Raw genomic sequence first — 72,089 nt, 5'->3', positions numbered from 1 at the left:
CATCTACAAGCCAGGAGTGTGATGGAATACTCTCCACTACAATGGATGATTGCAGCTCCAACAACACTCAAGACAATTGACGCCATCCAAGACAGAGCAGCCTGGCACCCCATCCACCGCCTTAAGTATTCACCCCCTCCACCAACAGCGCACCATGGCTGCAGTGTGTGCCATCTATTACCATATACATCTGCAGCTACTTGCCAAGCCACCTATGATAGCAACTTCAAAACCTGCAACCTCTACCAACCAGAAGCAGGTGCATGGGAACACCACCAACAACAAGTTCCCCTACAAGTCACTCACCATCCTGACTTGGAACTAAATCGCCTTTCCTTCACTGTCGCTGGAACTTCCTTCCTAACAGCACTGTGGGTGTACCTACACCACATGAACTGCAATGATTCAAGAAGGCAGCTCACCACCACCTTCTCAAGAGCAATTTGAGATGGGCAACAAATGCTGGCCCAGCCAGCAACACCCAGATTCCGTGAAAGAATTTTAAAAAGCTTTACCTCCGCAGCCTTTATCAAATGGTGAAACCATTTGATAAATTACTCCCATATTCTTCTTATGTTTCTTTCCCCTCTGCCCCAACCCATCATGATCTGTGCCGAATTAACTGATCTCATCTGGGGTTGGAGAGGTGGTAATACCCTCAGCTTCCTGGATGAGGGAAGAAAACTCCATTCTGCTTCCTCCCCTGATCACTGTTTAGTGACCCCTTCTGGAAGTGTGCTGCATGAATGCCAGGAAATGACAGCTCAGGCTTGGCTCTGATTCCAATAATGGACAAAGCTATTACAATTAATTTTATATCACTGTCCCCCCCGTTTTAAATCCTCCAACTGTTGGAAATAACCACAGTCCTAGCCCTTCATAATTTGAAATGCTTCTATTATAACACTCTATAATATTCTCTGTTTTAATAAAAGCAGTCACAATTTTTCAAGTCTGACTTCGTATTTATTTTGTTTTACCTTCTGCCAAGCAGCATCTTCGTGAATCTGTGCTGTCTTCTATAGAGAAGTTACTTCTGGTCTACTTGAGAAAATTTAACTGGATCATTCATTGGTATTATCTATATGTACATTTATAATTTGCTCATCTGCTTGATTCTGATTTACAGCAGTTTTCTCTTTCGCTTTCTTACACTTCCCTTAGTTCTGGACAAAAATTAAGGTTGCAGCTCCAGCCTTTAAAACTTCCCAAGTGTGAGAAATGTTTCATAACCTCAGAGAGTCACCTGCTGGTGCAACAAGGAATTAGACTGTTACCTGTATAAACTATGGACAAACATCTAGATAACAACACAGTAGCAGCACAGCTGTTATGCATGCCAGTGACGCACAGGTCTTGTTTTTAAGATCATTTTAGCTCTTTAAAAATAAAGACTTGTAGCACCTTTCACTATATCTCAAAGCAGTTTATGGGCAAAGAAATATTTTTTGAAGTGTAGTCAGTATTGTAATGTAGAAAACGTGGCAATCAATTTGCACACAGCAAACTCCCAAAAACTACAATTTGATTACGGTCAGATAATCTGCTTTCATGATTTGGCTGAGGGATAAATATTGACCAGGACACCAGGGAAAATTCACCTGCTTTTCTCCGAATAGTGCCAAGGAGTCTTTTACGTCCACCTAAGGTAGTAGACAATGCTTCAGTTTAACATCTCACCCAAAAGCCAGCATCTTTGACAGTGCAGAAATCCCTCTGTAGTGCACTGGCAAGTTAGCCTAGATTTTGTTCTAAAGTCTCTGGAGTGTGAACTGAACTCACAACCAACTGACAGATACAAGAGTGCTATGCACAGAGTCATAGCTAATGGCTAATACATAATTTTGATTCCAAGTTTTGTTTACTTGAGGTTCCAGCCGACAAAGGTAATTCACAACCTCAAAGCACTTTGTCAAGGTCTGGAAAATGCATCCAATTGTACTTGTGGTTCATGTTACAGATGGACTGCTGGGAGGGTGCTGGATTGTTATATTTTAAAGAAGTCTCCATAATCTTCTGTAGGTTAAGTGCAAGTGTGAGAATAGATGTTTTTTTTTAATGATATTTTTAGGGAGTATTGTGTTATTCTGTGAAGAAGACTGTCTGTGTGTGTAAATGATTTAATTAAGCTGGGGAAAGGTTACTAGACAGGTTGTCCAGAAGGTTAAGATATAAAAGGATACAAGCATTGAGTGTGCATTTGCAATAAGATATCATGGTGGATTTGAGGCACAAGTAAATAGGTTGGATCTAACATTTGTATTTTTGTAGTTCGTTTGAATATCAAAGGGAAGTCAGAGGTAACAAGAAACATTTTTCCAACTTACAGTAAACAGAAGACTTAAATTTTATTGACCTGAAAGCAGAGACAAAATAGAAACATGAAAGATTTTATATTTGGAAGGATTTGGGTTTCAAAGAGATGTGAGAAAAATTAGAACCTGAGGTGAAAGGTCAGGGGGAAAGGTAGTTTAGAGTTACTGTTGAGAGCTTAGGGATTGGCTGTTGGTGGCGTGAGGAAGATCTCCTGGAAACAGCTCTAGGCTGGAAGAAGATGTAGTTTGAATCAGCCATCCAATCAAGACAGAAAAGTATTTGGCTGCAAAAAGCAATTTTGTTCTGAAGTCTTGGATTTCCACAGCAGACTGGAAGAGAGTTTAAGAGGTTGTGTGTTATGCCTTCAGTAAAGCTACAGCAGTATGCCTTGGGTAATATTACATCTATAAGGGAGTGTTGCATGGAAGGTGCTTACTTGTGGGTCTGACTAAGTAGGGGGTCTTTTGGGTGAACGTTTTGTAAGACTAATTTTAACTGTGTAACTGTACTCTTGTGTGTTTAAGTTTTCTTTTCTTCTTGTTAATAAAACTTCTACTTTTAATTTTTTAAATCCCAAAAGTGTCACTGGATTTCTTGCTGCTGAGATTTGTACAATTTCTTCTCAGTGTTTTCAGAATATAAAAAAAAAGAGTATGGCCTGTAAACCAAGTTTTGCTCTGGGATTTGATTTGCGCAGCAATTAACCTCTGCTGTGGTCATAACATAAGGCTTTATTAACTACTAGAACTATTTACACATGTACAGTAAAGGGTACAGGCTAGGAGCTGTCTCCATATCTAGGACTATACACATCTCTGCTCAACATCACACTGACCCCTGGGCCTGGGTCATCTGTCTCTTACATCACTGCATGGGTGATACTGTACTCAGTCCCACATTAACCCTGTATGTGCCAGACCCTTATACTACAGGGATAAGACTGCAACTGTTCACTCAGCAATAATCACAACACATCATATTGGGACCTGGCTCCTTATAACATCCATACTATTTACGAATTTTCAAATGTCTCTAGGATGCTCCATAAATCAGTCCCATCTGTCACCAGAAAGTAGAATGCATTCTGAAATACTGTTTTTTGGAAAAAAGCAAACCATAGGATTTGGACACTAGGTCTAATTTATATCAAGTACTTTTAAAGGTGTTCCACGTGCTCCAAACAGAATGTAACTGATTGCATAAAGCTTACTTTTTTCTAATGACAGTCACTACTGTACTTTAAAAATTATCAATGTCTCTTTACGTGCTTATTTTACATAATGTGTGTATGTATGAATGGAGATTGGCAACAGCATCCACCTTTCCTCTCCCCACTTCCAAACATGGTGCCCTGTACCAGGGAAACATCTGGCCTATTGAAATAACGTAAACCTGGAAATTCAGGGAAGGAGGAGGGAAAAGAAGGTGGAAATTCACCCCCATCACATTCACTGAATATTACAAAAGGTTTCAGTTCACCAATGTGTCCCAACCAGCCTACATGTACATTAAGAAGATAAAACTGGCACAGGATGTCATTGGCTCTGTCCTGAATCCTTAGCTGCCCAGAGGCAAGTGGGAGATTGGTGAAATTGAGCATATCATGATTGAACTTTTTTTAGATAAACAATGTCTTCAGTAGTTTCTATGCTAAGTATGAGTCACTGTTGTTGAATAAAGCCCTAGAATAGTGTTCTAATGAAGGTTTACAACCAAACATTAGCCTGTCTCTTCTGCTGTGAAACATTTCAAATATTTTCCATTTTTAAAACCATAAAACAGATTAAGCTGGAAATTATGGTTGGCGAGAATAGCAAGTGTGTGATTAACAGGTTGGTCCGACGTTCCTCCATCTGCTATTTTTACAAATACATTAATTCATTTAAAAGACATAGGATAGCATAGACAGACAAATCTCATACAAACAACATTTTAAGCAGTCATCCGCTGTTATCACCAAGAGTAATGTCTAACTCCTTGGATCCTGTGAAAAATCATTTTCTCGTTCTAGAAAATCCCCTACAGATTTTTTTTTAAAACTCAAATGTGCCTGAAAATATAGTTTGCAGGAACAGTCATGAATTTTGTGCTCTCAGATAGATTAAGCTGACAGCCTTTAGTCTGGTTTTGCAGCCTATCACACTCTTATTGATTATTAATGTTGCTCCTCAGATTGCCTTGTTGAAGTTGTCTATGTTTATATTCTATGCAGGCTGTCTCCTGGATACAGCATGGTGACAAAGTGATCTCTACCGCATGTGCAAACGCAAACTGAGAACAATTTCAAAGTGACAGAAGAGAATTGGGTTCCATAACTCACATCATGTTTCATACATCACAATCAGACAATGCAGCAAATTAATAGATAAAGGAATTTCAGCATCATTTGAAAATTATGAAAAACCCATGGCCATCTTAAACCCAATCCCCACCATTTTGTTCCCAAACCAACAATTCCACAAGTCCAGTGGCAGGTAAGCTTAAATAAAACTAGTCAATGCATTCACACCCTCCTCTCAAAAAATAAACCCCTTACTTTAGATAACAGCCAAGTGTGCAGAAAAAGTTACTATGAGGTAGCACTTTGCCAGCTTATTTTCAAATGCAACTTCTTTGCAAACACAATGGGCCAAAATTAACTGCCAAAGAAACAATGAGGCTAACAGCATTCACTGTTATTTCTGGTGAGGGCAGATACAGCGGTAAATATGAAATTCCAGAAGGCGTTGTTGAGATGTGCAGCTCCACCATTAGCATCCCAAAAACAAAAGATCGCTGTCTGATTCACTACTGAAAAGTATTGAATGGCGCAAAATTCCTGTACTTTTATGGCAGATATGAACGAAACTCACCGCAGAAAGTTAGGTTGGCTGAGTTAGAAAAGTTAGGAAAATTAAGTTTGGATGGAAGGTCATCGGCCTGAAACATTAACTCTTCTCTCCATAGATGCTACGTGACCTGCTGTGTACTTCCAGCAATTTTTTTTAATTCCAGAAAGGACCTGTCCATTTCAGTCTACATACCCTTTGTAATGATGTGATGCATGTTAATTACTGCCATACTCGCTGGCACTGAAAAGCAACTATGGAGTCTCATTCTTCATTGTTATTGGAGGTTTTTAAAAAAATAAAACATTGGGCAGGTTTTTCTGGTCAGCGAGCGGGGGTGGGGCCTGCTCTCCGACTTGTAAAATGACACGGGGATGTGTCGGGCGTGCGTCCCAGCATCACCCCGCGTCATTTAGATTTTCAGCTCGTCAGGCACGTGGTCGAATCGGCTGCGCACCCACCGAACTGTCAACGGCCTTTTAAGGCCATTAGAAAACTAATTAACCTCATTGATGGACCTGCCCGTCCAACCTTAAGGTTGGCGGGCAGGTCGGGAGCCCTGGCGGGCTTCGGAAAAAACATGAAACCTCATCCACGGGCGGGATGAGGTTTTCATGAGGATATTTAAATTTTAGAGAAAGATTTCAATAAAACTTATGGACATGTCCCAACTCATGTGACAGTGTCACATGAGGGGACATGACAGGGAAAAATTTTAAACATGTTTATTAAAAGTTTTAAATCGGAGCCAATCTCCCTGAGGCAGTACTTTTGTCTCAGGGAGATCTGTGCACTCTTTCACGCGCGTGCGCAAAAGAGCGCACTCCTGGCTGAGGGAATCCCCCCGCCCGCGCAGGGAGCGCATAGCGCTTCCTGGCGGACATCACCCTGGGTGGGCCAAATGGCTGCACCCCCCGCCCCTCCTCACCGACTGGGGGCACTGATCAGAAGGCCGCCCCAGCGCCCGCTCCCGCACTTCCCCCACAACAGGGGGAAAATGTTGCCCATTATTTTTGCTTTCTGTCTCTTTCTTCTCTCTCACATAATCAAATATTTATTTCCTGCTTTTTATTTCGCTTTCTGCTCCTGATTTGATCCTGACTTCGCTATTCTAATTTACACTTTCATACTCAGTACTGGTCAATCCTCAATCTGTGTGGTTAAGGTCGTGGCACCAATTTAGGAGGTGAAACTGGTTGGTGTCTCCTCCCTCTGATAATAGTATGGGTTAACACACACTTCATCCTTTTTAAGATTAAAAGCATATTCGCAAATTTTAATGGCTTGAAGCTTATGTTGACTGTGAAGATCAGGCCATCGCCATAAGTGACAGTAAATAACATGAGGTAAACCTTTGCGATGTGAAACCCACAGTTGGCCATCAAGTGATCTGGTTTGCTCAGGAAAGCGGAAAGGCCTGTTGTATCCCACTGATTTGCTGTCCCAAATTTCAGAGCACGTGCTAGTGGTGGGTACACACTTAGGCCAGAATTTTATGCTGTCTGTGCGGACGCATGCCCGACCCTGAATTGCATGAAATTGAGCATTAAGACGTCAGGTGCGCATCCCGACGTCATCGCGCTCGCGCGCAACATTACAGTCGGCGGGCGCGTGCGGGAGTCAGGAACACGCCCGCCAGCAATTAAGTGGGCAATTAAGACCATTAAGGAGCCACTTTTCAGTGATTTTACATGGCCTGTCTACTCTTATGGTTGGCAAATGAGCCAAACGGCCAGGCTGTCTTCAAGTTTTCATTACAAACTACATCCATGATGAAATGCGTGGGGTTAAATAAGATATAAGAAGATGTTTGAGGGATGATCTGCTACCAGGTGCTTGCATTTACAATATTGCCACAGTTTGCAACGTTTTATTGAGCTCCCTGAGGTAGCTCCACAGCAGCCGTCAGCCTTCAGGGAGCACGAGCCCACGCCCTCCCTTCGCTCGGCACCCACCCTCTTCCTGCACCCCCCGGCAGCGCTGAACCTTTCTCAGCACGCATTTCATGCTGCCTGGCCGTTAAATGGCAGCTATTGTGAAATTGCATTCGGGGGCCGATTGTGAGCAGAAGTGCATTTCGCGTCGCTTCCGGACTTGCTGATCACGCGCACCCAACAAATGTAACATTCAAGCCTTAGTGTTGCAGCTCTGGATAGTGATGGCCTTCTCCAGCTCATCCAGCTGCCCCATTTTCTTGAGCTTCTTCATCAGGCTCTTGGCGGTTTTCTCACACCATTAGCCATTCTGCCTGTCCTCCCTGCTCACACAGATCTCAAAGGTTCCCTGTACAGAGCACCTTGCCATTTCAATCTCCTACTTGCAGCAACTTGCAACACAAAGTCTCATGGAAATTAAGCAAATAATGGCCATCCAATGATCGGTGACTGCTGTTTGTTCACAGGCTACAGTAAATATGGGGAGGTACTGGCATAGTGGTATTGTCACTGGACAAGTATTCCAGAGACCCAGCTTAATGTTCTGGGAACCTGTGTTTGAATCCCACCACAGCAGGTGGTGAAATATGAATTTAATAAAAATCTGGAATTAAAAGATCCCAGGTCACCTGCTGATCACCATGAAAACACTGTTGATTGTTGTAAAAACCCAGCTGGCTCACCAATGTCCTTTAGGGAAGGAAATCTGCTGTCCTTACCTGGTCTGGCCTACATGTCACCCACAGCAATGTAGCTGACTCTTAAATGCCCTCTGATCAAGGGCAATTAGGGATGGGCAATAAATGCTGGCCTAGACAGTGATTCCCACATTCCATGAACGAATAAAAAAAAAATTCAGACCCATTACACATCAGCAGCTGTGATTCTTTGAAAACATCAGATTGCCTGAAACTTCCCTGCCTGAGACTTATCCACAATCAAAAGTGAGATAAAGGATTTTCCCCACCCGCCCCCCATCACGATCTTCCAGTCCCGCCGCAGGTCAATGGACTTCTGGCTGGGGCGCCGCCTCGCCCGCAATGGTGCCAGGGAATCCCAGCCAAAGTAATGCTTTATCTATGTCTCCTGGTTCTCTAAATTACAACAGTGGCTGAATTTGAAAAGTAAGCACTTCATTAGCTGTAAAGCACTTCAGGATATCCTGAAGTCGTGATGGATGCTATCTAAATGCAAGTCTTGTTACAATCCACATTGAGACCGATAACTTTAAGAAAAGGAATTCAAACTCCCAATGAATGACTGAAAGGATCACATTACAAAATTTCAAGTTTTAAGACTTTTACTGTAACAAACAAGCTAAATTAACAATGACTAAACACTATTTCAGTAGGCAACTTATACGATAAACTACAGGAAATATCCTTATTAAAAATTACCAGAAATCTCCCTCCATTATTATTCTTTACTCTATCCCTTAATTCATTCTCAGGAACCATACCAAAGCTATCCTGAGCTCTTTTTTTCCTTTTCCAGCCAGATAACTCCTACTCCCCAAACAGCCTTTCACAGTGAGGGTCGAATTGGAGATCCCTCCCTCTAGCCAAAACTAGGCAAATCTCCCAGCTTCATTTAACCTCTCACAAACTTGGTCTCTTCAATTTGAGCATTGAGCTTCCAACTGCATCCTGTGTAGTGAGCAATAGAGGCTTGCTGCCTTTACCTCTGCTCTTTCTCAGATTCTTGCAGACTGATCCTAAATTAGAGAGATGCTCCTAAAACATAACAATCCTACAAAGTCCATATTTGTAACAGTCTTTTGTTTTACATTCTTTCTCAAAACTTACTAATTGGTTCCAATTGCCTGCTGTTTTTTGCCTTTCAAATAATCTCTTTTGACCACCTCCAATCTTATTGAAAAAGTTTGATTACTTTAGTGAAACATTGGCAAACACCCACTGGGGTTGGGGTTCTGGCTGTCAGTTTAAAACAGTAATGCTTGGCATGAATACTGCAACATTATATTTAACGAGAAAGATAATTACAGAATTAAAGATTTTTCTTGACAACCATGACAGGCATTTAATCAAGCATAATACTCTGAGCTCATGATTAAAGTTTTCCTATATTCTGCATAGATTTTCACTGAATCATAGAATGGTTACAGCACTGAAGAAGGCCTTTCAGCCCAAAGAACCTGTGCCAGCACTGTGCAAGAATAATTCGGCTAGTCCCACTCTCCTGCTCAATCCCAGTTGCTCTCCATTTTTCTTTGCTTCCTTCAGATTTTTATCCAATTCTCTTTTGAGAACCTTTATTGAACCTATTTTCAGGCAGTGCATTTGGATCACAACCACTAATTGCGGTAAAAAGTGGTTCCTGTGTGTCCTTTGGTTCCCAACCCTTCTGCCAATGGAAACAGTTTCTCCCTATGTACTCCAGACCCCTCATTATTTTGAACACCTGTCAAATCTCCTCTGCTCTAAGGAAAACAACCCCACTGCCGTCTAGTACCACTCATTCAAGTTCTGGATTATTGCACTGCTTCCTTGTAGAAACAAATAAAAATAAGCACAGAAACAACAAAATTTGGACATTTTTGTATATGGCACCATTTTGCTGTTTCCTTGTCCTGCTATCTATACGCATTTTTGTGCTGCCCTGCAGATGTAGGTAATAACGTATGCACAGTAACGTGGGAAACTATGCGATTATTCACTTGTGGCACAACGCTTTTCTACTTGGTGTCAGGCTAAACTTGCCCCTCCATCACATTGGAGATATAAAGTGCAAAGTGCCTTAGTAGACTGGCGGCAATTATACTGTAATTTTTGCATTGTGCAGTGCAAAACTGACAGTTTAATTCCAGAGTCATTTATTACTCCAACGTGGAGATTGAAAGCAGATTTAAAAAGTCGTTCAAGTGTTTTTAAGGCACAGTTGTTCCTGTTTGCATTCTCCAAACAGTTAAAATGTTACATTTGGAATTGGAGCTCTGCAGCTCCCAGTCTCAATTGAATGTAAATGCTGCATACTTTGGAAGGAATAGTATGTTACTCCGGCGCCCTTTTGTTTTTAATGGACCCCTTGCCTTCATTCCACAGTTTTTCTGTTCATTACCCTTTGTTGGTTAAATCTACCAATCCCTTTTGTCAGTCTATGTTTGTGGTGACCTGATTTTTTAATCAACATTAAGATCTTCTGCAAAAACAATTCCACCTTATTTTCTGAGAAAGCTCATCTACTGGCAGTTCTCCTCTGCCCTGATTAAATGGTCCCCGTATCTGCATAAATTACACATACACATGGCAGTAATTTGCCAAACATACCTGCAGATTTAAAAATTTGTTGTAAAATGGTGAAGAAGGGTAAAATAATCAGTAAAATAAATTTGTGGGCTAGAAATAGTGCCTCCTGGTGTAAAAGATGGACAACCAGGGCCAATTTCAGGGATCAGTGTCCTGCATTCCAAGAACGCCCAAAACGTCCCTTGGAAAATTGTGCTGGGCCATTTCTCAGGCACGCCTGGCTGCCTAAATGATTCCCTTAAATATTTAAATGATGCACCATAATGCTTCACTGAAACTGGAGATCAATGAGCCAGTTAGTTGTCAGTCCTTTTCTGCACAATATTCTTCACTGGTAGTCAAAGAAAAAACACGTTTATTTTTTAAAAAACGTACTACGGAGCTAAAAGGAGCAGGAGTGCTCCTGAGACACTCCACTTGTTGTGATCACCAGCATCCATCCTCCCCTTGCCCACTCCAACACACCCTCATGAGATTTACTTGTGGGCTGTTCCAACAAGAGAAGTGGCCCGACATTTGTGCTGTTCATGTGCGTAAGCTGCCTGTGGAAGCACAATGACACTCGCATGTAAAATGTTCATGAGGTTCACGCCCAATTTCAGGCCAGCCACAGGCACTCAGCCAAGCGAAATGCTGCCTTTCTGGCACTGAGTCTGAGCCCTGAAAACAGGATCAGATGTATTTTTCCCGTGTCTCTTGCATCATTTGAAGAATTGACAGACATAAGCACATTTCTAAGAAGCATCTCAAAAAGCTTATCATCTCAAACAAAATATGGTGACTGAGACACCATGGCCCATTCACAATTTATTCAAACACATTTATTCACTCTATGCACATTTGAAGGACATAACTGATACACGCTCACAAACTGATTAAGTCTAGCATCTGATGGATTCATGCAACAACGAAGGACCATTAGCTTAGCAATGCTCCCTGTGAAGCATCAGTTACATTTTTAGATTTAAAATGAAGCTGAATAATATCATGCAATAAAAACTCCTCGGCCAAACATGGGCTAATTGGACTTTTCTCAGCATCAGTGAATATATTACATTATTAATGATCATGTTGTGCATCTCTTGGAGATTTGCAAAGGATCAAGATGGTAATATGAATAATTTAAGGATGTAAAATGAATTTGATTCAAACCGAAATAAATACAAGTGAAAAGCAAACTAATAAAATTAGGAATGGGTATGAGCAAATTACCAGAGACATTTGACTTACCTTTTCCAAAGGCCACCTGAAAGATCAGTGACAAGTGTTAATACAACAATGACAGCAATGTACACAAGGACAAAGGTTGCCTAGTGTGTAATGTTTCAAAGAAAACCATTGAATGAATTGCACTCTTGTTTGCTCCCAGCAGCAGAAACATAGCCAAGGCAGTTCTTGTATTTTTAATTGGTACGTAGCAAGTTAAGTCAAGATCCAACATAGCAGATTGCTAATTAACCTCAAGTCATAAGCCCCCTCCAGTAATTCAGTGCCTTACCAGAATGTGAAGAAGTCCCAGCTTATTTAATGGGGCAACAACAGTAGCAAGTCCAGTTCTCATGTGTCAAGAGAGGAACCATTATAAACATTTGCCTCCTGGCCTTATGTTCCTTTATTAGGAGGTTTTTCCTTGTACTCTATGACTTGTGGAGAATTGTATGCAGCTACACATATGCATATATATTTGTATAATATATGTATATATATATATATAAACCTATTATATATACATATATATATATATAGATTCAGATATAGATATAGCTATATATATACGTACTATAAAACCTGGCAGCCTCCCACCCACATCCCACTCCACCACTGGTGGTATTTTTCCACTGAAGGCAAGATCTGTCAGAAGATTATGAATTTTAGATTAAATACTGCATTCTGCTCAATTTAAAAGATTTTTTTAACTTAACAATTGACAATTTTTAAAATAGAACATTATTGTTAAAATAAATGAAATTTGGATTTATCTATCCTCATTAGGCAAATAGACTATCTTTTCCCCAAAGGCCACTTTAATGTCACTCATCTCTTCATGGAGGTACTTCCCTCACAATTGATAAATGCATCTTTCCCCTTCACATAGAAATGAACTTCTTTTCATCCCCTCTCCTCAGTTTACTCCACAGTTACATGTTACAACAACAATGTGTATTTATATATTGCCTTTAACGTAAAAAAAATTAAAAAGCATTGCATGGAAGCATTATGAAACAAGCTTTCACGCTCAGCCACAAAAGGAGATATTAGGACGAATGACCAAAAGCTTGGTCAAAGAGGTAGGTTTGATGGAATGTCTTAAACAAAGAGGGATGAATAGGAGAGATGTATGGATGGAATTTCAATGCTTAAAGGCTTCGGCAGCTGGTGGCACAGCCGTCAATGATGGAGCGATTAAATTGGGGGTGCTTAAGAGATCATAATTGTAAGAGCACAGATATTTTGGATGGTTGTGGGCTGGAGGAGGTTACAAAGATTGGGAGGGGTAAGGCCATGGAGGGATTTGTGAACAAGGAAGAGAATCATAAAATTGAGACATTGATACATCGCTGGACTGGAAGCCAATGTATGTTAGCAAGCTCAAGGGTGATAGGTGAACTGGAATTGGTGCGAGTTTAGTACATGGGCAGCAGACCTTAGGATGAGCTGAAGTTTATGAAGGATTCAAGGTGACAGGCAAGATGGCAGATGGTTGCAATTGAGTCTAGAGGTAACAAAGGCAAAAATAAGGGTTTCAGCAGCAAATGAGCTGAAGCAGGCAATGTTATGGAGGTGGAACTAGGTCTTGATGATGCTGCAGATATATGGTTGGAAGCTCATCTCTGAGTCAAATATGACACCAAGGTTGCAAATGGTCTGCTTCAACCAGTTCAGACAGTTGCCAGGAAGAGAGTTGGAGTTGGTAGCTCAAGATTAGAGTTTGTGATGGGGACAAAAGACAATGGCTTTGGTCTTCCCAGTTTTTAGATGAAGGAAATTTCTGTTTATCCAGTACTGGATATCGACAAGTTGTGTGATGAGATAGAGGCAGTGGAGGGGTCAATAGAGGTAGTGTACAGGCAGGCAGAAAGTCATCAATATGCATGTGGATCCTGTCATATTTTTGCTTGATGTCGCTGAGGGGAAGCACATAGATGATAAATAGAAGTGGACATAGTACAGGTTCTTGGTGGACTCCAGAAATAATAGTGCAAGACTGTGAAGAGAACCAATTCCAGGTGATTCTCTGGTTATGATTGAACAAATAAGACTGGAACCAGGCGAGGGCAATCCTATTCAGCTGGACGACAGAGGAGTGGCATTGAAGAAGGTTGATTTTGTCATCATGACAAAGGCTTCAGACAGGTCAAGAAAAATGAGGAGGGATAGATTACCATAGTCACAGTCACATTGGATATCAGTTGTAACTTCAATGAGAGCTGCTTCAATAGTGTGGCAGGGGTGGAAACCTGATTAGATGGATTCAATCATGGAGTTCCAGGAATATTGGGCACAGATTTGCAAAGCGACTATAGGTTCAAGGACATTGGAGAGTGAAAAGCTGAGATAGGAGCGAAACCAGAAACCTCTCCAACTACATCCCTAACTCAAAGATCCTCTTCCCTTTCAACTTCTTCAGTTCACAAAGATATTCTCCCCCTTCCATCGTAAAATGACATTGCCAGGGCTGTAGTGGTTCAGTTGCCTGTTATACACCTTGCCTGATTTTCCTTTTCATTGGTTCTATATTTGCAGCCCCCAATCTTTCCCTGTAACCCACTCAGTTCAAACACTTCCTTCCATCATTGCCTCCCGCCTTTAGCTGATGATGACACACTTCCCCCTACAGCACACCTCCCCCCAAATTAGTAGAGGCACTAGTCTCTGCCCCTTACATTGCTCCTATCTGAGATTCCTGCTGCTTTCCAGAATTAGTTTTGGTGCTGTAGACGTAAACTCTTAGCAAAGTCCAGCACCAGGAATGAGCCAGCAATATCAGGTATGAGTTGCAGCCAGAATATCAATGAATGGATCAGTGCAGTAATTTCCCAGCCACGTGAAATGGGGCAGCAAATCAGCTAATGTTGGGCAAGCTTATACTTCATCAGTTAATATCCTGCAATTTTTAAGTGCTTTGTTGCAATCGGATGGGAGTCTGAATGTGTTTGTGATTATTTTGCTGTTAGAAAATTTACATTTCAGGGTCTGTGATATAGAGGGGAAATATCCTCATAAAGTTTTGAAGTACTGACCATCGTACTGTTTTATTCACTTTTTAAAAATAATTTCTGCCATAGACATAATTCCTTTATAGACTGCTTTTGTTTTGATTTGTATCGGCGTACATGTAACCAGGTAAGGCACACCACTCTGGATTAGTCAGAGTGTGATGGACAAGCTTGAATCCATCTTATCCATCATTTACAGGCAGGCAATCTGTGAAGTTTGGTTATGTTCCGAATGAGCAGGAATGTGTAACTACAGTCTGTTCACTCCACCTATGTCCGAAAATAGTTCCCCTTATAAGGAAGCATGCATACCAACCTTTTGGACACTTATAATGTTACCGCAACCTGTATTGTTATACATATATACTTCTGCCTACAGGTGCAGCACAGCAATTTAAATGATTGCTGACTATGACGAGGGATTAAACAGAACATTATGGGTGGTGAATGTGTAAAACCATAGTACCATAATTTAAAATGTGAGCCTTGTTCATGACTTTGCACCACACTCTTTAAAGCATCAGAGTGCATCATGAAATTTTAATCCGTACTAGTTGCATGTCACTTTTATTTCTATTTACTGAATCATTCTGAGCTCTAATATGTGCTGTTCATATTAACAAAATACTCAGGAATTATAATTAGAAAACTATTCTATGGGCAGGATTTTCTGGATGATGGGGGAGGCGGAGCAGGAGCGGGCGCTGGCGGGCGTGGACCCGATCGTCGCCCCCAATTGGGGCCGCGCTGCCATTTTACGTGGGCGGGCCAATTAAGGCCTGCCCAACGTGACGCACACCTGGAAACGCTGTGTGCTCCCTGCGTGGGTGGGGGGGGATTCTCTGAGTCGAGGCCTGCGCTTTCTCACGCATGCGTGTGAAAGAGCGCAGAAATCTCCCTGAGGCACAGATGTGCCTCAGGGAGATTAGTTTAAGTTCAGAAAAACTTAATAAAGGGGAAAAAAAAATTTAAGCACATGTCCCCTCATGTGAAACTGTCACATGAGCTGTGACATGTCCATTAAATTTTTCAAAATTTTTTATTTAATTAATAAATCCTTCATGAAACCTCATCCCGCCCGTGGATGAGGTTTTGTGAAAAATGTGAAGGCCGCCTGGGCCTTAAGGTTGGACGGGCAGCATTCTTAACAACTTTAATTACTTTCTTAATGGCCTTAATAGGCCTTTGACAGTTCGGTGGGCGCACAGTTGACTTGGCTGTGTGCCCGCCAAACAGACAATCTAAATGGCGCGCAGTTACGTTGGGATGCACGCCCGATACTGCCGTGCATCATTTTACGTGGAAAATCCTTCCCTATATATCTGTCTAACTGCTAGACATACCCAAATGCACTTGTGCTTGGTTTGCTCAGGTCTGCTATTAATATTTCAATGCCACCTCAGTGTGGTCCTCCTTGCGCCAGGTTGGCTCTGATTGCTGCAATTGTGCAATCCCCAGGACCAACTAAGCAGCACCGCTCCTTTAAAATTCAGCTGATAGGGTCTTATGTGTTCCTGAGGTATGACTCTAAGTTGACATGACGGACTACAGCCATATTAAAAATGATAAAAACAAACTTTTCTCCACCTCCAGCCCAAACTCCCCCCTCCCTACCCCACCACCCCCAAACTCTGAACCCCCCCCAATGCTGGCATCACTTTTGTGTTTCAATTTGATCAATGTTACAGCAAAGATCTCATTTTGCCATTGCATGCTGACTGGCACGGACTCATTCAAATTAGTATAAAATCACGATCTTTTAAAAATTTTGACAGCCGCAAAAGCAACTCAAATTAGTATATGCTATCTGAAAAAGGACAAGATATTTGACATAGATTTTTTTCCTGCTCCAATAACTCAGATGCCCACTGAGGCACAATAATAAGTAGACATATGGATGGCACATTTTCATTCTCCATCCTTGCCAGGCACCCAATAGAAAGCATTTGAAATGTCTCCAGGTGGAAAATAAGTGCTGTTATTACAGTAAATTAATGTGATAATTTGTATTCAGAGAATGAAAATCAGTGATCGATAAGGAGACTGAGCAGAGAAAATATCTGATTTGAGTGACCACAGGATTATTGGCTCTCTAGTGACAATTTCTGCCAATGGTCACGCAGAACTGTGAGATCAATGTCACAAACAATTTTTAACCCCTGATTCTGCACTGCTGCAAAGCAAACCTTTTCAGACCAGTTTTATTTTTCCTTTAAGTCACTCCATGTTTACCTTATCCACAAGGGAAGAAATAATTATGGGCTATTGCAGTTTTGAGACATGACCTGTGCAGCATCTCAGAGTATTGATGCATTGCATCAAGGAGTGTCGTGTGTCAATCCTCAGTCAGCAATTGCTCATGTGGGGAAGTCTTAAGCCGAACCAAGTCACATAGAAAACAGGGGACAGAGAAATAAAAAAAAACAATCAAAGGACACGTCATGATAATTCATGAGAGTTTCTTACTGATTTTATGCAGAAAAAATAGCTTCCACCAGCTGTGCCATGGGGGAGTGGAATGGGCATCCCATTTTTCTGTGGCAAAGTTGGTAGTATTCAAATGTTTCGCCTGAATATTTTCCAATCTGTGAACTGCCAACATTTAACATGTATAAACACTTAATGTGCTTGTATTACATTCCACTGTGCATCAATTCTTTTTCTAGGCATTAATCTGTTTATTTCAATTCATTTATATCAGCCTGCAGATAGCTGACAATCAGACCTGGTCATTTTGTGCAATAGAAAATATCTGTCCTGGATGAGTTTTCTTTGTTGTTTTAAAACCATTATTCAGAAACAAATTACGTCAAAAGTGGCATGGTAATTGGAGCAGCTAAGTTGAAAAGTTAATATATGAAGATTGTCAGAGAGTGAAAAGGAAGATTCTGATGTTATTGAATGTTAAACCAATAGTGGAATTTACAGATGAATGGTAATATATTGACAGCAATAACTCACCCCACAAAAATTGAAATATTACTCACAGTCTACTTGTTTGCTTTGAAGACATCACTAAACTATAAAAGCCATCCAATATCACAGCTCTGGTTACAAAGCTTTAGTTCTGTCAGGAAATCTGAGCGTCATAGATAAGCTGGATAGATGTACAGACAATATTGCACCTTCAAAGTCTATTAAGAGACAAATTTTTCCATTTCACCCGAAAATCCTATTGCTTGACAGACCCTGTAAGGAACACGTGCTACAAAGGGACTGGTTTTATTTTAGTTGTATTTTAAGTATGTTGCAGTTTCAGTAACTGACTGAGCCGTAACTTCTGTGCTCGTCAGCATCAGGTTGTGGGGGTACTCCAAAGATACGCTACAGAATCCCTCTCGGAACTTCACAGGTAAGCATTAGCATGGCAATTGCCCAAAAGTGCAAACTTCCTCTGGGCAATTGCCCTGTGCTGTGAACCACCCCAAAAATGCAATTTAAAATGCAAAATTCAGATGGTTCCGACAGTGTTACACTAATAGTTATTGAGAAAACGTTAGAAGAATTAAAACCTCTTCTAACTTCTGGGTAACTATTGTAGAGACCCAGACCGATCCCGCCACAGGACTCCCTCAACACTTCCGACCCCCGAGAGCACTCCCCAACCCATGACTAACCTCCCCTCATGGTATTTCCCACCCCTGACCCCCTGTGGCATTTCCCCCCAACCGCATGGGAGTCCTCACCTGACACCACCCCCCCCCCCAACCCACCTCTCCCTGTGCAGGCCCGACTCTCACCCCCTACCCGACCATACCCTGCTCCCAGCAGGCCCAATCCTTACCCCTGACCCGACCCAAACACCACAACACAGGCCCAATCTGACACCACCCCCATCCCCGAGGTCCGATCCCCACATTCCCTCAAACGTCTGACCCCCCACCTCCCTGAATGTCTGATGCCCCCACCCACTCCTGATGTCCAAACCCCCAGCACTCCCACCCCTCCAAATCTCTGACTACTCAATCCCTCCCGATGTCCTAAACCCCCAACCCCCCACCCCTCCATCCCGACTGTCTGGCCCGTTCCACCCCCTCCTGATGTCTGAACATCCCAAAATGTCTGATCCCCCCAACCCCCAATGTCCGATCCCTCCCGCCCGATGTCCGACTCCTCCCACAGCCCCCGGATGTCCAACATCCCCACCCCATACCCACCCAACCTCTGATCCCCTTCACCCCCCAATTCCTAACTACTTACCTTAGGCACTTACCTACTCCCTGGCCTGTCAATTTCAATCGGACCCTTAAACTTACCTGGTTTACAGCAGCTAGTGCCGTAAAAAAGAATCGTGACCTGATTCAGTTCAACTCTGCTGGACTGTGACACTGGACTTCAGAGACAGCTGAGCTGTCTGGACCTTACCCGGCCTGAATCGGAAAGTCGGGCAACATAGGCACGGAATAAATTTGGCGTAGGTAAGTGGGCACAGAGTGGCAGTCCGACGTTGATTGCCGCTCTGAGTAAGTTATAGCCAACTGTGTTTAAGTGCTTCATTGTATCATTTAACCTATAAATAAATATTACCTAGTAATTTTAACCCACATGTGCTAATCTAATGGCATGTTATTTTCTGCCTTTGGGACGAGATAAGGGGACAAGCTGGACATCATGCAGTGATGCTTTTTGATTAGTCTTACTTCTCAAACCTAAGAATGCTAACCCATGCACAGCATATAAAAGGACAAGGGTTCCAGTTCACAGGAAACTGCCTTTCATTTCTGATTGTTACAAACACCAGACTTACCTTAAAATCGAGAGCAAATGTCAAGAACTCCAAGTCCCAATGAACCTCAGAGTTTCCACGAATGCACAGACCAGGAGGGGCTGCACATGCATAGTTCGGCATTTTGATTCTTTTGGGGTGAGGACTGGCCCAGCATGCCAGTGCATGAAGAAAGACGGTGAGAAAAGCAGGGTCATGTAACTGGGAGTGAACACCATTGAAAACAAGTGTCCCAAGCAGGGGACAGAGAGAGGTTTAAAAGGGAGAGGTCCCAAAAGAAGAGTCGCAGACAGGGCAAAGGGACAGGAGAGGTCTCAGTTCAGTTAAAAAGTAGGAAAAATGCTGCAGTTAGCAGACTTTAAGTGAAATGGGCTCAGGAGAAGCTCTGGCAATTGAAGAGGGCTCAGCAGAAACCCTGGCAATCAAAAAGGGTTCAAGAGAAGCCCTGAAGATACAAGAAGGCAGCAGAATGTTGGTGAATCCGTCTTGCAGCTTTTGGGGTGAAGGTACTCCTTTAGAGTAATAATGTTGTGCTCTGCTCGGCAGAAGAGTTGAAGTTGGGCTTGTAGTTGATGCTTTTGAGTGCAGGTTCATGAATCCAGGGGAATGGAATCTCAGGAGATGAGTTTTAAACCCTGTGAGGTGGAGTATCTTTAAGGCCACCTGAGTTAGAGCAATTTTTGGGGAGAATTCCCAGGCTAGAGACTCAAAAGTGAAGACTAGAATCTCTCAATGGAAAGAGACAGAGTTTCAGTGAAATTGGCTGACTCATGGTGTTTTCTGACATCTGGGTAGGTTGTTGAGAAATATGTGGGCTCTGCCTTGGTCGCATTTGCCATTTATTGTGCAGTGTGGTGTGTTCGACCACAGTTTGCCTGTTAATTCACAGGTACTTCATATTAACCATTAATGTTAGAATATAAGATAGGTATTGTAAATAGTTTTATCTTTCTGTCCTTGTATAGTAAACTTTATTTTTGTTTGTTCAAAACCTGTGAAACTTATTCACTGAGCAAGTGTCTTGTGTCTTGAGTCTCAAACTTTGTCTACTTTAAACAAAATGTTATCCAGTTCTTACCAAAAACTTGGGGGTCTGGTCTAGGATCATAAGGCAAAAGTGTTGGGAGAAAGCCCAAACGATGAGGTGGTGGTGAGGTTGGTGGGGGTGGGGAGGGGCATTGGTGCGGGGGGCATGGAATCAATGAGCAGATCAACTCATGACATTCAGTCTTTCTGTTTGCCTTAAATTTCATATTGGCTAAAACAACTATTTGGCCTGTTTTGCACTCCATATACAACATTAGATTCTTTACCCTATGAAAGTTGGACATTTACCTCAGTTCAGACAAATGCTGGATGCAAAACATTGCAATACACTGCACTTGTCACACAGTTTGTCTTCCATAATGCTACATCATGTTAAGATTTTCCTGCATATAGCAGTTTTGCCACCTCCAATCCTTAACACGCAAATCACTGGTTACTTTAATTGCTGGTTTACTCAGTGTACCCCAGAATTAAAAGAACGTCAAAGTTATTTATGTTTGCAGCATACAAGAATTATTTAAATTCAGGAAAAGCTACCCTGATGTTCTGCATTCCCAGCTGAGCTTGCATCTTTCTTACTCATTCATGCTGAATTTCAGTAATGATAAGTAGTCAGTGGCTTACACATTCATAGTTGAAATTTCAAACCACAATGTGTTGACTTGGATCTTCTGGTGGCTCATAAGCTACATGGTATCTCTGGCATCTCAGGTACCATAATGCATCAATGATATATTATCTGACCTGTAATGAGGAAATCTGGCAATTAGGTTGACCATCATTTCCATTGAAGGTTCACCAGACTTATCCCCGGGATGGCAGGATTGACCTATGAGGAGAGATTGAGGAGACTGAGTTTATATTCTCTAGAGTTAAGAAGAATGAGAGGTGATCCCATTGCAGCACACATAATTGTTACAGGGCGCGACAGGGTAGATGCAGGAAGGATGTTTCCCCTGGCTGCGGGGTCGAGAACTGGGGACACAGTCTCAGAATAAGAGGTAGCCAATTAGGACTGAGATTAGGGGGAGTTTCTTCACTCAGGGGATGGTGAATCTTTGGAATTCTCTACCCCAGAGGGCTGTGGAGGCTCAGTCATTGAGAATATTCAAGACTGAGATAGATGTATTTCTAGATATTAAAGATATCAAGGGATAAGGGGACAGTGCAGATAAACGGCACTGAAGTGGAAGATCAGCCATAAGAGAGTTGAATGGTGGAGCAGGCTCAAGGGGCCAAATGACCTACTCCTGCTTCTATTCCCTACGTTCCATCGTAAAAATATTGAAATAAAAAGAGATGCTGGAAACACTTGGCAGGTTAGGTAGCATCTGTGGAGGGAGAAAGAGTTGATGGGCAGAAACTTCCTGTTAGCGCACGGGGACGAGCCCCGCATGCCGACGCATAAAATGATGCACGGTGACATCAGGTGTGTGTCCCGATGTCACCGCCCGCCATCGCGATATTTCGGAAGGCAGGCACGCTATGAGTTTGGAGGAACACCTGCCATCAATTAACAGGCCATTGACAGCAATTGATCTTGATTTTTCGCAGCCCATGCGATCTTCAGGACATTGCACGGACTTAACGAGCAGGCGGGTAGGAGACATTTGTATAACCCTCATCCACAGCCGGGATAAGAGGGGTGAGTGGGGTCGCAAATGTGATCTTTCAGGTATTTAAGTGTGAAAGTTACTTATACTTGCCTGTGTGGGCAGGAAAACTTCAAAACTCATACCAGCTGCTTGGAGTAAAGGCCTTGGTCAGGACTATACAGTAAAGTGCATTATTGGGGCCTGCAGCTTTCAGGAAGCCTTCCCTTGGCCTGGGAATGGTAGTCCTGCTCTCCACTGGAGGCACCTCCTCTGAGGAGGAAGAGAGGGCCAGAAGGGGGAGGAGGCCAAGAGTCCACATTCAGCTTCCAGGGGAGCCACCTTTGGCAGGAGAGACCCAGGCACAAGGGGCGCACGGCCACATGAAGTCCAAGGCAGAAGCGGCTGCAGAAGACGCCACTATCCTGCTGTCAGTGTTTACAGGCGGCAAAGCAGCTACCTCAATATGTCTGAGGTGCAGTGCCAAAGGAGGCTCCGTCTCTCAAAGGAAACAGTCACCTCCATCTGTCAGATGATAGGCCCTGAGATCTCTGCCAACTGTGTGGATAGGCACCATATGCTAGTGGCTCTAAAGGTCACAGCTGCCCTCAACTTCTATGCCTCCAGCTCTTTCCAGGGGTCACTGGGTGATATTTGAGGAGTCTCCCAATCAGCTGTCCACAGTTGTATCAAGCAGGTGACGACGCTCTATTCAGGCATGCATTGACTTTCATTCACTACCGCTGGGACCAGGCCAGCCAGACAGAGTGAGCCTGAGGCTTCGCAGCGATTGCTGGCTTCCCTTGCGTCCAGGGTGCAATAGACTGCACACATGTGGCCATCAAGGCGCCAGTAGGTGAGCCCAGTGCCTTTGTCAACAGGAAGGGCTTCCACTCCTTGAACCTGCAGATAGTGTGTGATCACAGGATGCAGATTCTGTAAGTCTGTGCAAGATACCCAGGCAGCTCCCACGACACTCACATACTCAGATACTCCCAGGTGCCGAGGCTTTTCAGTACTCCAGCCTGGCTGGATGGGTGGCTGCTGGGTGACAAGGGCTATCCCCTCAGAAGGCTCATGACGCCTCGCTGCCATCCAAGAACAGAGGCTGAGCAGGAGTAAAATAGGAACCACACCTCTATAAGTGCTGTAGTGGAGAGAACCATCGGTCTTCTCAAGATGCGCTTCCGATGCCTGGACCGCTCAGGGGGTGCACTCCAGTACCCCCCAGATCGTGTGTTGGTGATAGTGGTTGCATGTTGTGCTCTCCACAATCTTGTGCTGGAAAGGGGCGACGCAGTGGAGGAAGAAGACGTTGACGCAGTTGCTCTGGATGCACACGATGAGTCCAGCATTGAGTCTGAGGGTGAGCACGCACAGGAGAACGCTGAGGGGGTAGATGCTGACCCGGGTATACTCCACGGAGGCAGAGACACCCGGGAGGCTTTAATCCAAAGAACCTTCAGCTAGCACACCTTCAGCTAGATGGACATTCAACACATACGAGGGCTGTAGGTTCCATACTCGATACCTGAGTGCTAAATCAGCCTGGATACTAACATTAACTAAGGCCCTTGTCAATAAAGCTCAATGTCAAACAACTCACTCATAACATCATGGGTTCCCGACTACTTGCAGAAGTAAGTGATCACCCTGAGGCATGGCAACATGTCAAAATTTATTGAGGGAACAAATGTAACTTCATAAACCAAAAAAAGGTGTTGGGCATCACATCAAGTCTTCATTAAACTACTTTGGGCCAACATAACAGCTCCAGTGAGAAACCCATGGTGTGCCTAAGGTGCTTTACATTTACACTTAAGGGTGCTACGTCTAGGTGCTGCCCCCTCGCTGGCACTGGCATCTGAGACAGCCTGCTCACTGTGCTGTCCTGCTGGCCTTGATGACCTTGGCGGACATCCTCTGGCCCATGGAGCCTTTGATGGCCCCGCCTGGGAGGGAGCCACCAGCTCCACAGCTGGCATCTCTCCAGTGGCTGCAGCCTCATCGGATACCACACTCACTGGCAGAGGGGGGAAAGGAGCTGCTGCCCTCACCCGGAGCACCCTGAGAGGAGCCCACAGAGATGATAGGCAGCTGCTATGCCGATGTGAGGTCGCTTCAGCCTCCCTGCTCACCGTACATGGGTGGGCACTGAGCTGGGGTACTTGGTGCCCAAACCATCTCCCACACTGGCACTGACCAGCTGAGGTCAATGCCGCTGTGAGGGTTTGCAGGTCCGAACGCAACCCCAGGAGGCCCTGATTGTCCTCCTGGAGGAACCTTTCCACAAGGCGCTGCTCCCTCCATGGAGGAAGCATGGAGCTCAGCCATGAGGCTCATTGCATTGGTGATGCTCTGTGTGGACTCCTCAAGCACGAGCACCATGCCACGCATAGCCTCATGTATCTCTGCCGGATCGTCCCACATACCCTGCTGCACTTCAGCGTCTGCTGCCTCACGGACGACTCCAGAGGCACATATCAGTCACCGACCGAGCCTGTACCTGGTCCCCAGCCGTCCTCTTACTGCCAGCACCCTGGGCATTCTCTGTCTCTGCCCGCACCTCAACTGAGTGTGAAGTGCCCTCACCGCTATGCCCTGGAATACTAGCCGGAGATCTAATTCCCACCAAGATGCTAGTATCTGCACTGGTGCCTGCCTGGCTGAGATGGTGTGACGCTGGTGAGTGGATTTCCTCTGGGGCCTCAGGGTTGAGAGGTGGGCCCTCTGTCTCCTCCTCCCAGCCCTGCTCCAGTGATGCTGAAAGGAAGAAAAAGGACATTTGATTAGTTACAGTGCAGACAATGTCAATGTCACTCCTCCAGATCATTATGCGAGCACCTTCCCATAATCAATGGTCAACCCATGTTGCTAACTTCAATCACTGAGCATTCAACAGTGCCATGGCTTCTGGGACACACATGGTGACTTGAATGCTCGCCAAACATACCTCCCCGTGGCACCCCAGCCTCACCGCCACCGGTGGACCTGGGGACATGATGCCTCTCCAGATCCATGGCCTGCTGCTCATAAGATGTTAGGATTGCCAACTGGGCCTGGCCTCTGCCAGTCCACATCCGTGCTGCAGAATTGTGCACAGTCTTCTCCTGAAAAGGAGAGAGGAGCATTGATTAGCCTAGCCTGCACCTGAACTCCCATTGCATCCCTGCCAACCCAGCCAGAGTGGGACATTGCAGGACTCCAGTTCTTCGTCAACCTGCACACTCACCCAAAGAAGGCAGGGCTGAGCCACCCCATTGCCCAAATACTGCCTCCTTCACATGTGGCACCACAAGGCATTACTTTGCTAAGCAAGGAGGCACAAGCACGTGGAGCACAAAGGTCAGCAGATGAATTGGTGCCCCGCCAACTGGAAGCTCCCCTCCCAGCACGTTAGCACCCTGACTTCGACATGCTTCCCAGTTCCAGCTCTCTGCCTAGGTGCAGATCCTTGAGTTTCAATCCCTTTCTATGTTCTGGGTGTCAGTGTCACACATGGTGTGAATGCAGAACACATCCTAGCTCAGCCCTTTCAGGGTGAACTAGGCATGGGCAATATCTGCTGGTACACCCAGTGAGGGATCCATGCCGAGAAGGATTCAATGCTGTTACTGTACTCAGAGTTGGCAGGGGTGGCGGGGGTGGCGGTGGGGGTTGGTGGTTGGGGGGTGGCTGGGGGAAAGGGTGATGGCTGCATGAAGTGACCTGAGGCAACATGGTACTCACCCTTCTCGAGCACAGGAGGTTGTTGAATCTTTTGTGGCATGGACCAATGTGCGCTGCACCACATAATGGGAGCTGACATTCTCAGCCACCTCCTCCCATGCATGTTTGGTCAGGTGGAGGGGCCTCCACCTCCTGTCCCTCGGAAGCAGGACCTCCCACCACGCTGCCACCTCCTCCAAGAGGGCAGCTAGTCACTCATCGGAGAAACGAAGGGCACACTGCCCCACTGCCCTACCCTCCGGCCTGGCCTGCCCCAATGGTCTACCCTCCAGACTTGCATGATGCACATTACCCCTCTGTGAATTTTCTCCCGGCCATTGAGAGCAGCCTTGGCAAAGGCTGCCAGGCCATCATTTAAACAGGCCGCCGGGTCGCCATTGGACCCGGCGGTCAGTGCACGCCTGCTGCCACCCACCCACTCCTGCTATCCTTGGGAGTTGTGAACTACTCTGGGCGAGCCTTAATTGGCCTACCCATGTAAAATGGCGGCGTGGACCCAATCGTGGGCAGCGATCGAGTCCATGCCCTCCCACGCCTGCTCTCGCATGGCCCACCCGACATGGGGGAAATTCACCCCAGTGTTTCAGGTCAATGACCTTTCATCCAAATTTTGCTCGTGTCTACTGTCCTGAATTTGGAAATCGGTTCCATCAAATTCGGCACTGCTTTAACAGAAACTGTATTTTTGGTGGCTGATGGGGGTGGGAAGAGAGGTGGGTGGGTGCACAATTTCACACCAGTGGCTGGTGTATCAGTTTTACTCCTCTGAGCTGGCTCCTCAGCAATCAAAGTAATCTGTTAGAGGGCAGATTACTGGACCTCTGTGATATCTCACGAGCCATTTCGAACCGTTTCACAGCCTTGATGGCGGCAGTGTGAGCTTGCATGGCAGCAAGCTAACCTCCACGACTTCAGCCTGATCTTTCACCGTGGCACTCAAACATTGAGTGGCTGCTGTTTGTGCTACAACTGAAGTTGAGACATCGCCCATCAGACAAATTCTAGCTGCGTCCCCAAGTGTGTGAGTTCAGTTGGCTACATTTCAACGCCAGAAAAAACTGGTCTCTAAGCTCTGCGCAAAGCCCTATGCCAAGTCGGTTCGGGACTCCTCCATGCACCTTAAATTGTTGCAGATTTTCTGGCAGGCTTCCCAAAGCACGGAGCATATTATTGTGCTCTCAGCCTCGTTTTGTAGGCTGTCCCATCAAAGTGCTCATCTGATTCCTATGCAGCAGAGCTTGTATGCGACCTCACCCTTGATTGAGCTGGCAGCTGAGCTGTATTTTCCCCTGACTGGCTGCAGGTCTCAGGTGCCTAATTTCTCACCATGTGCATATCCCACCTCTATGTTATTCTCTAAATTATGTGCAGTGTCAGAATCTGAGCTGGCCGCATCAAGTGTGTGTTTCACGGTGTTGCAGACAGGGGAGGAGAGATAAACTAAAACCCCCAATTCCCTTCCCTTCTGTTTATAATGACTGTGGTTTTTTTTTTGAAAAGGTAGATGTGTGTTTCTAAGCCCCCATTAGTTTGTGGTCAATTTAAAAAGTACTAGGAGCAGACTTTCATATGTTTAGAGGATTATTTATTCACACACTAAGAAAGATCTAAATGCTACATCAGTTACACAACACACTCAAGAAAGATACAATTAAACAATATACGATACAAGAAATTACAGTTGAACAAGTGCACTTCTACAAGTATTAAACCAAAAGAATGGTTGACAGTTCACATGTCTTTGAGAGTCTAGGGAAGCTTTTCCCATTTTAAAATTGTAGTTCAGGTAAATTGAGATTGCTGGGATCGGACATTAGGATTACTGCTTAGTTCCTTCGAAGAGGAAAACATTCAGCAGGTCATGAAGTCAGGCACTCGTGACTGTTGTAGAGGAGGTCCAATTTCTTTACAGTTGAACTCAGAGCTTTGGAGTCAGGCTGGGAGGCTTTTAAAAAGACTTTTAAGCCTCCCAGTTCTTAAAAGGCAATAGGTGGCACATCCTTTCTCTGCAGCTGTTGTTGTCTTGTTGGTTTTATTCTGCAGATTGCCCTAGGTCTCTTCTGACTTTTGGGATGAAAGAATTTCAGTATCAAAGAACCAGTTTTAGTCACATGGACAACAGCCATTAATATACAATAGAAGGTAGATGATGCTCTTTCATACTTAACTTGTGGATAACTGGTCTCATCAGCTTTCCTTTGTTACATTGCAAACCTGGAGACATAGCGTCTAGGAGTCCATTTACTCTGTGTTTTGAAGTAAGCTTCGAACAATGGCAGGTGTGAATTCCACAAAGAAGTGCTGTCTAGGCATGTCCATTCAAGGGGGGGACCCAGTATGATACACTTCAGAACTTTCCGGAAGCTTGACAGTCTGGGTTGAAGTTGTAGAGGTCACCTGACTTCCTCTTGTCAGCCATGTTAACAGTTCATCAGTATCCATTTTTAAATAAATAAAGGCAATTCCAGAAGCTTCCATACAGTACTGTCATTGTTTAAATTTATGAAAATGACATATCTTTACTGGCATGACAACTGTCTTCCTGTTATTCCTGCACTGCCTGGCCAGGCTGTTTGTCTTCAGTGTCTGAAAGGAGAAAGGCACAAGAGTAAGGTAGTAGTGAGAGGATTGGGGCAGGTAAGATGTGGGTGCTTACACCATCTGCAGCTTGTAGATCAGAAGAGATTGTGGGATACAGGGAGGTGGGATGTGAGAAGGAGGATTATGTATGGATACTGATAATCTTTGATGATTTCAGCCCCACTGCTGGCCACTGTCTCCAATAGAAATTCCAATAATGGCCAGCACTATTTCCTCCATGACTGTCAGGATATGCAGGTCTGCTTGTCCCCCTCTGATTAGCTCTTGCTGCCTCCGATAATGCACCTCCTGCAAGAGAAAGACAAGTGTATCAGTGAGTGTCATGCGTTTTCTTTGGGTGGCTGTCATGGTTGAATTGCTGACACTGTATGCAAGCTAAGAGATGTGGGTGTGAGGCTTACAGCAGTGCTAAGTGTATGCAGGTGTGATGTATCATATGAATTGCAATTACATTACAATTACATTATGAGTCAGGGCTGATAGAGATTGTTGGCTCTTGGGACTTGAATCTTGGCACTGATCTCCCTGGTTAGCTGTTCGGACTGCCTCCTGGCCTTGTGCCTGGAGGTCATCTCCTCCTTTGAACCTCCTCCACCAAGGCCTCCAGTGCAGTGTCCAAAATCCTTTGGAGCCTGCACTTTCACATTTTGTGTCATTCTTCTGTCTTTCTCAGGTCAGATTCAGCTCTCACAGGGCTAAACACCCGCACTAGCCACATTGCACCTCGCTTTTAAGAAGCACAGGCTAGCTTTAAGCATTGTGGGCTAACTTTAGTTGGACAACCACTCGTGATGTTGGCCCTCAGCATAGGCATTCAGCCAATTAAAAGTGTGGTTCTCGCTGGCTGGACACTTAGATAATTTAAAACTGCAGACAGCATGAAGTTCATGTGCTCCTGTGTTTCAGTCAATGAGTGCAGGTTAATCACGCCCAGTTTTGGGAGTACTGAATTTTGCTCCTAGGAACACCATAGAGACATTTAGTTAATTGGGACAAGCACAATCCATTCTTGAAACAAAACTTGGTTGAAAGATGATCACTATTGTGTTTTACCACTTCCCAACTTGTTTTAAATACATTAAAATTTTACTCTGAAAAATTATGTACAAAGAATAAAATAATAGTGATTTATTTAGAGTGATATTCTTTTCTGCTAAATTCCCCCAAACCAGTTAGCATTATAAACTTGCCACTTTTCTGGTGTATCTCAATCCCTCCTTTTACTGCAGCTGATATTTAAAACGGTGAATTGGTGGCAGCCAAGGAGCATGCATTTGGGCATATTGCCCTTATGTGTCTTGTTGTTCAAGAGCAGCATCATAGAAATAATAAGTTACTTCTGGAGTGATATGGATTGCAAGTACGATTAACCAAGTGGACTTCATTTTTAAAGAGCAAAATGCCTTAAAATAGAGCATTTTAGTTCCAAATAAAGCAAGGCTTTTTTGTGCTAAGATTATTGGTACATCTAATGACCAGTTGAGTATACATGCCATAATTTCCAAGTTAGCAGATGATACAAGGCTCAGAAAAGTATTTTACAATGAGGATAGTAACACAATTTAGAAGGGCAAAGACTGGAAAAATGGGCAAACATGGATGAAATTTGATACAGAGAAGTGTGAAGTGATATGGTTTAGTGGGGAGAATGAGAAGATGGGTTCAATTTTAAAGGGGGTGCAGGTATGTACACAAATCTTTGAAAGTGGCAGGATATGTTGAGATGGGTGTTAAGAAAGCATATGATTTTGTGGCTTAATTAATAGAAGCATAAGAGTAGAAAACAAAGTTACACAGGACCTTCAGAAAACTGATTTGGCCTCAGGTGAGTACTGTGTTCAGTTCTGGGCACCATACATCAGGCAGGATGTCAAGGCCTTGAAGAAATTTACTAAATGGTACCAGGGATGAGGGACTTCAGTTATATGAAGAGACCGGAGGAGCTGGGATTGTTCTCCTTAACCTGAGGTTTAAGATCAAAAGAACTAGAGGCAACATGAGGAGATGTTGGTTTATGTGAGTTGTTGTGTTCTGGAACACACTGGCTAAAAGAATGATGGAGGCAGCTTCAAATGTGACATTCAAAAGAGAATGGATAAATACTTGTAGGGACAAACCTGAAAGCCTACGAGGAAAGAACGGAGGAGTTGGATTAATTGGATAACTGTACAAAAACCTGGCACAGAAATGATGGTCTAAATGGCCTCTTTATTTGTTATACCATTCTTTAATCTTGGTGTAGGATTCAAAGGGGTTTTTTTTCAGTAAACTCAGTAACATTCTATGTTAAAACCACCTTCTGCAGTCTATCAGGAACATTCATTGTAAAAGTTATATAAGAACTGAAAAATGTTTGGGAACAAGAATGGCCATGAAACCCCAAAACATTGAGTACCTTTCAGAGTCCATTTACACCTACCCACCTGGCCATGTGCATCCCTGTTAACTGAGGTGTACAAGATTTTACAAAATTTTGACAGGTTTGGAGAAGGTAGACAAAGAAAAACTGTTCCCATTAGCTGATGGTACAATGACTAGGGGGCTTTAAGGTTTTAAGTACAAGATGCAGGGGCAGTGTGAGGAAAAATGCTCTTTTACACAGTGAGTGGTAATGACCTGGAACTCGCTGTCCATGAGGTTGGTGGAAGCAGAGACGATAGGGTTGCCAGCTCTGGCCAGACATATTCCGGGAGATGTCAGCAGATGTGGCATCACAGAAAGCTGGCAGCATGGCACAAGCGGGTTCTAAGGGAGCATGAAAAAGGAAACAAATCAGCTTTAATTAGGCAAGTGGGCCAAGTTTGCAGCGAGCAAATGATAAATGTTTAAAGGGAAAAACAAGCTTTGCTCATTCTAATGCAAGATCCAACGCCATGGTTTCAAACAGGGATATTAAAAGCTGCTATAACTGAGGAGAAAATAATTTTTTCTCTCTTGCTCTCCATCTCCATGCTTTTAATGAAATGAAGTGATCCGGATTTCAGCTGCAACCATCACACTCAGATTAAGACTTGCTGCTCGCGCACAATCCCTCAACTTCAAACTCCACTGATCCCATCGCAGCTGCCAAAGTCTCAGCCAATCAGAGTCCTCTTGACATTTTTAGTTTAAGGTTTTGATTTGATTGGGCGGCGCTGTACTGGATGTGATGTCACCATGTTGCAATGTCTCATAATGATGGGAGTTGTAGTTTCTTCTTCTAGCTGACTGCTGCTAACAAATTATGGGATTGATTTGTTTAAAATATTGTTTTAAAATCTCTTGGATTGCATTCTTTGGCCACCGGGAGATTGATGCCGATTCTGGTAGATTCCTGGCCATTTTGAGAGGGTTGGTAACCCTAAGAGATGGTCAATGATTTCAAAAGGAAATTGGATGGGCACTTGAAAGAAAAAAAACTAGCTGGGCTATGGGGATCGAATGGAGGAATGGGATTGACTGGATTAAGCCATGGAAAGCTGGCACAGATTCGAAGGGCCAAATCTCCTTGAGTGCCATAAATAACTTGATAACTCTGGCAGTTATCAGATTGCCAATGAGTCTATGTGCTACGATGGGCTACCATCTTCAAGTTCCCCTCCAAGGGAACTTGAACTTACAAAAGCATCCTGACTTGGAATTATATCCTCCACTGTTGCTGGGTCAAAACCCTGGAACTCCCTTCTGAACAGCACTGTGGGTGTACCTACACCATATGGACTGCAAGCAATTCAAGAAGGCAGTTCACCACCAGCTTAAGGCCTGCAATTAGGGTTGGGTAATAAATGCTGGCCTAGTCGTCGACGCTCACATGCCATGAACGAATAAATCAAACAAAAATTCATCATCTGAAAAATACATCCTATGCATCCTGCTCCCCTTGATTTTTGACCTATTGGATACAGGTTAAGCCATGAGGAAGCCCAGCTGTTGTTGCTGTCCGCAAGCATGACCCAGACCTCCCTGTCGCTTGCCATTTCAATACTCCACCCTGCTCTCTTGCCCACATGTCCGTCCTTGGCCTGCTGCAATGTTCCAGTGAAGCTCAACGCAAACTGGAAGAACAGCACCTCATCTTCCGACTAGGCACTTTACAGCCTTCCGGACTTAACATTGAGTTCAACAACTTCAGACCATGAACTCTCTCCTCCATCCCCACCCCCTTGCCGATCCCCCTTTTTTCCAATAATTTATATAGATTTTTCTTTTCCCACCTATTTCCATTATTTTTAAATATATTTCCATCCATTGTTTTATCTCTACCTTTTAGCCTATTTCGATCCCTTCCCCCCACCCTCACTAGGGCTATTTGTACCTTGCTCATCCTGCTTTCTACCCTTAATGTCACCTATTATCACATTCCTTAGCTAATATCACCACCTTCAACACCTCTTTGTCCATTTGTCTATGACATCTTTTGGCAATCTCCACCTATCACTGGCCCTCTATCCAGCTCTACCTGTCCCACCCCCCCTTAAACCAATTTATATTTCACCTATTTTCTATTTTTCCTTAGTTCTGTTGAAGAGTCATACGGACTCGAAACGTTAACTGTCTTCCTCTCCGCAGATGCTGTCAGACCTGCTGAATTTTTCTAGGTATTTTTATTTCTGTTTTTATATTTATGTTGTTGCTGCTATCGGCCTCCCCACTAGCTTTACCCTCCTGACGTCATCGCGCCGCTTGCGTGGCGACGCTGCGGCGTGACCGGAAGTGAGGTGAGGTCTGCCTGCCGGAAGTGACGGCGTGGGCTGGCAGTTGCTGCGCAGCGTCGCTTATGTGAGGCGGAGAGAGAGGGAGTAGAGGCTGCATCACTGGAATCGCTCAGTCAGGGTGGGTGCCGTTCCCCGGGCCGCGGCTCCGACTAACCCCTCGACACCCCTACCTTCCCCCGAGACTCTCACCTGCGCCCCCATCCCATCCCGTGTCGCCATTGTTGGGCTCGGGCTTTATTATCATCGTTTGACGCCGAGGCCTGGCGAGCTCGGCCCCCTTCCCTTCCCGAGGAAGATGGGCCCCGGACTCTGCGCATCGCTGCACCCCGATCCCCGGGGAGGCGTTGGCGGCAAAGCGTTTGCTAGTTCCCTCTACTTGTTTTGGGAGGTGGGTGGTTGTGTCGGCCCGGATGGAGGGGGTGGGGATGGAGATGGCGGTGGGGGTGGTTGGGGGGGGTGGTTGGTGTTTCCCTGCAATATCCGCGCTGCCTCCAGAGTCTCTGTTGCAGCCATTGACAATCGGCTGCCTCCTGCTTGTCACATACAGACCCAGAGCAGCATCGGGCTCGCAAACTGAGACCAGCTGATGGGTGAAATAAGAATGACGAATATTATAGGCGCTTTCAAGAGGGTTTTGTAGTTGCAGTATGAATATTGGCCCCTGGTTTTTTGTGTGTGCGCTTTGCTTTGCTATTGTCAACAGTTCCATGTCTTGTAAAGTGAGATTTTAAGGCGCACATCCGATATTTTAATTACACATCGCTATTTTGATCCTCTCTGGTTTTGAAAGAGCACTGCTACTTATAGTAACGAGGAAAACACTTCATTTACTGTTGAGAAAAAAGGGCAATTTGCAAGCCCAGGCATAAACTTGGAACTGGAACAGAAAATGCTGGAAATAGCCAGGTTTGACAACATCTGTGGAGAGAAACAGAGTTAACGTTTCAGGTCAATAACCTTTCATGAGAATGTTCAAAATTGTTTCACACTTGATAATAAAATCTCCTCCTTGAGATTTATATACCATTGCTTTTCATTGTAATGCATTCTTGTTTCAGGTAAAGGGATGGATTTATTATTTTATAGCAACTGCAAGACCCTTTTTAAAAATTGTGTAGCCAGTTGTGTCTGCCACTATAGGTTTGAGATACAAATTGCTAACAATAGTGAAAAATAAATTCAGAATGTGCTCTTCCTGAAAACTCCTCACAAAATTGAGGGCACCCCACCAGTACTCAAAATTACTCAAAATCCAAGTTCTCAGTTTGGTGTTGCCCCGAACCCTGTATAGGAACATGGGCCTGTCTGTCATCCTGTCAAACAATCTCCACTATTCAGTTTGATCCTGGCTGATCTGTACCTCAATCTTAGCTCCATATTCCTTAGTACCCTTACCTAACACAAAACTATCAATCTCAGTCTTGGAAGCTCCAATTGTCCATCATCCACAGCCTGGCAAATTTGAGATTTTAGCTTGCCACTGGGTTCATATTGTGTTGCTTATTTACTCTTGTTTCATCACCACACATTTCTGCCATGACTGGAGACAACTGAAACCATCAATACTTTGCTTTGGCCTTGGTGCTGACTTCAAACAAATTCTGTAGTTTTTCTACAGTTCTAGTAGACATAATGCCACACACTGTTGTGCGCCACTGAAATCCCAGTGGCAATGCGTGTATTGAATTTTAAATTCAAATTCTCCCTTATCCTCATAATTAGCAAGCTTATGTGGTAAGAAAATAAGAACTCTTGTGTTTGTGTCTATGATTTGACTGTTGGGCCTATTTTTTGATGTAATGTAGAAGGCAAAGTGAGGGGTAGGTTGTCTCTGCGATATGACTTCGATTTTGTTTTGTGTGCTTTGTCCCCTTCTCTCTTCCCTGAAAGAACTTGATTTCCAACCCACATTCATTGAGGCCTTAAATAACAGTATTCCCTGAAAGTTTAGATGATGCTTGGAATAAGTTGATTGACTTGTGTGAAATGTATATTTGAAAAGCTTCAGTTTCACAGGGCATTTGTGAGGCTGCATCTCGAATACTGTTTGCAGTTTTGGCCTCCTTATTTAAAGAAGGATGTAAATGCATTGGAGGTATTCAGATGCGGTTTACTAGATTGTAACCTGGAATGAGCGGGTTGTCTTATGAGTATAGGTTAGTAAGCTGGGCTTGTTTCCACTGGAGTTTAGCAGAGTGATGTGTGACTTGATTGAAGTATATAAGATCTTGAATGGTCTTGACAAGGTGGATGTGGAAAGTACATTTCCCCATGTGGGTGAGTCCAGAACTAGGGCACACTACTTTACAATTAGGGGCTGCCCTTATTGGACAGAGATGAGAAGTTTTTTCTGAGGGCCATGTGACTTTGAAACTCCACCTCAGAAGGTAGTGGAGGTGGGATCACTGAATATTTATAAGGCAGAGGTAGATAGATCCTTGTTAGACAAGGGAATCAAAGGTTATCGGGGATAAAAGGGAATGTGGAACTCAACACAAGAAGATCAGTCATGATCTTATTGAATGGCGGAGCAAGCTCAAGGGGCTGAATGCTTACTTCTGCTATTTTGTGTGTTTGTATGTTCATAATTTAGAATAAAAATGTGAAGAAATTATCAGACTTGTGTGTGAGATAGGTACTGTGTGGTTGACTTGAATTGTATGCTCTAACATTTAGTTTCCGTATGCTATTACTTCATTGAATATAGTAGTCATACTTAGATTATGTAGCAAAGTGCAATAGGCAGACTTGCAGCCTTTGTTGCATTGGTATTAGTTTTCCTGCTGCCAACAGCAATGCAATAAGTAACTAATATTCAGTATAAATGTAATAATTCTTTTTAAAAAAAAATTATGCTAGGCTGCAGTTAAACTAGGATTGGCTTTCGTGGCATGATATGTTGAATGTGTAGTACAGAACCATAGGCTTTGCATCATAGTTGAAATGCGTTCATTATGCAAGTGGCTGGCACTGAATTCTGAAATAAAAAAAAACAAGGAAAATAGCTGTTGGTCCAATCAGGTCTTTTTTCTGACATGAAATTTCACTTGCTGATAGAGGTCGCTGAAGAATGCCCTGTGCATGGTTTGATGATGTGTGCATTGAGTTCTGATTAATCGCAACAGCAATAAGAACAATATATAACTTTATTTACTTGCTTAGATTGTTACTTAGGAGGCTTAAGACCATGAACTGGGACATTAGCTGTACCGTACATACTTAAATTACAGACCCACTTTAAGTTGTAAAATTCCAATTGTGCATCCACATCCAATTTATATTATGTACTCAATTGCATCTGATACAGGAGAAGGAGTTTGAGTTTGCACAGTTTTAGATTGTGACTCAATCTACCCAATTGCTGAGATTCAAATTTTGATATGGGTGTACATGGCTGAGTGACCCAGTGCCATAAAGCATTGCTGGCATCATTGCAATGTTTATATTGTAATTAGAAGGGATATCTACTGTTTTTGGAGTTGTCTGCAAATCGCCTCTCCTACCCAGTCTTGGGTCCTCAAAGTATTGATGCTGCTTTGTTCATCAAGCTACCAGTATAACCTGGATCTGATGTGCACTTTGCATTTGATTAAATACTGCATGGCGTTGGGTATTGCCTTCCCTTACCACTGACTTCATATTCACAAAGATCTTAATGGCTTCCTTTTTAGCATCTTTTTTAAAAAACTGAGAAGTGTTGCAGTACAGTGATACAATGAAACAATAAGTGACATGGGTTGTGCATTAGTGATTTGCATCCCAAATTTGTTAAAGTGGCCATGTTTGCAAAATCTCAAGCTGCAGCAGTTAATTCCTTTGTTTTCCCCTGTCGTATCATCCCATAAATCTACAAAGCTCCCTTACTAGAAAATACCAGTCATTGCTGAGCATGCATTTGGTCTGTTCTGCACAATGTAATTGGCAGGAGTAAAGCAAAAATGAATGTCTTACTGAGGGAGAGTAGTAGAGCCTTCATTATTACAGTGGGCAAAAAATGTGTATGTGACTTCCATTTGAAGTATTATCTATACCGACGTGAAGTGGACAATTGTTTCAGGATTGCTGTTTTCTTTCAAGTGCAGATGTTGACCGCCTTGAATTCACTATTCATTCTTATTCACCTTTATAAAAGATGAAAGCTACTCAGTTGTGTTCTTATTGCCATTGTACCTGATGTAATTTTATCAACTATGACCTGTCAGTCATGTGGAAGGATTTCAGTTGTTGCTTCCCACTGTAATAATGGTGGATGTGTGGCACCAGTTCCCGACATTTGAAGTGAGCTAGACTATGGGAGACCTTGGAGCACTTGAGCGTAGATAATTTAATGGGCAAGCATGAAATACCAAAGCTTATGATTGTTATACTTCCAGCCCCTCCCTAACCATTATCCCAACTCTTGGTCATTCTGTAGAGTGTTCTATCTGGGCTAGTGTGCAAATGGTTCACTGTGAAAGCTAATAGTCATATGGAGTTTAAAATGTATGAACCGATAAATACCATGGAAATGTTTGAATTTTCTTGGATCCTCTTTATGGGCATGGCGCCTCACTTGAACCAATTTAACTGGCTCACCACTGAGAAGCAGTTGTACTACACAGGTGATGCTGTTTTAATTTGGAGTTGTGAAAAGCCTTTGAATTCAAGGATTATAAATTTACTTGCCTCCCTGTGTTAAAGAAACAGGTTGTGAATGGGAGTTCTCATACTGAAATTCCATTTAATGACTTAAAAATTCAAATCAACAGACAGCAAAAACTGCCAATACAAAGAGTGGAAGGGTAACCAAACAAATCATTTTTTTTAACTAAAATAAACTTTTTGGTCACAATTTACTTAGCTGCTATGTGAATGCAGTATAAATGCATGAATAATGTAAAAAGCTGGACTCAGGCCAGATCGGTTAGAACAGTGATTGTGTACCTACCTCCCAGCACTGCCAAACCACAAAAGCCTTCTGACCTCTTATTCTAGTGCTGCCAAGTTCTGGAGTTTCCCTACTTTCGGCATGTGGTCTGTGACCTCTTTTTTTTTCTAGACCAATTCCGCAAAACCAAGAACCTTTCTTGAAACCCTGCCACATCAAAAAACCTTTTCTCCAATAGCATTAACCCAAGAGGCACCAACTCCCTCTCTCAGCATTTAAAACTGAGGTTGCTAACCTTTACATTGCTCTGTACTGTAATGCACTTAGCGTAAGGAATGAAACAAGCAAATTAAAAGCACAGATTCAGTTCAAAGGATATGGTGTACTAGCGCCACTGAGACTTGGGCACAAGCTGGGCCTGACTTGTACTAAATAAATCAGTTTATACGTATTTAGATAGTATGAGGAAATTGGAATGGTAAAGACCATTAGGCAGAGTAACAATTTTGATAAAGGACATTATTATAGCATTAGGAAGTGAAGATATCAAAGGCAGCCATAGACTTTCTCTAGGTTGAACTGATTGGTAGAAAAATATTTGAGTTTGCTGGGCCAGACCTGCTAGTAGTGATGAAACAAGATGTATATTTGTGGAGATCAGAGGAGCTTGTTGCAAAACCAGTGGTTACAAAGGCAGACTTGAATTTTCACAGTCTAGAAGAAAAACAGCTCGAGTCCCAAAGGCAGCAAATTCCTTAAACATCTTTGAGATAGTTTTCTCGAATGGTATGTTCATGAGTCAACAAGAGATTGGATCGTATTAGAGACACTGAGTCTGAATTAGTCAACAATCTAATGGAAAAGGGACTCCATAAATCACAGTAACCGTAACATGATTGAATTTGATATTAGAGTTAAGGGTGAGTCACTAATTAAGGTTTTAAATTTAGTTATTCCTGTCATCCTGTCATTTATTATGGAACAAGTCCACCTTGGGTTGCTGAATCCAGAACCAGCCACCAATGTTGTTGAAGCCCAACTCTGCTTCAAAGCCCCACAATCCTGTATCTGTTACTCCAAAACTCCAACTGTCTCTCCACAGAATGTTATCTACCAACTTCTTGTGTATCTTGAAATTTGAAAATAAGATAGTTCAAATGGCTGTGATAGCTTACAATTGTAATACTGGAGTAGCAACCCAGAGACTGAGAGTTCAAATCCCACCCTGGCAAACTTGTGAAATTGAGTTCAGTCAATGGACTAACAACAAAGTGACAATGACTACTGCTGAATTCTTGCTAAATCTTACTACATGCCCCTTAAATCTTTAGAAAACGCAAAAGAATAGATGAATGTATTCTAATCAGTGCCATTAATTTACAATATTCATAAGCTGTCATGCAGAATTTGATCTTTATAGGGCTGGTAAATGTCCAAATCTGGTACACTTTTTAAGTGTCATACTCTTTGACCTAACTACTATGCTACCATACTGATTTAGTGTTATGTTACTCGACTAGTAATCCAGGAAATTGGACTAAATCCAGAGATGTGAATTCAAATTGTATGTGGCAGCTGGGGAACTTAATTCCAGATTTATTTAATGAATTTTTCTTTGAGAAAAACTTGTATCAGTAATCGTGACCATGTAACTGCTGAATTGTAGCTAAAAACCCATCTGGTTCACTTAATGTTCTTTAGGGAAGGAACAGGAATAGGCCATTTAAGCTCTTCAAGCCTGTTTCACCATTTGGAGATCATGGCTGATCTATGACCAAACTCCATGTACCCACCGTTGCCCATATTCCTCCTACCTTTGATTAACGTAAATGTGTCAATCTCAGATTTAAAATTTGCAATTGATCTAGTATCAGTTGTAGTTTGCGAGAGTTCCAAACTTCTGCCACCAATGATATGTAAAAATGTTTCTGAATTTCACTGCTAAATGTCCTGGCTCTCTTTTTTAAACTATGCCTCATGGTCTTAGGCTCCCCAACCAGTGAAAACAGTTTCTCTCTGTGCCCCACTTAATACCCTGAAAACTTCAATCAAATCACCCTTAATCTTTTAAATTCGAGGAAATATACTCCTAATTTGTCTAATCTCTCCTTGTAATTTGACTCTTGGAGTCCAGGTATCATTCTGGTGAATGTATGCTGCACTCCCTCCAAGGCCAATATAACTTTCCTAAGGTGTGGTGCCCAGAACCAGTCACAGTACTGCAGGTGTGGTCTAGCCAGGGCTTTGCATAGCTGAAGCATGACTTCAGCTTTGTATTCTAGTCCTCTGGATATAAAAGCCAACATTCCATTAATTTTTTTGGTTATTTTCTGTACTTGTTCATGGCATTTTAATGATCTATATAGCTGAGCCCCTAAGTCACTCTGGACCTTTACTGTTTCTACTTTTTCACCATTTAGAAAGTGCTCTTCATCCATTTTGGACCCGAAAAGGATAAACTCTCATTTGCCTACATTGAAATCCATTTGCCACAGTTTTGCCCATTCACTTAACTTATCGATATCTCCTTGTAATGTTTTGCTTCCACCTGCACTACTTAAACTGCTGCCTATCTTTGTGTCATTGGCAAATTCTGATATGTGGCTTTCAATTCCATCACATTGTCATTAATAAATATGATGAATAGTTGAGGCCCCACCACATCCTTGTGTCACACCACTAGTCACATCCTGCCACTTAAAGTACCTGCCAATTATGTGTACTCGCTGAGTTCTTCCTACCAAGTCAGTAATTTGCATTCAATTCCATGGACTTCAACTTTATCTAACAGTCTCTTGTGAGGAACTTTATCAAATGTCTTCTGGAAGTCCATGCAAATAGCATCAATAGACATTCCCCTGTTCACTACATAAGTCACCCCTTCAAAAAATGTAATTTGGTATGTCAGGCATGACCTATGTTAGTTCTCTCTGACCAGCTGACATTTTTCACTGTGATCATTCCTGACATTTTTCACTGTGATCATTCACCATCATCTTAATTGTAGACCAATAGCTTCCCAAGGACAGTGTCAAGATAACTGGTCCATAATTCCCTTGGTTTTGCTTTGTCACCTGTCTTAAATAGTGTAGTTCTGTGTGCAGTTTTCCAATCTTAAGGGAACATTTCCTGAGTCAAGATAACTTTGGAAGATTATAGATGGAGTATCTGCAATGTTCTCACTGTTCCTTTAAAGCCCTGAGATGGAAACTATCTGGACCTGGGGATTTAGCACTCTTCAGTGCCATTTTTTTTGTGATTGTTATTTTGTTTATGTTGATTTTGATGAGCCCCTGTACTTGATTCAATAATAGTTTCTTTGGCTTTTTTGGACTGCTGACCATCTCTACTGTAAATATTGATGCAATGTAATAATTCAGCATGTCTGCCATTCCTTATTTTTATTGATAATCACTGTTGTCAGTTTTCAAAGGGGCCCCCACATTGCTCCTGATCATCCTCTGCTGAATAAAAATTGTTGTTTTAGATATCCCTTGCAAATTTCTTTTTATACTCCCTTTTTGTAGGTCTAACGATCTGTTTTGTCACCCTTTTCTGTTCTTTGTGTCTTTCCCATTAGCCAGTATCTGCACTACTTTTTGCATTTTTGCAGACTTTTCCTATTAGTACTGTGTTGTCTCCTGCCCCTTGAGTTGTTTATGGCTTTTTAATAGCAAGTAGAACTCTTGCCCCTTAGCCTGGTTAAACACTAAATTATTTTTTAGCACCTCCCACTGACCTTCTGTTACTTTACCTATTAATAGCTTTGTCTAGCTTAATGTGGACAGTCTCTGGCCCGGCTCATTGAAATCAGCCTTGTGTAAATCTAGAATGTTAGTAGTTGTTTTGTGCTTCTTCCTTTCAAACACTAAGTTGAATTGATCATATTATGATTTACTCTGCTGTTCCTACCCCGCATGGCTTATATGTGACTCCAGATTCACAGTAATGTGGTTGACTCTTAATTGCACTCTGAAATGGCCTAGCAAGGCATTCATTTTAATCAAACGCTACGAGAAGGTCGAAGACTGGAACCAGATTGACCACCTGGCTTAGGCCTAGGTGCGCACAATCTCACCAACCCTGCAAAATCCTCCTCACCAACATGTGGGGGCTTGTACCGAAGGTGGGAGAGTGCACCTACAGACTAGTCAAGCAACAACCTGACATAGCCATACTCGCCGAATCTTACCATAAGATCAATGTTCCAGACACCCATCAATATCCCTGGGTTTGTTCTATTCCATCAGCAGGACAGACTTCAACTTAAGACCATGAACTCTCTCCTCCATCTTTACCCCTTTAATCCAATTTTTTAAAAAAAATAATTTTTGTTTATTTTTTATTTTTTATTTATTTTCATGTATTTATTAATTTTTTTAACCCTTTTTCCACAACACTTCCCCCCCAACAGGGCCATCTGTCGCTGGTTTCTATGTTATGCTTTGACAGAGCACTGACCCTTGTTCTGCTCTTAACACATTCTGCTATCTTACCTTTATGCCACTGTCAGCACCTTCTTTAGTCTTTACCACTACCGTTATAACTCCCTTTGCCCTGTGCCCAAGACATCTTTGTCAATCTCTCCTTAGCTCAGCTATCCCTGACCTTCGAACTTGTTCCACCTGCTCCACCCCCTCTTAAATAGTATAAACTACATTTCTACTTCTCTTTAGCTCTGAAGAAGTTATATGGACTCAACTTTAACTCTGTTTCTCTCTCGACAAATGCTGCCAGATCTGCTAAGTTTTTGCAGCATTTTTTGTTTTTATTATAGCAGGACAGACTTGCCAGAGGTGGCAACACAGTGGTAAACAGTCAGGAGGGAGTGATCCTGGCAGTCCTCAACATTGATTCCAGATCCAAAGAATTCTCACTGCAACAGTTCAAAAATGGTCAAGGAAACCATCTGCTGATTGCCACCTACTGCCCTCCCTGAGCTGGTGAATTAGGAAACATGCAGAATATGTTCTGGGTGGACAGGCTACAATATCCATTACCTGGAGTTGCTTGGCAGCATCATTACTGACTGAGCTGGCAGAGTCCTGAAGGATGTAGCTGCCAGACTGGGCCTGCAGACACTGTGCTCCAGGCATAGTCTCACCTCGAACAAATCTGTTCCGATACAGCTACAATATGGACATCTACCCAACAATGAAAAATTAAAATAAAAAATGCTAGAAATGTCCACAACTGCCAACGTCTGTGAAGAGACAAACAATGTTAACATTTCAGATCAATGACCTTTCAACAGAGCAGGAAAAGAATCAGAGATGTAACAGGATTGATGTAAGGGCAGAGGCAGGGAAAGGAGGGAAAGAACCAAGGGAAAGGTCTGTGATAGGGTGGAATACTCTTCACTTGCCTGAACGATTGCAGCTCCAGTAACACTCAAAAACTCAACACCATCCTGGACAAAGCAGTGTGCTTGATTAGCATCCCATCCATCCACCTTAAATATTGACTCAATCCGTTGCTGGTGCAACGCTGCTGTAGCATCTGTAGCAACTTACCAAGTCGTCTTCAACAGCATCTTTCAAACCTGCAGCCTACAATCTAGAACAATAAGGGCAGCAGGTTCGTGGAAGCATTACTATTTGCAAGCTCCCCTCAAAGTTCCACACCATCCTGACTTGGAAATATATCACTGTTCCTTCATTTCACTTGGTTAAATACCTGAAACTCCTTAACTAACAGCACTGCGGGTGTACCCACACCTCATGATTGTAGAGGTTCAAGAAGGCAACTCACCACTTTCCTAAGGGCAATTAGGGATGGGCAGTAAATGCTAACAATGCCTACATCCCATGAAGGAGTAAAATAATGTAACCTGTTGCACAGAACTTTTAAGCCCAATTTCATTCACAGATACTGTTAGGTTAATATTTTGGAGAATTTCAGTTTATTGAATTTCTGGCTTACAATTGAAATGCAGAGCTCCTGAGATTAGACTTAACTGTGTCAGACAAATTTAGACCTAGTTGGAATATTTGGAGTTTATAGCATTAGAGACAGTTATCAGTTGAATTGCTCTGGTAGAGCAGGTGCAGAACAATTGAAAACCAATCCCACTATCCTCCGAGGTCATATTTTTAAATAGATGATAAAAGTGGTTTTACCTTTGTTTCTATTTATGAATTGAAGTTTTTTAATTAATATGGAAATCAAATTGTAAATTGCTGAAAATGCACTTCAAAGTATATTTTTATTAATTCATGGGATGTGGGCTTCACTGGCTAGGCCAGCATTTATTGCCCATCCCTAATTGCCCTTGAGAAGATGGTAGTGAGCTGTCTTCTTGAACCCCTGCAGTCCATGTGGTATAGGTACACCCACACCCACAGGGAGGGTGTTTCAGGATTTTGACCCAGCTACAATGAAGGCCCGGCAATATATTTCCAAGTCAGGATGGTGAGTGGCTCGGAGGGGAACTTGAAGGTGCAGGTGTTCCCATGCATCTGCTGCCCTTGTCCTTCTAGTGCATTGTGGATTGTTTTAATAGGTATTCATTGGAAGTTGCAGTCAAAAGCAAGTTGGGTTCCCAGGGAGCAAAACGATGAGGGGGCGGAGGCCGAGAATTGAGGCATCAAACCAGTCGTAGACAACCCATGGCAATGGGTAAAGGGATTTTGGTAGAGACCTAGAAGCTATTAAATATAGCACTCATGGCTTTTTTCCCCTTTGAGGGGAGAATTATCGATGTAGAAAAATATATTGCGAGTGCATTAAAAATGCACTTATTTAGATAAACTGGTAGATAAACTTAGAATTTGGTATTCCTTTCACTGCTGTATAAAAAACACGTATTAATTTTTAAAATGCACCCAAAATTGCCAAGTACACTAGCTTACATGAAATTTCTATATTCAATTGCAATTAACCTTGGACCTGCTTGTAAACTCAGTTAAGTCAATGAAGTGTTCTTTGATCATGTGCTGCAATAATTGCTCCAAGATTGCTCCTGACTTATTTCTCCAAAATGATTGGAAATGGCGCTTGTAAATCTCTCCCAACCAGTCATTCTGATCAGACAGTTGATTGCCCAAGAGCGAAGTTTTGAGTTATGATTCAGTGACGCACTGTACAGCAATGGGAATAAATGTCACTTATAAAACAAATCATTGTAATGTATATCATGGATTAGATTTTAACTTTTGGTGAATATTGACACAAATCATAATTCATGAGGCTTTCCATGGAATTTCATGTGCAGGTTTAGATCCTGGAGGGCAAACAAGATGCACAGAGAATTGGGAGAGACAGATAGCATTAAAGAAATAGTAAGGCGTTAAGTGGGGTCAGAGTAAGCGCGAGTGCAATAACTTCTAAACTAGGATTACTGTTCATGTACATCAATGCACAAGAGCGTGGTGGACCGCAGGCACTTCTAGGTGGCAGAGATCATGGGTTTGGAGGGTGATTTCAAAGAAAGCTTGGCGAATTGTTGCAAGTGTATCTTGTAGATGATACTGCTGCACTGTGCCCAATCATGGGAATGAATGCTTAAAGTGGTGAATGGGGTGCTGCTGAAGCACGCTGCTTTGTCCTAGATGCTGTTGTGCTTCTTGAATGTTGTTGGAACTGTGCTCATCCTGGCAAGTGGGGAGTATTCCATCACACTCCTGACTTGTTCCTTGAAGATGGTGGACAGGCTTTGGGGAGTCGAGAGGTGAGTTACTCACCACAGAATTCCCAGCCTCTGACCTGCTCCTTTAGCCACATAACTTATAGGGCTGGTTCAGTTAAGTTTTTGTTCAGTGCTAAGTCCCAGGATAGTGATAGTGGGGGATTCAGGGATGGTTGAATGTCAAGGAGAGGTGATTAGACTCTCTTTTGGAAATGGTCATTGGTTGACACTTGCGTCATGCAAGCGTTACTTGCCACTTAGTGGCCCAAGCTTGGATGTCCAGGCCAGGCTGCATGCAGGCATGTTCCACTGCAGCATCTGTGGAATTACCAGTGGAACTCAACACTTTGCAATTCCCACTTCTAGCCTTATGATAGAAAGAACGTCATTGATGAAGCAGCTAAAGGTGATTGGACCTAGGACCTTACCTTGAATAATTCCTGTGATGTCTTGGGTCTCAGATGACTGTCTTCCAACAACCACAACTACTTTTCTTTGCACTAGGCATGACGAGTGGAGAGTTTTGCCCCAATTCCATTGATTTCAGTTTTACTAAGGCTCCTTGATATCCCACTCTGTCAAATGCTGCCTTGATGTCAAGGACAGTCTCTCCACTTTTGGAATTCAAACCCTTTATCCTTGTTTTGACCAAAACAGCTATATGATGGCTGTTTGGGATTTGCTCTGGCAATCCTGTTCACAGATGGTGATGCATTTTCAATGGGTTACTATGTAAGTGCATTATTGTGTGGTGCAATACAAAAACATATAGACCAGGAAGGACTTAGCTGCTATCCATTTTTTTTGCAGAACATTTGATCTTGGTCACAATAGTGCAAGGACTTTAAGTGATCCCTAACTCTGGGCTAGCAAGGGAAGACTCAGTCAGGGTCGGTGTTCCAGATAATCCAGTAATGCTGGGAGGAATGCATTTGTCAAATGACAATCAGATCAGGTTCTGCTAAAGGTGTACTAACTTGAAAAATGGTTCCTGAGGCAAATGTTAGAAGGCAGCTGGAGATCTCACAATTCCAGGAGGAGTGTGCACAGGTAAGCTGATGTCCCTCAGTGTGAAGTTTGCATCCAGTGACTATTCTACCCTAATTCCTTGACACCCCTCCCCAACCACTCCCTTTTTTAAAAAAAATGAGAGAAAATGAATAGTTAAATCATATTTGCTCCAAACTGCATGTGATTAGCTGGTATTAATTTGTAGTTTTAATTTTAAAATTAACAGGGAGCTACACAGAATAAAGATTTCAAGTTGTACTGCAGCAGAATTTTGCTATCTTGGGGAAGAAAGTGTCATAAAATTTAGTTGTTTATAATGGGAAAATAATTTCATTGCTGGTCAAGGTTATCTCAAGAAAATTTGGCAAGCAGTGTGCTTCATTTTTAATGCCTCCTCTTCCTCCAAGTCTGTTGCTGGTACTGTAGTTTTTGATTTGATGCACTCAGTCCAGACTTAACAAAAATGTCAAAAACATGTTTTTGCCAAGTGCTATTACAGTCCTGTTGCCATTATCCACCTGTGTAAAAGAAAGAAGTGGCATTTTTAGTGCATCCTCAACACAGCAAATCCTGGTTCATTAAATCTGGAGTTGGGCTTTCTCTATAATACATAGCTGAACACTCTGCCTGCCTTGAGAATAGCGCACTTAAACGCACTTTTAGATTTTTAAATTTACTGGTCCATGCAGTAATTCACAAGGATTTGGAAATTTAGATGCAGAGTTGACCCTAAATCTATAATTGCTCACAACACTGAAATTCTACTTCAATTTTACTTGAACTTGACATGGCAAAAACCTGAGTCTGATTGTATGTGGTAGCTATTTTAACAATTGGCAGAGTTTGTTTTATCATATATATATTCACACATTATGTACATATGCATATATAAACACATATATACACACACATTTATACACGTGTGTGTAGACACATGCTTTAAGAAATTAGTCTTTTGTCAACACAATTTTTGTATAGAAGTTTAACCCTCTCAGTTATCTGAACCAAAATATGGTGAAGTTGCTGACTTGTCTGTTGTCACTCGCTGGTTCTTTATAATGCAGCATCATATGGATTTTCAAACCTTACTGTGTAAGGGGTCCACTGGTAATGTTAGTGTTCTCCTGGGTTCCTTTCTCTTTCAACTTTTCCCATGTTACGTAGGGTTGCCACAATGCTGGTTATCACCTTCATATCAATCATCATTTTCGGATTTAATGGGTGTCCTCTGTCCTTCCTGCCGCTGACCCTCCCCATTTATCCAGCCAACATTGATATATGCTGGCTTGCCTGCACCAGTGGCTGGGTTTTTATTATTATTCATTGGATGTGGGTGTCTGGCTGGGCCAGCATTTATTGCCCATCCCTAATTGCCCTTGTTCAGAGGGCATTTGAGAGTCAACCACATTGCTTTGTGTCTGGAGTCACATGTAGGCCAGCAGATTTCCTCCCCTAAAGGACATTAGTGAACCAGATGGGTTTTTACGACAATTGATCATCATCAGACTTTTAATTCCAGATTTTTATTGAATTCAAATTCCACCATCTGCTGGGTGGTATTCGAACCCAAGTTCCCAGAGCATTACCCTGGTCTCTGGATTACCAATTCAGTGACAATACCACTATGCCACCACCTCCCCTTAAATTGAAGCCCTGGAGTGGGCTTTCAGACTCAGAGGCACAAAAGCTATGTGTCCCAATCTTTGAAAATTGTTAGGTACCCAAAGGAATACATTGCAGAAAGTAACATCTTGGCATACAGCAACTAAAGTAACGTCCTGGTCAAGCAATAAAGATATGTGAGCATCTCATATATCCCATCGGGTTTGAGGACCCCTAGTTTCGCAACATAATTTGAAACTGGTTTGTAAGTCAGGCTTTATGATTAAATTAAAAGTAACCCTCCATCATCTTTTTTTGTTACTTGAAAGTTATTTTGTGCCTTTTTTAAAAAAAAGTTATTTTTGTGTTTGAATGAGCCAGTCATTGTTTGCTATAGATGGTGAGAAATGGGTTAGCTATAGCCCCATCATTATGCCAGCTCCTACTAATAGTGAGATTTACTTATTCTAAAACTTATATTTTTAAAGGACAAACCATTTTGTTTTGCCACTTGCTCATCTGACATTGTTTCAGTTTGCCTTGTGCTTTGCACATAGAGGAACAACTTAGAGGAAACAGTATCACAGGAACAAGAAATAATTTTTTTTCTACTTTGGTTTAGTTTTGACCAGAAGTTTTGTTGTTTGAAAAAATGGATGCTCCATTGTTTGCATTTTTACAATAGGAACAGAAAGGTGCTGAATATGTATTTTTTTGTTGCACAGCTCCTGAGAAACACCATGAACCCAGTATACAGTTCAGCTGCCTCGGGGGTACCATATGCAAATCCAAAAGGAATTGGATACCCAGGTAAGTTGATGAATTAATGTTTCAAATATGACTGGTTAAGAAGAAATATAGCTAATTATTGTTGGGGAGTGAAGGCGACTAATGGAAAAGATTAGATGAAGTATTGAGTGCCCATGACTTTATTTTAGGAAATACATTGGACCAATTAAGCAGCCTGACTGCAGGAACACCACATTCATGTGCCCTGTTGAAAGACTGGACAATGTACTGTTGTTACTGTTGTTTCTGGGGCTGGATTTGAAACAGGCTATTACAGAGTGAAGTTTCATCGCTGTGACTTTAATCTTTCCATAGTCATGTTCATGGCTCATATTCAAGTGACCTTGACACTGTCAACTTCAGCTATTTCCTCCAACCTCACCTCATTCTAGTCCACCCTGTCATCAGCACTTGGAGTTGGAGGAAATGTGCTTGAAAACAAGGATGTTAGGTGACGATCATTGAAATGTTTACAAAGGGGAACTGATATTCATTTTTAAATCATTGTTCCTCCTGTCAGTCGACAGTCATTCTGAAATTATTCGAATATAGTAAGTGGCATAGTCTAGTTTTATATTGAACAGTATTTAAATTTTGGGTCTGTGGGAAATCAGTTTCTGTGTAATGAGCTTGTGCGTACGCATAGCTATTGCCTCTTTGATAATCAGTCTGATTCTTTTGGCTAATTTCAAATTTGATCTCTTTTTAAACAAAGCAGGTTTTCCAGTGGGATACGCGGCAGCTGCTCCTGCCTTTTCTCCTACTATGTATGCTGGTACGAACCCAGCCTTCCAGACAGGTAACACACTTGTTAATGATTACATTATGCATAAGTGGTCACGCGCAGCAAAAATACCTGTATAACATTGCAGCATTAACTGACTTACAAAACAGATAACTATTTCTTAGTACAGACTGGAGCTGAGTAATTTGAAGCATTCTGTGAATATGTAGATTCAATCTTTAAAGGTTAAAAGCAATGAATAAATGGTCACATGTCTCCAAATCATTAAAGGCTGCATTGTTTGTGAATTTATGTACCAATTTAATTGAGGAATGTCAGCTCAGTTTGTTCTGCTTTGACATGTAGCTTAGCCCCAAATGTAGGAGGCCTCTACCTCATGAGTGAAATTAAAGGCTTTCATCCAAAACATTCCAAAACAAGAATTACGGTGAAGTGCACTAGCAGCTCTGGGCAAAAGCAGCAGCCATTTTTTATAGTCACAACCCACAAATAGCAGTAATATGTGATAATGGCCAGTAAATTTTATTTTTGACAGTTATGGTTGGGCCAATAATGTTAGCAAGAGCACTGGAAGAACTCCCTGCTCCTCTTCAAATAGATGTGCCGCTTCCTTCCGACTTTGCTGTAATTTAAGTCTTGATTATGTTCTGAAGTTGGGGTTTGAACCCACAACCTACTGACTCAGACCAGAGAGCAACCAATGAACCACATGAACACACTTCAGAGTTTTTCATTTCTTACATCCTTGTGACTCCTTGGATCATTGGGTAACTGCAACCATTGCTGAGTAGAAACTGGGTTGAGAGCACTCCCAGTCTGCTTGCTGAAGAAATTTGCAGCAGTTAAAGGACTTTCACCCTAATTCAATTGTTGGTTCTGCTATTGAAAGGACTAACCTACAGTACCCCTTGGTGAAGTTTATATGAACCCCACATACATTAGAGCTGTGTACTCCGAAAGGAGAAACAAACAGTTTTGTGAATGGGTATGTGTTCTGAATTTCCAAGCTGAACATTTCTATAATTCCAATAATTTGGATTTGTTTAACCCTCTTAAATTGGTATATATACTGGGTATGGAGATGCTGAGCAGTAAACAAGAATTAGGGAATACAGATACTTGAGATCAGGGAGATATTGAAATAAGTGTTGAGGGTAAAACACCTGTGGTTTTAGGAAGTTAAAATGTAAGATTTGTTAGAGATATTAGGTGTTTCTTCATCCCAATGTTCATTTGGATAGCTGAAATGAGAGTTGCCAACTTGTTTGTGTACAAGGCAACTACATGTGGCCGCATAATAGTTTGCAGACTTATGATCTAAAGCAGTATGTTATTTGCTTTGGAAGGGGGGAAATTGGAGAATCGCTGTCATATCTTCATGTCTTTACAAAAGAGGGAATGATGCAGGCATTGTGGTTGAGTGTGAAATATCGAATGAAATTAACATAGTGAGAAAAGAAATATTAAGGTGTTCACCTTTGGAAGTGGGTATATCACTGGCCTGGCTGAATTGTATCCCAAACTTCTAAGAGAAGCAAGAGAGGAAATGGTAGCGCCTCTGAGCATCATTTTCCAATCCTCTCAGGCTACATGCCTGATGCTGGAGGACTGTTAACCTTGTGCCACTGTTTGAAAAAGAGAGGAAGGGATGGATCAGGTCAGTCAGTCAGCCTAGCTTTGGTGGTGGGCAAATTCTTGGAAAAAATTTCTGAGTAACACCATAAATCATCATTTAGAAAGACAAGAATTAGTCAAAGACAGTCGTGGATTTGTCAAGGGAAGGTCGTGTTTTCCTAACTTGATTGAATTTTTTGAGGCACCAAGAAAGGTTGGTGAGAGTATTGTGTTTAATGTATGGATGCCTAGATTTTAGCAAGGATTTCTACCCAGTCCCAGGTCCCTCAGCGATCCCTGGACAAATTGGATCCAAAGTTGGCTCAGTTAGAGGGAGCAATGGGTTATGGTTGGGTGCCTTTGTGACTAGAAGGCTGCTACTTGTAAGGTTCTGCAGGGATCAGTACTGGGTCCCTTGCCTTTTGTGATTTATATCAATGTTTTAGACTTAAATGTAGGCAGCATGATTAAGAAGTTTTCAGAGGATATGAAAATTGGTATGTGGTTGATAGTGAGGAAAAAAGTTGTAGACTGTGGGAAGATATCCATGGATGGGTCAGGTTGACAGAAAAGTGGCAAATGGAATTTATTCTGGAGAATTGCAAATTAAAGCATTTGGGAAGGACAAACAAACACAATAAATAGGCTACTGAGAAGTGTAGAGTAACAGAGGGACCTTGGAGTGAGCGCCTGTCCACAGATTGCTGAAGGTAGCAAGACAAATAGACAAGGTGGTTCAAAGGCACACTTGCCTTTGTTGGCTGAGGCATAGAATATTAGAGCAGGTTGGTTATGCTAGAACTATATAAAACGCTAGGCCACAACGAGAGTACTGCTTACCATTCTGGTCTTGGCATTGTAGAAAGGATGTGATTGCACTGGAGAGGGTACAGAGCAGATTTATGAGGATGTTGCCAGCCATAGGGAGTTTTAGCTGTAAGATTGGGTAAGCTGGGGTTGTTTTCTTTGGAACAAAGGCAGCTGAGGGGAGATTTAGTTGAGTTATGCAAAATTAGGTGGGCCTAGTGTGAATAGGAAGGACCTATTTCCCTTAGAGGAGAGGTCGATAACTAGGGGGCATAAATTTAAAGTAATTGGAAGAATGATTAGAGGGGAATTGATAATTTTTTTTCAGAGGTGGTGGGGGTCTGGAACACTGCCTGAATGGGAAGTAGAACCAGAGACCCTCATTGTAGCTAAAAAAAAAATGTAGATATGCACATTAATTGCTGTAACCTACAGGGCTATGGACCAGGGGCTGGAAAGGGATTAGGCCTGATAGTCATTAATTAACTGGCACAGACACAATGAATCAAATGGAGGCATTCTGTGCTGTAAATGTTTAATGTTTTTATCTCCACCACAAGCTTTGCTTCTTAGAGTTACTTGTGAGCCCCTGGCAGATAATTGTTCTAACCTTACTGGATTGTTTTATTTCAGGTTATACACCAGGCACACCTTATAAAGTCTCATGTTCTCCAACCAGTGGAGCGGTGCCACCTTACTCCTCCTCTCCCAACCCATACCAGACAGCTGTATACCCGGTTCGAAGTGCCTATCCACAGCAGAACCCTTATGCACAGGTCAGGAGTAAGCCATTTGCTTAACAAATCTATTAGAAATGACATGCCATTCAAAATCAACTACTTGGGCTTTGCCATTCAATAAAACATAATTAAGATCTCTGTTAAAGAATGGACCAATTATTTTGCTGTGACACTCTCAAAATACAAATTGGTTTGTGCAGGCTGGTCATCTGTTGCTATAATGCAAATATTCTTGATTTGTCTTTAATTTTGAAATCTGCATACAGGCTTAAAAATATAATTTTGTTTTCAACTGTATAGATTTCCAGCTAAGCATTTTTTTTTGGCCCCTTGGGTTTATGCAATTTAGAAATGTTGCAGAAATCCTGAACATTTAATTTGTAAATTCAGTTCCAACACATTATCCAAGTTTTCATGAGATGCTTCTTAAATATTCATCTCTCAAATCTGTCCTACTTTGTATTGTTAAGGTCTGAGGGAATAAATCATTGTTCTCCAGGCAGGTATATTACTAAAGACTGATAAAATGGTCGCCTGTAATGGTGTTATTGTATTACACACGAGGTCTTGAGTTCTCACCAAACAATCATTTATTCAAAGTTAGCTGATTAACCAGTATCTTATTTTAAAATGCTTCACGGTAGACCCCAGAATGGACCACATGCTTTGACTATTGGAAGATGAGGAATGTATTTAATTCGTAAATAACTATATTCAGCTTACTGAGAGTTGGCTGGTTGTGTGCTGCCTGACATCATCCTTGTGGTTCATGGCTGGGATGTAGAAATGTGAGCAGCTTCAGACTCAATTCCCAGTACATCTCCTACTTATTGAGATTTTCTGCAATCAGGAATTCAGGAATATCCTAATGTGTTTTTTTAAATAGAGAAGTAGCCAGCATATGTTCCAACAAATGATTTAAGCTAAGCCTTTGGGCATTTCTTCAAATCTATTTTGGGTTGTACTGAGTTAGCAGAATTCTTGAGTAGATTTAATCCACTGACGTTGAAGACTCATTTAATGAATTTTTCTTTTGCATTAACTTGGGTGGAAAAAAGACCATGCAGTGTCTGCAGCTTAACTTATTTAAGTTGCTGTGCAGGATCATAATTGATATTAGCAAAATACTGCAGATGCTGGAAATCTAGAACAAAAACAAAAATACCTGGAAAAACTCAACAGGTCTGACAGCATCTGCAGAGAGGGATACAGTTGACATTTTGAGTCCGTATGACCCTTCATCAGAACTAAGACATATAGAAATGAGATGAAATATAAGCTGGTAGAAGGGGGTGGGACAGGAGAGCTCGTTAGGGGGCCAGTGATGGGTGGAGGCCAAGAAGAGACTACCAAAGATGTCATAGACAAAAGGACAAAGGGGTGTTGACGGTGGTGATATTATCTAAAGGAAGAGCTAATGGGGACATTAAGGGAAGCAAGCTAGTGACAGATGGCCCTTGTGCGGGTGGGCCATCGCGCACTAGGGCCATCTGCCACTAGCTTGCTTCCCTTAATGTCCCCATTAGCTCTTCCTTTAGATAATATCACCACCGTCAACACCCCTTTGCCCTTTTGTCTATGACATATTTGGTGGTCTCTTCTTGGCCTCCACCTATCACTGGCCCCTTATTGAGCTCTCCTGTCCCACCCCCTTCTACCAGCTTATATTTAATCTCATTTCTATATGTCTTGGTTCTGATGAAGGGTCATATGGACTCAAAATGTCAACTATGTCCCTCTCTGCAGATGCTGTCAGACCTGCTGAGTTTTTCCAGGTATTTTTGTTTTTGTTCATAATTGATATTGTTGGCTGTAACCATTGTATTTGGAAATTGGCAGTGTTTCTGCCCTGATTCTTAAAATTCACTGATGTGAAACAGTGGTGGGGCACTACAAGAGTTAGCAAAAATATTCTGGGTGTGCTTGCACAATTAGCTACATCTACAGTGGTATAGGCATAGGCCTGCCATCAAGGCATATGTCTCCTGTGTCAAACCTAGTAAGGGCATGTCATATTCATAACTTTACACATGGACCGAGCTCATAAAGAAGCCTTTTGGAACTGCCTTTCATTTGTTTAAAATGGACACTGATGAGCTGTTAAGATAGCTGCCAATGGGTCAGCTGACCTTTGCTTATTCAACACAGACTATCAAACTTCTGGAAAGTTCCAAGCTGAATAACCATGAGTGGGGTGCCTTGCCCTGGAATGGACATGCCAAGACATATGTTATGTGGATAACCTGCCATTGTTTGAATCTTACGCAAAACAGAGTCTTGGAGTCCATTAACTCTGCCTCCAGGTTCGTAGTTCATAAAAAGAAAGCTGACGAGACCAGTTATGCATCGGTTAAGTGTGGAAGACCACCATCTAACTCCTATTGTCTATCAATGGACTTTTAGCTTTAAGCCATTCTGGGAGAACAGTGGTTGTTGACCATGTTGCTGAAACTGACTTCTGAGACTGAAATCCTTAATTATCCCAAAACCCATAAGAGAACTGAGCAGATGGCAGAAGAACCCCAACAAGACAACAGCCGCAGAGAAAGTCTGTGCCACCTTTGCCTTTTAAGAACCATCAGTGGTCAGCCAGTCTGAGAACCAGACTCTAAAACTAAGTACAAGTCATTAGGCAGCCAAATTAATTTGTTGCAATTTCAAAGTTCACCTGAGAACCAACCTCCTAGATATTTGACTACAAGAAGCTTTAGGACCTGCTGTGAACCCATTGCTTTATAAGACCCTCACTTCAACCTTTAAATCATTGAATCCATTCAGGAAACAGTGGACCTGCCACGTGGGAGACCAGAAGTTGTAAATCAGACTGAATTAGCTGTAATCTGTAAAAGTACACTATCTGTATCTAAACTTCGTGCGAATGTGTGCATGCGTGAGACCAAGTGTGTGACTTTGAGAGATTAAAATAGCTTTTATTTAAAACACTCTAAAGTTTGTTGCTGAATTATTTAATTGGAATACACACTCCAAGAGTAAGAAAAGACACACCTCTTTCAATAAAAAACATACTGATTACGAATAATAAGAGAGCAAATACATTCTGTCCATGACACCTGTCCAGGTCAGGAATCCGTGCTGCGGTTCATGGACATAAAAGTATGGTGAACAGAAAATCAAGTTAAATAGTTCATAGTAAATCACCTTACTGTAACCAAACGCAGTTACCCTCCTGAACCAGAGGATTGTACTAATGCCTGGATCTGAAAAGCACAGAAGAATACTGAATCTTCAAACCATTAGGAGCATTAAGCCATTTAAATCCTGAAATCCAATTTTACAATGACAGGTGAAATTTAGAATCTATGATTAATAAAGCAGGATTTTAAATTACATCTGCTGAATTTACCATTCTGATTTGAGAATGAAACATGTTAGGAAATGACTGTTCTCATTTCGTTCCTGTTGCTGAAAGGAACTGAACCAATATTAAGGTGTGGTTTGCATACCTCCAGATTAAAACTCAAAACATTCCACAGAATTTGTAAAATATGAAGTGTTTGCAAAGAAATGGGATAAACAACAGCAGCATCATTGAAGCAAAATAAAAACTATCCAGATACAATTCGTTATGTACTTCCTAGACTTTGAAGCTGACCAGAAGTGGGTTTCTCATCCAATCCATTCTTCTTAAACTTTCAAATCGAATGAGAGCAAGAGTATGAGGAGTTTAATTACAGATTAGAGGCACCTGTTAATACAAACATTCCTACCTTCAAAAGCACCTCTATGCTCCAGAGTACAGAATTTACTGTCTGTAGACTTTTTTTCTGGTTGAAGTAGCTGCATTAGAGTATCATAGTTTAGAATGCGACTGGGAAACAGGTTGTAGTTACAAACTTCGCATGCTTGTGTTGCACTGTCTCCAATGTAACATTTCAGGTTTTTTTGTGGCAAGATATTTGAAAGAGAATTATGTAGTTTGGGATGCAGTTTGAAGTTTTTAATGTATCATAAATTCCACCCGTCGTGCTAATTTGTTTACTTTTTCTCCTCTTCAACAGCAAGGCACTTACTACACACAGCCACTGTATGCAGCACCGCCTCATGTAATTCATCATACCACAGTTGTTCAGCCGAATGGAATGCCTGCTGCCATGTACCCACAACCAATTCCATCACCCAGAGCAAATGGTGTTGCCATGGGAATGGTAGCTGGGACCACTATGGCAATGTCTGCAGGTGCGTGTCAGCATAAGCCAGACTGTTTACACCATGGCTTTGAATTCTCTTGGTGTCTGTTTTGGATTTGGCAGTCAACTGTATGTTTTGTGCAATGTGCTACAGATGGAACAACCTGGAAATGTATGTGTTACAAGGTTAGATAAGAGAGCCAGGCATAAAAAATGTTAAATATCTCAAGTATCCAACAAAAGGCACATTTTCTGAAAAAAAGCTTGGTGGTGTCAGTCATGGAATGTTTAACTCTTAGCTGGAAGATTGAATTTCTACCTGAATAGTGCATTAATGTTGCCAGCTTCCTTGTTTTGCAACTTCTAAAACTGGATAAAGGTCAGTTACAATTTATAGTATTGTTGACTCCCAATTCGATGCCCATCTTTCCCACAAGTCTCTGTTTAAGTCCCTCCAGTCATGTTTCAGCTCCTGCCACGGCACTGAAATTGCTGTTGACAAAATCACAAATGACATCCTATGTGACTGATCTCAGTAAACTATTCCGCCGCATCTGTCTCGAACTGGCTGGGACCATACCATTTTGCTTCAGTGCTGCTCCTTCGTTGTTCAGCTGGGTAGGACTGCTATTGGCCTAATTCTGACCTACCCAGTTGTAACCTGTGAATCACCTGCTATGGCTTCTGCTCCCATTCATACACTGTTGCCACTGGAGTCCCCCAAGAATCTATTCTTGGCCTTTTCCTATTTCTCATCTATATGTTGCCCACATCATTTGTAAACACAAATTCAATCTCTGTATGTATACTGAAGCACTCAGCTCAACCTCATTACCACCTCTTTTGACCCCGCCGCTGTCTGTGATATGACCACATATCTGTGCCATCACCAAAATGGCTTACTTCCACTTCTGTAGCATTGCCTTGCCTTACTTCACCAATTTCACCTCATCTGCTCCACGTTTTTGACAGATCTAGACTTGACTATCCCAATGCTCTCCTAGCCATCTTCCACTCCACGTAAACTTGAGCTCATCCATTTCTCTGCTGCTCGTATTCTAATTCACCCATCCTGTTCACTTTTCACCACTGTGCTTGTTGACCTACATTGGTTCCTCATCTGGCAATACCTCAATTTTAAAATTCTCATCCTTGTTTTCAAACCCCTCCATGACTTTTCCCCTCCACATCTCTCTAACCTCTTCCAGCCCTGCAATTGTCTGAGGCCTTGTGCTGCTGTGGCATTTTGAATTCTAGCATCGTTATAATAATTGTTGCTGTGCTTTCAACTGCATTGGCCATAGATTTGGAATTCTCTCCTGAACCTCTTTCCCGCTCCTCTTTTAAGATGAGCCTTAAAATCTACATCTTTGACCAAGCTTTTGACCATCTGTCCAAATATCTCCCTTTGTGGTTCAGTATCGAATTTTATTTGTAACCCTTTTGTAAAGCACCTTGGGACGTTTTACCATGTTAAACACTTTATATCATGTGAGTTGCTGATTCACTGTTGTAGTTGGAATTCGCCATATGAATATGTATGAACTGCTTGAGTTAGGCTTCTGGCTCCTGTTAGGAGTGTTTATAATCTGGTATGTCAGATTTTGCTTGCATGTGCCAGCTTGTTTCTGGAAGCTGAACCAGCCTGATTTCCTGACTCTATGAAAAATTGTGGCCAAAGATAGTTAAGACAATTGCTTACTTTTAAAAACTAGCCATGCAATTTTTGAGTGATAAACGCAATTGGTTTCCATCAAATCATTTAATTTTCTTAAGGCTTGGGCTTCAGTTCTTGATCACTTTGAAAAGTAGGATTGATTTAAATATAAGACTTATTTCTCTTCCACACTCAAGGATATGTCAGTATGATACCTATGTTAAAAGTTTGTTTATGGAGGGAGGTAAAATGTGTAGAAATGAGTATTCATTTTGTCTTACAGTTGTATTTATTTCCTTAAATTTATCCATCGTGTCAGTTTTCTGAAGGTTAAGATTTTTTTTGTAACACATACTGCTTGAGCACTTTTGGTGCTTGAACTGAATCTGGCATTGAGGTTAAACTTCATTTAAAATACTTTCTTTCAGGCACTTTGTTGACGACTCATTCCCCAACTCCAGTAGCTCCTCATCCCGTTTCCTTGCCTGCTTATAGGACTCCAGGAACGCCTACCTACAACTATGTACCCTCGCAGTGGTGAACAACCAGTCACTGGAAATGCAAGTCTGCCTTCTTTCATTGTAAAGTAGTCATCTCTTAGAACTTGAGCTACAACAGCTGATTAAGAAATCGAATGCTTATGGTTATACTAGATATCAAATCAGATTTGGGCTTAAAGTTCATTTGAAATTCAACTTCAAGGGCAACTCATTTAGCCAGATTTGTGCTGTGCTGGAAAATAGATAATTCTTGGAATTTTGCAATTCTGCCTTTACTGTTGTGTCTGGACATTGAATTGACAAGAGATTCAGTTCAGTCGTTGGTCTGTCTCTTTTTGGTAGACTCTAAGCTCACTCCATTAAAATGAGAATGAGCACTTCCCACCTGTGGCTCCGTTTTCCGTATACACTAGTTGATTACCAGTGCCATTGCACACAAGGAATTTCAACCAAGTATAGTCATCAAGTAAAATGGGGTTAGAGGGCAGGTGAGTGGAAAGGACACACTGATAACATTCAGTCCTCCATTTTTAAGTCCTACATTCTGAGAACTGGAAATAGCTGAAGGCTCATGCAATAGTAATGGTACATGTATGGCTTACAACATAACTATAATGTGGATTTTCCAGGACATGGGGCATAAATGATTCAGGCTGTGACTTGTACCAGCTACACCAATATTTCTTGGGTGGCCCTCCTGTGTGAACCTTGTCAAAGTGTGAGTAGAATTTCCTTAGCCCCACCCCCAATAAAATCAGTAGTGATGCCCAGTTTGCTGGATTAATACACTTTTGGTCATGGCTGCCACTTGAATTGAACCACAATGTTGCTGTTCACCTAGCAGATGTGTATTTTATTGCTCCAAAATTGCTTTCCCTTGAATATGGTTGGCTTTTTATCAAGCTTTGCTGATTTATTTAGCTAGCAGAAAAGAATTGACTTTTGCAAATGCTGACTGAATGCGTTCAGTGAAGTGAAATTCAATTTTTAATAGCTCTAACATTTGTGTCCATTCACTGATCTCTAGTTCCTTAACATTATCCTTCACTAATTTAGAATATTAATCTATTCAAATTAAGATGACAGAGAATATAAAGCTGCTCTGAAGTTAAGGGCAGTGATATCTGAGAAATTGGCTGCATTCAGAGGCTGCATTAAGTTTTTAATATATTTCCCCTGAAATTAATGTACCCACCAACATCTGGAAATGATTACAGTTTAGAAGCCTTAAGTTACCTTGGGTACCTGCAGCTAAATGTGCTGCCCATATTACACCCAGAAATTGCATTTACACAGCTTTAGAAAACAACATAAATAACCTATCAGCTTTGTGGCAACTTCATATGATGGGGCCCGCCAGTCAAACACATGCTTTTATAAATCAGAATAAAAATTGGGCAAGTACTGCACTATTGCTCACATCGTCAAAATCGTAGATGATGGTGAACAGTCTCAATTTGGCACTTGCAAATCACCACCACCCTCACTGTGGCATATCCTGATGATTTCTGAGGCAAATTCTGCCACAGATTTGCTGCTAAAGAATCAGGGTGCTCAACAATGCAGCAGCGTGCAGGGCTAAATTCACCACTCAGGCAAATTCTATGCTTCTGTTTCTATTTTTATAATACTTGAATTTACATTCTTTAGTTAAACAGTGGATTTTGATATTCTTGGCAACAGTTAGAGCATTGGATTTTCTCTAGGGCATAATTTGAAGACCTGGGAGGTACAAAACTGAAACAGCACTACTGCTGGTGCAAGGGTGCAACAACAGCAAGACAAATTTACATCGGCACTTATCGTTATAATTATGGACATCGAAATTTTACTGGAAAAATTTGATACCAAAGTGTGGGAAGTATGTGGCAACACAAAGGAAGGGTTGGTGAGATGGGAAATAGGCACATGTACAATTTTAATATGGTTCACACACAGGATATTCACCTCCCCAAGACATGGACTTCACTGTTTAGAGGCATTAGCTGAGTTAAATTCAAGCTTCAGAACAATTCTCCTGTTCAGCAAAGTTAGAGATTAGTAATTACCTTGCACTTTCTGAACCTTTCTTAAGCACTGCCCTTCAATTTGATATTTTCAAATATGCAAAGGAAAACTTCAAGTGTATCTAAGATTACGCAATTCTAATTTAGCGCCCACTGTGATAGCCAATTCAGCATAGCCTGGGAATCTAACCTGAATTTTGCTGATCTATATGGCTTGTTGTTCAATTAAACTATTTGAATATACGCCAATTTTAGGAGCCTTATTTTTGGATGGCAGAGATCAATCGGTATAGAAAAAATTATTTGCTAATAAGAGACAAAGATTTATGTATCCAGCAAATATATTTTGCTATTGTTGGTAACTCTACCTTGTATTTGCTGACACAGCCTTCTGACTAAAATGTAGCTTCACTGGTTGACATTTTCAATACTTAAGATATTTGTAATGTTTACTGAGTGGCTTAGTTAACTATTTAATCCCTAAAGTTTGGCCTTGTGAGCTGGCTTGTGAGAAACTCTCTAGTGAGAAGTTCAGATTTCAGTTTATTAATGTACCCTGATGTTTTTAGTATTGCAACAGGTGTGTGATTAATGTGGATAGATAAATTCGTGTTTTCTCAAATGGTGTTGCATAGAATATTTAGATGAGAGTCACCCATACTAGGGATTAACTACTGTATTTCAAATAAATCAAGCTCTGAAAATTTTTCAATAAGTACTTAACATATAACAAGTAATGTAACTTCATAATACTTTTCAAAAGGTGGCCCCTATGTACAATGGTTGTGGATCAACTTTGACTTGGACACTGGAAGAAAATTAAGAACTAAGTATTTAAAACTCTCTTTTCACAGGTTGAAAGGTGGGAGATATGCAATCAAACAAGTCTTAACACTTGGTGCTGATTCCCACATGCCTCCAACCAGGATCCTTCCTTCCAGTACATCAATGCTCTCAACACTTGCCAAACACTACCAAAAAAAAAATCTCGAAAGATTATCATGGCTGCATATCTTGCATCTTGGAACTCAGCAGTACTCAAAGTCTTATGGCAAAACCTGTTTTGTGGACTGTCTTGCAATTTTATAGATTACACGAAAGGGAGTATAAGCATATTTGGATTCATATCTAGTTCAATGCATGTTACAAAATGCTTGCTCAAATCTACCTGCAGTGACTAATGCAAAGCATCATATGCAAAATCCAAAGGAACTGAGGTTCAAAAAATATTTTGCAACTTAATTTCAATAATACGGAGTCTTATTGTATGTAATGTTTAAAAAAAGAGTTGTGCAAGTGAATTTCTATAACTCAGCAGAAAAAAAACCTCCTGGCTGATCTGTCTGACTTGATGTTTTTTAACGGGAACAGTTAAATTTCTTTAGCCAGATTATTCATTTACATTCTTGGGTAGCAGATGCATTTACAGCACAGCGCCTGGAGGTGGTGTTCAGGTAGGCATGAAATGAAGCCTGCAGGCATTGACTTGACAGTCCTTTTTTCATTTTAAACTGCATTAGATTCAGTGTAATAGAGAAAAAGGCAGCAGTAGAGATTAAAGTGAGATGAATGGAGGAAATGTGCAGGCATTTTTTAAAATGAATTTGGAACAGCAAGTAGTTGTTGGGGAAAATAGAAGTATTTTTATATTCTTTGATTTAATATTGCAGTAACATGTTATGAATGCCTCTGACTTAAAATCATGACATTTGATGGCTTATAGGCTTTTAGTTCGGCAACCCATTATATATACATTTTTCTCCATATCTCAAGTTTTCCATGGGTTTTTGTAGAGTCCAAATCACTGATTATCATTTGGGATAGTAGAATAAAATATACAACATTTTTTTTCAAATTTGTCTATTTTTCACAGAATAGGCCTCAGATTTTTTTTAAGCATTGGATGTGTGATTGGATGCTGCCCAGTAGTGGACACATTTAATATAGGTGACATTGTTTTTAAAGTCAACATACAATTTTCATCATTGTCTCATTTGATTTGTTCCAGGTTGTGTGTCACATAGGATGACTTCATTGGTCAAGCAAGGTTGAATAACATTTTTGAAGGCATTTATGCTAATGCTTTTGAATATTCAAACTGTAGTATGAAACCAAAGGAGATAAATTTCTTAATATTGGTTTAGGGAATCTGTCCATTACATAATCCCATAATTTTAATTGGATTTTTAAAGGATTTGGTTTCTGCAGCAGTCATGTTTGAATTGTGCAACAGACTGCTCCTTAAATGGGAGGAAAGGCAGATCCCCTTTATTCAGCATATGTTCGGAGCTTTCTCCCCAATCTCTACATGCAATTTACTGAGCAATAGCTGTTCTTAGTTCCCAGGCCCTGGGTAATGCCATTCTTGAGCTTGCTGTTAGGAGATACAAGCGAATAGTGTAGGTTGACTTATCCTTCAGCTTTTCCTATTTGGGCTTATTGCCTTACCCAGGTGGCTTGGCTAAGATCTGACCTCGCTATATTGGATGAGGAATTGCAGGGAAAACAACTTGAGAAGCTTGAGTTATGGTATCCAATGTAAAAATCCCATGTTCCACTTGCATTTTTTTTGAGTTCTTTGCTATAAAAAGAAATCAATAATGTAGATTGAAAAAGTCAAGTGGGCAAATTGGCTGGTATTTGTTTATAATGACCAGGTTATTTTGGTTAGGAATCTCTTTAGTTTTTCTTTTATGTTTCGTAGCCCCTAAATACTGCACAAAAATTTCAATGTATAGGATGCTTATTCTTTTGCAACAATAGGAAACAAGTTGATAAAAGGGAGTAAGGCACTGCCCATCTCAAGTTCTAGTCCAGTTTAGAGATTGGTAATAATCACAGCCTTCAATTACCGTGAAAGTTCATTGCAGAAACGACCCCTAATCTGTGGTGAAATCTGATTGTGTCTGTGGATTAGGATTGTCTAGCAGTGCAGTTGAGAGCATTCAGTTGTCTTCCTGACTGTGTTTGTGATATGAATAATACAAGGAGTATTTTGGATTGCTGCTGGCACCATACGTGATGCAGGAGGGTCCAAATTCTCGAGTTACTTTTTTTTCTAGACTCTTGTCAAATTTTATCTGAATTAGCACAAATTGAGAAAAATAGTTGTGGAAACCATTGAACAGCTTAACTTAATGTAGAGGAATTAGTCAGTCTAATGAATTAGAATTGTTTTTGATAGTAGCTAGCAAAGAAATATTCAAGGGGAACAAGCACACAACTTTTAGAATTCGTATATTTCCTATTCCATTTTTCTATATTGAACTTTTATAATGGATTTAGCAAGTATGTTAACTTCATTTTAAAATACTCCCACGACCAATTATTAACCCATTTTTGGATAGCCAGCAGCATTACAGATGGGAATAGTAATGGTCAAGACATTTAACTTTAAAAAATGGAGCAGTCTGAAATTTATTGGGTTGTTTACTGAACATAAACTCCTTATATCAGGTTGCACTAATTGCAATTTGTGTGTCCAATGTAGTAGCTTTGCAAAAGGTTTCACGTAGTGGTGTCCTGCAGGCCTATAGAGTAGTTCCATTTCAGAACAGCAGTGTGTGCTTCGACTGGCACTTCTGAGGATGTCTTTTGCAAACCCTGCATTAAAATAGAATGAACAAGGAAGGAGTTTTAAAATTGAAAGTGTTCATAATCTTCTGATTCCTCTTCAGTTTGAAGTGAGTTAGGTTGTGAATTCTTCACTTATTTTCAAAGTAAAATTTTATCCAATGTTACATCTGGAGGGGGTTGTTTTCTGACCTGGCATTTACAGAGCTTGGAAAATTTCAGATGCTTAGGAGTACTGTAATATGAATTTTCAATCTTCAAACATTCACTTTGACAGACTACATTGACATTCTAAAAGATTCCCAAAAAAGACACAGGTTGCAATTTTAACACAAGTTATAAACATGACTATAAGAGAGAAATTTTAAAGAACAAGTGTATTTGTTGATAGCTCCTTTAAAGATTTACAAGTTGCAAATCAGGGCTTGGTATTAAATGAAAATTGAACCTAAAGCGAGTAACCTATAATCAACACTGTACACTGGACTAATGCTATTTGTTCAATTTCCTTTTTTAAACTTGATCTTTTTACATTCTTCTCCCTGCTTCAGCTCGCCTGCTATGCTGTGATGTACACTGAAATATTTTCAATACTGGCATCAGTGTGGACTGTGTAACTGAGTGCAGCATGGAAATTTTATTGATCAGTGTGGTTTTTCAAATATGCAGCCCTTACTCACGTCACTTGGAACCAGTTGTACTTCTGTAGTACTGTAGCATTACGGAAGTTAGTGGGTGATCAAGTGGTGAAGGCTAAATCAACAGTGCAAAGCTGCTGAGACAGCATTCGTAGCCAGCTTGCACAATTCCTTTTCTTTTAATGTATGTTTTAAGGAGAAAATAATGGGTACTGAGAATAAGAAAAATCAACCATGGAAACCTGCCATGGACAATGTTTAATATAAAGCACTGTTTAAATCTGGGAGTTTCTTCATGTTACACTGCTGTACATGCACTCATTTGAAATACAGCAATTTATGTTGAGTTTGAAATTTAGTTGCTTTTTGTATTTTTTAAAAAAGACTTGGTAGACCAAATTATGCTTTGTTGCACAAATTATGATGAATCACTCATTTGCAAATCACTCATTTGGTGCTTTAGCCACTTAGTGTTCATACTGGTTACTTTTTGCATTTCAAGTGGTTACTTGAGATGACTACAGTTTTGTTTCTTAAAATGGGTGGAAGAGAATCCAAAATTTCAGTCTCTTAACATCCAGAAACTTGTGGGTGCCCAAGTTTGAGATTCACAACTGGCCATCCAACTTTCTGCACTTTGCAATGGGAGACATGCAGTCTGGGCTGGTGTTGCATTTTTGAAGGAACATGCAAGCTTGGCATACTAATTCTATTTGATCTCTCTTTCAAAAGCTCAATTTGGAGAAGGTAATTAACTGATTTGTAGAGTTACATTAGGGATAAAAATGTACTGAAAAATCTGTAACCTCATGCAATTTTGACAGTTGCTTTAGAATATTTCCAAGCTGCTTAGGGGGCAACATATGCCATATGCTCAGGGACTGATTGAGAATGACCAATTTGTATTGAGCTAAAGAGTGTGTTTCACCATGGTCCATAAATACTGCTTGTAATTGAAATATATTTTCTATTTAACCTAACACCTCAACAATTCTCACACTCCGTGTTCCTTCAGTGCAATTCAATGTTCAACTAAAGTAATTTGTAGTGACAATATCTGTTTTGAATATTGGGTTGGGGCAAAGGAAAAGAGCTGTACAATAAACATAGCAATCAGTATGGATCAATGTGCATGTTTGCATGTTCTTTTAAAGCAGTTAATAACTGGGTTGACTAACCTTGCAAATGTTAGATCCCTGCCAAGCAATGAAATGCTATTTTTCTAATTCTTTTTGCAGGGATGTAGAGGTTCTGCTTCTCCCCCCTCCTTTTACATTATGAACGTTTATTGGGAAGCAAACAACAAAACCTAATTTGAATTGAAGAACCATTAAAACATCAAAACATAAAGGAGCTACCCATCTGTTCTCAGAATTCTCAACACCCCCCGACCCTCTCCCCCAGCTTGCATTCTCATCAGGCCCCAGTGTGAGTCAGTGTACTCGGTCAACTGCTCAGCAGTAGTCTAGATGGATATAATCTGTACTATTTCCCTGTTTAATAAAAAAAAAATTGGGATTTTGAATTGCAGAATCTTACAGGATGAGTAGATTGTGTTTGTTGGTGTGCAGTGTAGTTCTGTATGACAGCTTTTCTGTTCAAAATAAAATGAGCATATGCAACACATAGGCACAGCAGAATCACCCCAGTGAGAGTTAAGTACATTTTTGTTAGAGGCACACTTTTAAAAAAAAATTGATTTTTGAACACTATGCTTAATATAAAATATTATTTTGGTACTTATTTAGTTTCGGTCAGTGTCGTCTTCCGGAAATCAGTTTTAAAGCACCGTTTTACATTGGATAACATAAACCTGAAATTCTGACAATTCCTTTCTGAGCCAATTCAATTATGTGTAAATTCATACATTGTTATTTTTTTAAAAGCAATCTGACAAGTAGATGAGCTCAGATTTAAAAAGAAACTTCAAGGCATGTTTATTGTAACAAGAATTGTTATGTATTAATACTTAAGTTTTCAATAAAGATTGACTTGTGTTGCTTATCTTGTGTTGTGAACTTATTAATGCTTTGGTTCGCAGAACTGATTTACAGTCCATTAGATGGCCTTTGCAGTTTGAGGACAAAACTCATTACAAGTCGTTAGATCAATCAAACAGAAAGTCCAGATTGTATAATTTCATATACCAAGGATAAGTCAACTTATTGGTTTTACTAATAGTAATCGGGAATAGAAAGTATAAGCAAGTTATGCCTGTACACTTAGTATAATATTGGATCTGTGAACGAATCAATCCAGTTAAGTTCTTGGCATGAAATGCCATATGCCTTAAATGTAGAACCAAGAAGCCTATTCCATTTCTCTGTCTTGTGTTAAATTTGTCTTATGCCAGTTTGGACCTTTGCCTCCTTGTTCTGCTGTATAATTTAAATAGGTATTGTTCTAGATTTACCTTTTCCATTACATGATTCCTGTGTTTCAATCTTGCAAAAGACAGGAAGGTAAAAATTTTCCCCTCTTTGTTCTTTGGATTCTCTGACAAAAACTGAATGCAGTAGTCAGATATGGCACAATTAGAGCACTATGGTTTGAGCATGAATTCCTGTGACTTGTGCTCAGATTTGGCTAAGTCAGTGAGCATTATATTTGCTCTTTTGCAATGGCTGTTTTCAGTTCTGAATATTGTGAGAGTAATGGTTCCTCTGGAGAGTGCAGGCAGAGCCAATTCCAAATACCACAGTTGGGTCAGCTGTACAGGGAGCATGAGAAAGAATGGGAAAGCAATAGTAATAGGGGATTCTATAGCTAGGTGAACAGACAGGTATTTCTGCAGCTGCAAAAGTGAATCCAGGATGGTATGTTGCCTCCCTGTGCCACGGTCAAGGATATCACTGAGCAGCCGCAGAACACTTTATGGGGTGGGTTAACAGTATGTGCTTGTGGCCCATATCCATTCCAATGAGACAGAAAGGGGGAAGAGATCCTGCTGTTAGATTTTAGGGAGTTAAGAAGGAGACTAGGGAGCTGGGAAGAAGACACAAACAGGACCTCAAAAGTAGTAATTTCTGGATTACTGCCAGTGACATGTGCTAATGAGTATAGAGAAAGGAGGATAGAACAGATTAATGCTTGTCTCGCAAGATGGTTTAGGATGGAGGGCTTTGGAGGAGAGGTGGGACCTGTACAGACAAACTGGGTTGCATCTCAACTGGGCTGGGACCAATGTCCTTGCAGGGGTATATGCTCGTTCTATTGGGGAGGGTTTAAACTAACTTGTCAGGACCGGGGTGCAATGTTAGAAAGGAAAAACAAGGTGCACAAAGGACTGTGAGAGATAGAACTAGATAAATTGGAACCAAAGATTGGCAGGCAAAACTGTAATGGCTGCCTTTAAAGTGGAGATGGTTCAGACACAGTTGAGGTAGAATCCCATGAGGGAAAAGATAGGACAAAGCCAGAATTCCCTGGATGAGAAGAGAGATGGCGAATAAGATGAAGAAGAAAATGAGTGCATACGATAGATGTCAGGTTGATAATACAAATGAGTAACTGGCTGAATATGAAGTTCAGAAGGGAGTTGAAAAAAATTGTAATGAGAAGTGAAGAGAAACTATGAGATGAGACGCAGCTAAAATAAGAGGGAATCCAAAAGTCTTCTACAGGCATATAGATAGTAAAAGGTTAGTGAAAGGAGGGATGAGACTAATTAGGGTCCAAAAAGGGGATTTAGGCAGAGGAAATGGCTGAGGTACTAAATGAGCGCATCTGTCTTTACCAAGGGAGAAGATGCTTCCAAAGTCATAGTAAAAAAGGAGGTACCTGAGACACTGGGCTAAAAGTTGATAGAGGAATTATTAGGCTGAATGTACTTAAGAGTTTATATGTTACTAGAAGTGGAGGAGATGCATCCAAGGACATTGAGGGAAGTAAAGATGAAGATTGCAAAAGCACGAGCAATAATCTTTCAAGGGGTGGTGCTAAGGGATTGGCGAATTTAAATGTTACACACTTGTTCAAAAAAAGAAGCCTAGCAACTTCTGGGCAGCCAAATTAACCTCAGTGATGGGAAAGCTTTTGGAAACAATAATCTGGGACAAAATTAACAGTCACATGGACAAAATGTGGATTAATTAAGGAAAGCCAGCATGGATTTGTTACAGGCAATCATGTTTAACTAATGAGGTTTTTTTTGAACTAACAGGGTTGATGAGGGTAATGTAGTTGATCTCGTGTAACTCTTTTTGAAAATAGAAGAGGATGGTTTTGATTCATCGACCTTTGGATTATGGGCCCAGCATGCTTCTGCTATGCCACTGTGTGCTGTGTGGTCTTTTGGAAGTCCACACAGTTTGATAGTGTCACATAACTTGTGAACAAAATCCAAACCCATGGAATAAAAGGGGCAGTGGCAGCACTTGGATGAGTGACAGGAAACAGAGTGGTGGCGAACAGTTGTTTTTCAAATTGGAGGAGGGTATATAGAGGGGTTCCCAGGTGTCAGTGATAGGACCACTGTTTTTCTTAATCAATATTAATGACCTAGACTTGGATGTGCAGGGCGCAATTTCAAAAATTTGTGATTGACACAGAACTTGGATAGTGATAGACTTCAAGAATATAGACCAGCTGTTGGAATGAGTGGACACATGGCAGATGAAACTTAATGCAGAGAAGTGGTGAGTGATACATTTTGGTAGGAAGAATGAGGAGAGGCAATATAAATTAAAGGATACAATTCTGAAAGAGGTGCAAGAGCAGAGGGACCTTTGGGTGGCAGGGTAGGTTGAGAAAGTGGTTAATAAGGCATATGGCATCTTGAGCTTTATAAAAGAGGCATAGAACACAAAAAGGAGAATGTGATCATGAACCTTTATAACCCTATGATCGGCCTGAACTGGAGTATCGTCCAATTCTGGACATCACACTAAGGATGTAAAGGCCTTGGAGAGGGTACAGAAAAGATTTATTTATGTAGGGCTGAGGGACTTCAGTTACATAGATAGCTTGGAGAAGCTGGAGCTGTTCTCAGAAGAGAAGGTTGAGAGGATATTTGATACAGATGTTCAAAATCATGAGGGGTCTGGATCGGGGAAACTCTTCCCATTAGCGGGAGGATCGAGAACCAGAGGATATCGATTTAAGGTGATTGGCAAAAGAAACTCAGGCAATATGAAGAAAAATATTTTTTAAGCAATGTGTTTAGGATCTGGAATGCACTCCCTGAGAGTGGTGGAGGGAGATTCAATTGTGGCTGTCAAAAAGGAATTGGATAATTATCTTTAAAAAAAAATGCAGGGCTATGAAGAAGGGGCAGGGGAGTGGGGATAGCTGAGTTACTCTTGCAGAGAGATGGCACACCCCAAAGGCCGTATGGCCCTCTGTGCTGTAGCCATTATAGGATTCTATGAATCTTATAGTATGTCTATCCCTAGTAATTTTCACCTGCTTTGCCTGTCTGCAAGTTATCTGAATTCATTTTGTAAATTACTTATTGCCTATTCTAGTTCAGTTTTCTCCCATCCAAGTTTGACCACTTTGCAATGAGTTTAAAATCTAGGTTGTTAATGTGATTTGGAAATACTTGAGTGTTACAATCAAATGTATCCTTGTAGTCAAATAGTCCCATATGGGAGAAAATATCAATTGTTGTATTGGCAGTAAATCTCCCATTATCTTTGGGGGCAGTCAGGTGAAGAAAGAAGGAAAGCTAAATACAGTTTTTTAAGTGATTGCATATTTCTAAGCTGAGTTGTGTGTACGACAGCTTGAATTTTGTTTGTGGCATGACTGCCTTGATGGAAAGAAAATGGGAAGTACTTTTTCCTGTGCTTGGATGCGTCTCTATTTACTCCTTGATGCAGTGCAATGAGTCTATTTCAAGCTTTTACTCCCAACTCTAATAACATCTGAAGTATTGAACTGAAAACTGCCATCTGGAACTGAATATTAACCAGCAGTGCTGTGGAAGGATATAATTAATCTCCTGGGATTCTTGTGAATGGTGCCAGATGCCTGGTAACACATAATTACTGCAGCCTTGAAATATTTTACAATTTAAAGATGCTATATAAATGCAAGTTGTTGCACCTCTAGGTTTGAGTCTTAGATTCGAAACATTGAGTCAAAAGACAGTCAGTGATTATTGCTTAATTTCATGTGTGTCTATTTGCATGCACGTTTTAGCTACCACTCCAGATCCAAGCGCATTGCTTATAGCTCCTAATTTTTTCCCTTCTCTTGGTCATTCTTGGCCCAGCTTTCCTGTCTCCTTCCCTTCTTATCACCCAATCATGTCCCCTTTTCTTACCCAAATCCTTCACTACTTCCTATTCTGTTGCCACTATTCCATGCTTGAATCCCCTTTAGATAAGTTCACAGCTATACTTTTTGTTCCTCAGCTTTCTTTAAAGGTCCTAGCAAGCAAGCAACCCCAACCGTGCCATGCACATCTCCCGGTGTGCATATTAAAAGCTTCTCTTGCCAACTTTTCTGACCCACAGCCCAACCTTCATTGGTTTTGAACTCTGCCAGCAGACCGACAATCACCACCCCACCCCCCAACAAAATGTCCTCCACTCAGTAAGGCCCTTGCCATCTACAATCTTGATGTGGATGTTTGCATCAGCATCCTAACTTTGGCAAACTTCAGTCACAAACGGCAAAATCATGACCCTTTCTGATGCATCTCCATCTACTATACTATTTCCCAAATCACTGCGTGTGGCCATTTCACCAAATCACACTTTTGTCACTCTCCCTTCAGCTCTTTATAATCTCCTCCTTTGATCGCTACCTCTTAACTATTGCTCCTCCCTTCTCATACTGTCCCTTAGTTTGAAAACTGCTGTTATCAA

At 41.5% G+C, this 72,089-nt stretch overlaps 1 protein-coding gene and 1 long non-coding RNA gene across 5 annotated transcripts; one reads left to right on the top strand and one right to left on the bottom strand.

Annotated features, from left to right (window-relative positions):
- Positions 1-27,218: 27,218 nt before the first annotated feature.
- Positions 27,219-32,920, bottom strand: LOC144693689 (uncharacterized). Of its 2 annotated transcripts, XR_013579585.1 has the most exons (4): positions 32,731-32,920; positions 30,873-31,001; positions 28,169-28,544; positions 27,219-27,715 (listed from the first exon to the last, which is right to left on the bottom strand). It is a non-coding gene; the product is annotated as an uncharacterized LOC144693689 (long non-coding RNA). The 2 variants fall into 2 exon arrangements; XR_013579586.1 differs by lacking the exon at positions 30,873-31,001.
- A 24-nt stretch (positions 32,921-32,944) lies between these two features.
- Positions 32,945-62,381, top strand: fam168b (family with sequence similarity 168 member B). Of its 3 annotated transcripts, none has more exons than XM_078563591.1 (7): positions 32,945-33,068; positions 48,783-48,867; positions 49,565-49,645; positions 52,646-52,788; positions 56,772-56,949; positions 58,986-59,117; positions 61,918-62,381. In XM_078563591.1, exons 2-6 carry the CDS (start codon positions 48,798-48,800, stop codon positions 59,096-59,098), a joined length of 585 nt encoding a protein of 194 aa, XP_078419717.1. In that variant the 5' UTR covers positions 32,945-33,068; positions 48,783-48,797; the 3' UTR covers positions 59,099-59,117; positions 61,918-62,381. The 3 variants fall into 3 exon arrangements, with proteins under 3 accessions (XP_078419717.1, XP_078419715.1, XP_078419716.1); XM_078563589.1 differs by having other exon boundaries at positions 49,562-49,645; XM_078563590.1 differs by having other exon boundaries at positions 49,562-49,645; positions 58,986-59,121; positions 61,918-62,046.
- Positions 62,382-72,089: the final 9,708 nt, after the last annotated feature.

This window comes from Cetorhinus maximus, chromosome 19, assembly GCF_964194155.1.
Source record: "Cetorhinus maximus chromosome 19, sCetMax3.hap1.1, whole genome shotgun sequence".
Classification (NCBI taxonomy): domain Eukaryota; kingdom Metazoa; phylum Chordata; class Chondrichthyes; order Lamniformes; family Cetorhinidae; genus Cetorhinus; species Cetorhinus maximus.
This window is presented reverse-complemented; position numbering and strand designations above follow the sequence as displayed.

Excerpts from the sequence above, each read along its gene's own strand:
- fam168b (XM_078563589.1), top strand. The coding sequence starts at position 48,798 with ATGAACCCAGTATACAGTTCAGCTGCCTCGGGGGTACCATATGCAAAT. Across the intron at positions 48,868-49,561 it reads AAAAGGAATTGGATACCCAG|CAGGTTTTCCAGTGGGATAC; the intron begins GTAAGTTGATGA and ends TTTTAAACAAAG. Across the intron at positions 52,789-56,771 it reads AGCAGAACCCTTATGCACAG|CAAGGCACTTACTACACACA; the intron begins GTCAGGAGTAAG and ends CCTCTTCAACAG.